General features: G+C 46.4%; 2 protein-coding genes across 5 annotated transcripts; one reads left to right on the forward strand and one right to left on the reverse strand.

Annotated features, from left to right (window-relative positions):
* Nucleotides 1-2,245: 2,245 nt before the first annotated feature.
* On the reverse strand, nt 2,246-51,092 carry LOC109754914 (UPF0613 protein PB24D3.06c). Of its 2 annotated transcripts, XM_020313808.4 has the most exons (10): nt 50,670-51,057; nt 50,480-50,575; nt 48,442-48,518; nt 39,487-39,592; nt 19,836-19,928; nt 19,693-19,758; nt 19,313-19,458; nt 4,337-4,445; nt 2,749-2,813; nt 2,246-2,673 (listed from the first exon to the last, which is right to left on the reverse strand). In XM_020313808.4, the coding sequence occupies exons 1-10, from the start codon at nt 50,913-50,915 to the stop codon at nt 2,526-2,528; spliced, it is 1,152 nt and encodes a 383-aa protein (XP_020169397.1). In that variant the 5' UTR covers nt 50,916-51,057; the 3' UTR covers nt 2,246-2,525. The 2 variants fall into 2 exon arrangements, with proteins under 2 accessions (XP_020169397.1, XP_020169398.1); XM_020313809.4 differs by lacking the exon at nt 50,480-50,575 and having other exon boundaries at nt 50,670-51,092.
* Nucleotides 51,093-51,678: 586 nt separating this feature from the next.
* On the forward strand, nt 51,679-57,807 carry LOC109754916 (uncharacterized). Of its 3 annotated transcripts, none has more exons than XM_073508393.1 (5): nt 51,679-52,225; nt 52,359-52,419; nt 52,630-52,749; nt 52,995-53,093; nt 57,022-57,807. In XM_073508393.1, the coding sequence occupies exons 1-3, from the start codon at nt 51,974-51,976 to the stop codon at nt 52,650-52,652; spliced, it is 336 nt and encodes a 111-aa protein (XP_073364494.1). In that variant the 5' UTR covers nt 51,679-51,973; the 3' UTR covers nt 52,653-52,749; nt 52,995-53,093; nt 57,022-57,807. The 3 variants fall into 3 exon arrangements, 2 of the variants coding, with proteins under 2 accessions (XP_073364494.1, XP_073364493.1); XM_073508392.1 differs by lacking the exon at nt 57,022-57,807 and adding an exon at nt 55,891-56,295; XR_005767779.3 differs by lacking the exons at nt 52,359-52,419; nt 57,022-57,807 and adding an exon at nt 55,891-56,295 and having other exon boundaries at nt 51,681-52,225.
* Nucleotides 57,808-71,720: the final 13,913 nt, after the last annotated feature.

Consider the following 71,720-nt stretch of genomic DNA (forward strand, 5'->3'; position numbering starts at 1 on the left):
TATTGCACAAACAGAGTCAGCATAAGCAGCATCGCCTTCTTTACATTCCAAGGCTATCTTTCTGTTGTCGTGTACAGTGATAGTACCCTTATGACCCGTCATATTAAGCTGTAGATAAACATAACAAGGCCTTGCCATGAACTTAGCATAAGCTGACCGCCCAAACAAGGCATGATAAGGGCTCTTGATTTTAACCACCTCAAAGGTCAATGTTTCAGCTCTGAAATCATGATCATCACCGAAAGCCACTTCCAAAGCTATCTTGCCCACTAGATACGCCGACTTACCAGGCACCACGCCATGAAAGACAGTATTAGACGGCTTAAGATCCTTATCAGTCAAACTCATACGACGGGAAGTATCATAGTAAAGGATATTGATGTTGCTGCCTCCATCCATGAGTACTTTAGTGAACTTGTACCCTCCAACATGAGGTGCAACCACCAAAGCCAACTGACCCGGATTGTCAACCCGGGGCGGGTGATCCTCGCGGCTCCAAACAATTGGATGTTCATACCACCGCAAGTAGCGAGGGACCGCCGGCTCAATTGCGTTCACTGCCCTTTTACAAACCTTCTGGCCCCGTTTGCATAAACTCGTGGTGAACACATGATACTGACCACTATTGAGCTGCTTTGGATTACTCTGATAACCAGACTGCTGCTGCTGATTCCCTTGACCAGGTTGCTGATTAAAACCACCTTGATTACCTTGGCCCTGAAAACCGGAATTTGAGCCGCCACCACCAAAGCCCGGTCCGCGAGAACCGGGTCCTGAGCCGCCATGCGGGCCATGATGGTCCTGATAAAAACTAGAATTCCGGTACTCGTTCATGATGAAGCAATCTTTCCACATATGGGTAGCCGGCTTATCCGGGGTGTTATGCTTCGGGCAAGGCTGATTCATCACCGCCTCAATATTAAACTTTGGCCCGCCAAGCCGGGGTGCGAACGTCTTCCCTTTACGACGCTATTTACTGCTCTAAGCATTGGTATTAGCCACAAAGTCTGAACTGCCGTCAGCCTTGCGCTTGCCATTATTACCCTAACCCGCCGTATGGATTTACAAGTGTACCAAAACATCTATTGATGCGAACTACAAGAAAAGGTATAGGCAAATAATACTAGATCTAGGGATGAAAATGGAGCGAAAACGGTCGGAACTAGGTGCCGCGACTTTTGTTTTCATATTTTTTACAGAAGCGGGAACTAATACAGAAACCCCGAAAACAAATACGGAAACGAATACTAGCGGAAACGAAAATAGAGTGAATACAGCACGAAGATGATGACAAAAGCAGAGTGTTCATCGGAACTAAAGATTCCTTAAACCAAAGACAAAAAAAACAAGAAACCAACAAAGTTGCTCCATTAATAAGGTGATTACTAAATATTACTCCCTCCGTCCCATAATATAAGAACGTGTCAAAAACGTTCTTATATTATGGGACGGAGGGAGTATGATATATCATTGACTATATAATAGGATATGTCAGCAAATAAGGTGATTACTAAATATTATGATATATCAATGACTATATAATAGGATATGTCAGTAACAGAGGCGTGCTTGCTTACGGTTTAGGGATTCTGCTCGCGTGTTGTCATGCTTGATGTAGTAGTAGTAGTAATGTAGTTGGGCCATCTGGGCTATTTTCTCATGTGTAGGGCCTAATTGTGTGTTTGTTGGGCTACAAAATAGCCATGAGCTCATATTCAAAAAGCAATTTCCTATTAACAGAAACGAAAAATTCCATTTCCACGTCTGTTCCACAGGAAACATCATTCCATTTCCATTTACATCTTCGCATAAAAATGCCATTTTCACTTCCGTTTTGCAAACTTTCATTTTCCCTCTCCATTTCCAATTTTTCACTGGAAAAGTGGAAAATTTCCACTCCATTTTCATCCCTAGCTAGATCCTGTATTGCTAATTGTGTTCTCTAAAAAAAGGAAAATAGTTCAATACAGTTATTCAACAGAGGTATTGCAGTATTTTGTCACGGCAGTTTATGAATAAGCCGTATAGAGAAGAACAGAGATGCAATGAAAAAGGATTTGTTTTTGTCATGAAGAAAGTACAATGGTTAAACGTCAACTGAAAAATGTATAAGACACTACTCCCTCCTTCCCATAATATAATATGTTATTACATCCAATATCATGCCTTGTGAAACATATAAAAATTATATAAACTCCAGGGTGACATAATGAATCACAGAGAGGAACATTCTGCACGATTATGATTGCATAACTAACCATTCTGAATAGCCTTAAAAAACATTCTAAATAGACAAAGAGGAACATTCCAGAGATAGTAGCATTACAACTTACAATTTTCAAACAGTGAATCTGAATGTCCACAGATGAGCACGAGATCAAAAATCAAGTTCTAGACAAGGGTTTACGCAATGAAATAAATAGATCAGAACATTAGTACACAGAAAATTGGACCAATAAAACTGCAAAAATGAAATATTCTAATAGGTAAAGGGGGGTAAAGGTTGCATCATATGACTGCTGTATCTAGCTCCATGGATCGTCCCATCCTTTGGGTCCCTCCCTCTTAACAAAATCTACAATAACCTCGACAGCCTCTTGCACCCTGTTGGAAAGAGCATGGTTTCCCCATTTTATTTCAACTTTCTCTGAATCTCCAAGTGCACGACAGAGTCTGCAGTGAAACATGTAACTTGATTATGTTACCATATTGGATCTGTATTTGCTCCATTTAGGTTTAGATTTTCACCTGTCTACAAGTGCCTTCTTATCGACATATTCAGGGACATACTCATCCGCCATTGAAAAAATAACCTGCAGATAAAACACTTACAAGATGTAAAATTCAGCAGCCATAAAAAGTCGGAAACTCGAAACTGAATTCATAATGCAACCATGCACAACACCAACGAAAGTAAGTCATTTTGTGCACTTTGCAGCATACACTTAAATTCACAACATGCATTGAGGCAAAGAATTGAATTTTCAGAACACCGGTTCATAACCGTTTTAATCCAAATGCAGCTTAATTTCAAGTATCTTTGCATTGTGCCTTCATCTTATCGTAGAAATCAACTGTCATCTTTACATGTACACTGGTACCAATCCCTACAGATTCTAAGCTCCAAAGGAAGGGAGGCTTCTGGTGCATTGGGGCTGTGGTTAGCGCTTGTGGACCCACCTGTAAGTGGCTGGCTCATTCTGCTTTGTCAGGTCGGTATGTTGAGCAGTGAAAAATCGAGTACAAATGCCAAACTCCATACAAAGGGAGCTTTGTGGTGCATCAGGGCTGGAGGTATCGCATGGCCCTGGCTGTCGATCCGTGGAGAGCTTGTGTACATCTGATGGGCCCACCTGTGGGTATGAGTGGCGTGCATGTAAGGCTTTGTGTATTATGTGTTGTCGCTCGTGGGGTTTCGGTTCCGTGGGGCATGGGGAATAACCCATGTGGTTGGCTCATGGGCATAGGGCTGCTCTTTGTGGCATTGTGATTGTGCGGGAGGGCTGTAGAGGTGCTTTGTTGCTGAAGGGAGCGGTTTCCACTACGCTGTTGACCTTCCGTGTGTCAGCACTACCTCTCATGTCCTGCTTGCTGAGGAGAGGGATCCGTTCATCAGCTGGGTAGGCCTAGGGCTGCATCGTCTTCTGACCTGAGGTTTGACGGGTAGAAGCGCAAAAAAAGAAGTGGACCCTATTATCGAAAAGTGGCTCGGCAAAGCACACGTCCGCTTCTAGTATAAATGCAAGCATCCAACTTTCCATGTCATAAAAGATAAAGCAGGGACAAACATGATGTTCAATACCTGATGAAATATTTTCTTAGCAAATGACTACTTAGTACTCCCTCTGTAAACTAATATAAGAGCGTTTAGATTACTAAACTAGTTATCTAAACGCTCTTATATTAGTTTACGGAGGGAGTACTAATTTTCAAGATATTCCTTTCTTATCTCCACAGAAGTCATGAAGTGCTTAAGAACCATGGTATATTTGTGTTGTTTATCTACCAATAAGTCCAGCTATTTGAAGTCCCAGATACTGTCATCGCACATAAAAAGTCAATGACATGCAAAGATTGTGTAACTTCATAGGAATACTGATAGGTTCTTTAATGAAAAAAAATCCCCAAAAAATCTTTGGCGATAGGATGGTGAAAACCGTTGATCAGCATAAAATTAAGGTCAAAAAATCGTGAAAGAATCACAAAGCTCCCTGCCATCAGAAGAGAATGGACAACTTGAATATTATGTTTACTATCATTCTTGGAAATGAAATCACTCAAGAACTTCCTGTTTTTAAGTGATTTAACAAGATCAAATAGTAAAGAGGAACAATACCAGGCACTGTGTGGTTGACATATGACCAAGTCTCTGCTTCAGCTGATCTTCACTAAGATCAGAACTGAACATATCGTCATCACCCATGTATGCACAAAGGGAGTGGAACCTACAGAATTTGTATGTATAATTAGAATAAAAGTCAATGTAAAAATCCCTATAGAGATCATATTAACTACTCCCAGATAGATCCAAAAAGATAAAAGATATGCAACCAAAATATTTCGAGTTTGTGTCTCTCTTCCCTCTTCCGCATTGGCTTTTAGGGTCTGTCGCAGGTGATGTTTCTTAAGCTAATTGGCATGTTTCTTGGTCGATGGTTGTGGATTTCTCAAGACATTACCATCGATGAGTCTTGTTGACGTTCAAAAATGAACTTTCAACTAGGGATATCCTTCGCAACGTGGTTAGGGATGAGTCGGAGATGGTGCGTATGGCGGCCTTATAGCGAAGATCACCGTACACTCAACAAAGTGACACGACGATGTTTTTTAAACTAGGTTCAGTTACCTTGTGGGAGCCCGACCTACGTCCTATGGGAGGGTCGTCGAGAGTGGTGCCCGGCGCATGGAACACTTGTCTCCGCTTCCGAGTCCCACGACTCCTGACTAATGGGACTTTCAAGGTCCCTCGAACTCCGCATTTTGGCCTTCCTAACTCTCCTGAGAGAGCTAGACAGGGAGAGTGATCCTCCTCTTGAGTTTACTCAAGCGAGGAGTGACTTTTACATGCTCATGGGAGGCCATATAGAGCCTAGGAATCCTTGACAAATGACCAAGGCTACCCTTGAAGTAAGGAGGGTAGAACTACACAATTTTGCATCCTTTGGCCCATATGCCTCTAGTTGGGCTAGGAGGTGGATTGTAGCACACTAAGGAGAGAATCCCTACACTATTTGGAGCTTCCTTGATGTAACGCCCCGTCCAACCCACCGGTCACCCACCGTTGCCAACCACTACGCGTGGCTACACCTAGGATCTAGAGTGGCCCCACAGACCAACACTAGTCTTTCCTGCGCACTTTGTCCTCACTCGTGCGCACCCCGGATCAACTTCCCAGTCGATCACCCATATCCTCAAATTGCCCCAAGCCAAGCACGCTTAACTTTGAGGTTCCTTTCGAATGGGTTCCCAGAAAAGAAGGTCCAACTTATTGATATTAGTTTATCATTCCTATTAAGCCGAGATGTCACAGACACCCCCACTCAAAGGAATCGACATCCCTGTCGACCCAGTAGGAACGTTCGCTCTTGGCACACATCTGTGCGTCCAGTCCGGCACATGCGTCATGCCATGTGCCACGACGGGCCACACACGCCATGCACCACTGGCCCGCGTAGCTGACCCGCACACGCCCGTGTAACCGAGAGGGTCATCTATGATACCAGTTGAAACACCCCAGTTCCTGGTCGTTGCGCTTGGCTACCACCTAGGATCTAGACTGGCCCCACAAACTAACACTACGTCTTTCCTGCGCACTTTGTCCTTACTCATGTGCACCCGAGATCAACTTCCCAGTTGGTCAACCATCCTCACATTGCTCCAAGCCAAGCACGTTTAACTTTAAGGTGTTGAAGTCTATATGTGGATTGCCTAGCCCTTTCCATCAGTTCGGACTTTTGGTTGCGTTGGTTAGTGCATTAAGCTTAACATGGTATCAAAGCCTAAGATCTTGAGTTCAAGTCCTTGCTTTCACAATTTATCAAAAAATTGTTGTTGCCCCTCTCTCTGTCCACGTATAGGCCTCTTGAGCCATACCTGTGAGTCTATTCACGTGTTGACTTCCCCGCGTCACACGTGAGAGGGGGTGTTGAAGTCTGTATGTGGATTGCCTAGCCCTTTCCATTAGTTCAGACTTTCGGTTGCGTTGGCTAGTGCACGAAGCTTAACATAAGGTTCCTTTCAGATGGGCTCCGGAAGAGAAGGTGCACCTTATTGATATTAGTAGTCAATCATTCCTATTAAGCCGGGATTTTCGTGGAGATATATTCGTCCTCAGAAATATTTGTGGGAATTCGGGCCCCTTCCGCAAGTTTTATAGCCATATTTGACTAGAAAATACCTTGCAGGAATTTGTGTGCCTCTGCAAATTACATAGTCGGATTGGATTCCCAAAACATCTTGCGGGAATTCGGGGCATCTCGGAAATTTTTATGGAGTCAGAACGACTCCTAACATACTTTGCAAGAATTATTGACCCATCTACCACATATTCTCATCTTTGAACAATATGCTATGGGAACGTGGAGCTCGACCATGGTGAGCCCGCGCTTGGCATAGTCCTGTACTATCAGGTACAGCTTGGTGATTTCCTTGCTGCCGGCCGGGGTGTACTTCAAGCTCCAGGAATTGCGCTATCTTGGTGGAACCAGGGTGAAGGCCTCGATGAGTCAGGATATTGGCAGATTGCCGAGCTTGATGTCCGTGATGTAAAACCATTCTTCCTGCCACTTCTTGTTGGATTCGACCAACTCTCCATCGAGGTAACTGGATCCGGCCTACCTTGGTGATGGCGGCACCCCCGCACTCGCAGGTCTCTGTCACAATGGTCTGGAGCTTGACCGAGGAGTAGCAGCATCAAAGGCCGAAGGGTGGCTCGAAGCCGAGAAACAACTCGCACAGGGCCATGAAACATGTTATATGGAGGATGCCATTCGGGGTCAAATGGTGGAGTTGGAGGCCGTAGTAAGTGGAGAAGTTCCCTAAAGAAGGATGAAGAGGGAACACCGAACCGCGAAGAGAAGGGATAAAGCATACCCGCTCGCCGCCACGCGGGCGCGGAACTACCTCGGTGACGCCTATCCCATTCGTGTTGGTCGTCACAGCGAGCGACACTCAACGACTTCAGACGGCGGCAGGTGCCCAGCTCGATGAGGTGTGCAAGATGCCCTTCGGTGGTAGTGGACGTCATTCGCTTGCGCTTGGTGTCGGATGCAACCTTCAACTTCCCCTTGTTGTCTCGACACTCTTTGCCGGCGGTTACCTTGCCCACGGAGGTGCCCCTCGGCCTCTGGGTCTTCCCTGGCTTGGGAGGCATGGGGGCAAGATTGCGTGCGTGGGCCGTGCGAGATGGAATGAGTGGAAAGCTTGGAGATTGAGCAGCAGCAACAACGACAACAATGGAGGCGGAGCACTTAAAAGAGAGACGGAGAAGAACAAAAAGGGCCAAGTGCAGAGACCCCTTGGTGGTTTTCCCTTATAAACACCAGACGAAAAGGAAGCAGTGCGACCTTGTCGTGACACGCAGCAGGTTTAGCCTCCCAATTCCCAATTATCCCACGCTTAATGCGCGCAGGGATTGAGGCATTTAATAACGCCGACGTCCGAGACGTGTCATCCAGTCATGTCATAATGACTGACGGGACGTGGCTTAGATGGGCACCACAATCCCACACACACGTCACGTTGACTGACGGCCAACCTGACAATGGTGATTCGGTTCGCCCTGTTGGACCAGCGCCTGGTCCGGTCCCTCCATAGGACCCGACCTCTGGCTTCCAAAAGATTTCACAAGTACTATACAGGAAATCGGCCTATGGAAGCCAGCTTCGCGAGAAGACTTCACCGTGGACGGCTACATACACTAACAATTCAAGAATAGGGGAGCTTCATGAACCAACTTCCACTCTGACAAGCTAATAAGGTCGGCGCCAGCAGATCGACCCCAACCAAGAAGCAGTCGGATTTGAAGACTAGTTTCGGGGCTACTTACGGTTTACGGCCTAGGGGTGCCTCACCTTACCAGAAGCTGGCCTGAGTAGGCCAGCCTGGGCCCCCATAGGTCGGTTATGTCATGGGCGATCAGCCCGACCCATGGCTCTACAATCATAATGGGCCCAGAAGGCTTGGAGTACAAGACAAGGCAACCGGCATCCAGTGGACTCCTTACCGACTTAGATCATGTAACCCTAGACCATGGTACGCATATAAGCTAGGGCTAGGCTAGTCAAATAGACACAACAGAACCCTAGAGCTTTCTTCAATCCCTCGATCTTTGTAACCCCTATACACAGATAATATACGCAAGCAGGAGTACGGTATTACCTCTTCTACGAGGGCCTGGACCTAGGTAAAACTCTGCCCTTGTTAACATCCGATCTACTCCTTTGGCCGAATACCCTATCAAGGAATCTACCGGAAAATACTCCGACAATGCTGCAGTTGCTACTTATGAGCACAGGTCTTGGACTATCAACAGGCTCTTCTCACTTATCATGATGAGTTGTTTGTCTAGACTCGGTGCTTTGATAATGATACTCACGCTGCAATTGTTCTCAGGGCCAGTGTTCTACCTTAGTTTTCCTCTGAGTTTATGGCCTCACTAACGTCTTCAAGATGTGGACCCATCTTCGATAGTGCTATCAGCCCTCTGGTGATGCCCAATACTAGTAGGTGGATCGCCACGAGCATGCTCTTAAGCAGGGTGACTCCACTATTGATGATTTCTTCCCGCATTACTGGTTGTGCTTCATGCAAATGCCGCCATGTCGTCAGGTTAGACTTGGAGTTTCAGCCCATCTACTAGTTCTTGTCTCGGCTTCGTAAGGAGTTTGAACCGAGGCACGCTCAACTATTTGCTCATGGTCGTGTTTCTCTTATGGAGGTGCTTTCTGAGATTCGTGCTAAGGAGACTCACCTAGATGGTGTTGGTTTACTTGAGCTCCTGCTACGCCGCCTGCTGCACCAGCTCTTTCTCGCTCTAGTGCTCCGCCGCTCCTACCCACTCCTCCTGGTGGTGAGGGTCGCTCTTGTACTGATTGCGGCTACTGTAACAGAGATGGTCTCCCTGGGTCAGATTGCTTTAAGAAGCAGTTGCACCTGCGCAACAGGGAGCGCAACTCTTCTTCTGGGATTCGTATTTTTACTTTGACACACTCGGTTGTCTCTCTGACTGAGCAAGATATCTTTAATTAGCATCTGCTTGCCGCTTCAGGTTCTTCTTCGATGGGTGCTGCAGGTTCTATGGCAAATGCTTCACACTAAGCGATCACCATCTACACGGTCAGGTTTATCCCCATGGGTTCTAGATTCTAGAGCTTCCTTTCATGTCTTTTGATTCTTCCACCTTGTCCTCTCTCAGATCTCTCGATTCTCTTGTTCATGTTCTCACAGCTGATGGTACACTTCTTTCTGTTGCTACTCGAGGCACTCTTACCACTTTTTTTTGTTCCTGATGGCATGTCCTGCCGTATTCTTCATTCTCTGTATGGCCTTAAACAAACCCCTCATGCCTATTTTGAGCATTTCACCTCTGTGGTGATTATTGTTGGTTTTCCGGCAAGTGTTCATGATCTTGCACTATTTGTTCACATTTCTGCTAGTGGCTGGACTCTTTTTCTTCTTCTATATGTTAATGACATGATCATCACCGGTGAGGACTTGAATACATTGCCTTTTTGAAGACATGTCCTAGTGAGCAGTTTCTTATGTCTGATCTTGGCCCTCTTTGCTACTTTCTTGGGATTCAGGTTTCTTCTACCTTTGATGACTTCTTTATTTCCCAAGAGAAGTATAGAGACTCGGATGGAGCTCAATGTTCACCTCCGTGCTTCCGATGGTGACCCCTTGTCTAATTCGACGCGTTATCGGCATCTTGTTGGAAGTCTTGTCTATCTAGTTGTCACTCGTTCGAATATCTCTATCATGTTCATATTTTGAGTCAGTTTGTTTTTGTTCCTACTTCGATTCACTATACTCACCTTCTTCGCATTCTACGATGTGTTCATGGCACGATCTCTCACTGTATTTTCTTTTCCCATTCTAGTTCGTTACAGTTTCAGGCCTATTTATATGCTACGTGGGCTAGTGATCCTTCAGATCGCGTTCACTTTCTTCTTACTGTGTTTTTCTCAGTGGTTCTCTCATTGCCTAGAGAACGAAGAAACAGAGTGCAGTTTCCTGGTCGAGTGCAGAGGCTCAGTTGCGAGCTATGGCTCTTTTGACAGCAGAGGTGTTTCTGTTACTACACCTACTCCCCTCTTGCCAGACAGTACAAGTGATATCAATATTGCATACGACCATGTGAAGCATGAGCTCACCAAGCATATTAGTGTCTTGATGCTTCTTCTGTGTGCGCTCGTGTGCATGATGAGGTTATTGCTCTTCAATATGTGCCTTCCGAGTTAAAGTTGGCGGATTTTTCTTTATGAAGGCCCAGACTACAGCATCATGGATTTTCCCTCTCTGAACATAGTGTTGTGGATCCACCCTGAGTTTGGGGGGGGGGTGTTAAGAGTTATAGTATGTTTCCATGTGTTGAATCAAAGAGAAGCTCATTCAGAGTTGTGCTTAGTGGCTAGGTGGTTTGATGTGTGTGGCGCCTTGACTCCAGGCAACGCCGAGTTCATCTTCTAGGTCTACCACATGGGTTGGACCCTATGGGCCTCGTTACTGGAGATGGGTAGGGCCCCTAACGGTTCAACACTCCCCTCAAGATGGGTGGTAGATATCTATCAACCCCATCTCATCACATGCCAAGTTACAGTCCTTTGTTCCTAGTCCCTTTATCAAGCAATCTACATTTCTGCTGGCCAAAGCTAATATAAGCAAGGCTGATGATCCGAGCATCAAGTTTCTACTTAATGAAGAAGCGATCAATTTCCACATGTTTTGTTCTATCATGTTATGGGATATTGGCACAAAGACATTCACTTCTCTGTCTAGGCCACCTCTATGCCAAGTAGGTTTTAGATCGCCCAAATCCTTTACCTCCAATTTCTTGCCCGGACACACCTTCATTCTCTTCATTTCCTCATCATCTCCAGTGATGATAATATCATCAACATACACTGCAAGAATGGTGATCTTACCAGTGTGTCTATAGAACACCGTGTGATCACCATTACGTTGACCATATCCCATATCACAAATTGCTCGTCTGGACCTATCAAACCATGCCCTCAACGATTGCTTCAGTCCATACAAGGATTCCTTTAGCCTGCATACCTTCCCCGTAGTTTGTTCCATACCAACACCTGGTGGTATCTCAATGTATACATCTTCATGCAAGTCACCATGTAAGAAGGCATTCTTGACATCCAATTGGTGCAATTTCAACCCAAAGTTTGCAGCACAGGAAACCAATATCCTTACTGTGTTCATCTTTGCCACCAGAGCAAATGCCTCGTCATAGTCAACTCCAATAGTTTGACTATATCCTCCGGTGACCAATCTAGCCTTATACTGTTCCGCCTTCCCCTCAGGATATGCTTCACAGTATAAATCCACTTACAACTCACTCCTTTCCTTTCTGCCGAGAATGTGGTTAGCACCCACGTCTTGTTTTTCTTCGGTGCTCCCAACTCCTCTATCATCGCTTCACGCCACCTCGGCGCTTGCTTTGCAGTCATCCAATCCTTTGGGATTGACACAGTTTATAGAGAGGCAACACATGCTCTATAGGAAGGAGACAAAGCCTCATAAGACACAAAATTACCAATGGCATGGTCATCAAAAACATCCTGCGGTAGAGCCTTCCTTGTCACTTTACCCTTCCTTACTACTTCACGTGTCCCCTTTCACAACACAATAGACAGTTCCACTGCATCCTACTCCCCTGCACTTGTGGCTCATCACTGCCTTGTTGCTCCCCATGCACTTGTAGTTGTCGTTGTGAGTACACCAGGGGATTCTTCTGCCACCGGTACCAAACAGGCACCTGGAGAGTACCAATCAAAATTGTACCCACTATTGGCTAGACCTGAACATGCACATCATCATTAGTTAGTGCCCACAGAATCACCCTAGGTATGAGATGTAGCCTTCTCCGCCTCTTGACCATATTTCAAGAGTGTAGGTAGTCAAGCTCTCCAAACAACAAACCTATCGGCTCACAATAGAATGGCTCAGACTCCCTGAGGGTGACATCAATGCTGACAAATATGCATTTCTCAGAGGTACAACAACATTTATACCCATGCTAACTAGAAGAATAGCCTAGAAAAACACACTTCACTGCTCGCGGATCTAGCTTCCCAGTATTAGGTCGGCGATCTCAAACAAAACATATACTGCCAAACAACTTTGGGGGAACAACAAACATTGTTTCTCCAAACATCAAGTCACACAAACATTTCATGCCTAGTATCCTTGATTGTGTTTGGTTGATCACGTATGTGACTGTCATAACGGCTTCACTCCACAAGAATTTGGGCACATTCATCGTATACAGCAACGAGTAAGCAGCCTCAAGAATATGTCGACTCTTCCTTTCTGCCACTCCATTCAGAAGGGGAGGTGTCTGGACATGAAGTTTGATGAAGAATAACAAGGAGACCCAAAAGGTGTTATTCACATACTTTGTGCCATTGTCAATCCTAAATCACCTACACCTAAAATTGATTCTTCATAATGACATGGAAATTTTGAAAACAACTAAACACCTCATTCTTAGGACACATCAAATAAATCCAGGTCATACGAGAATAATAGTCGATAAAGGTTATACAATATTTCATACCATTCACTAACACCACTGGGCAAGTCCGTGCATCCGAATGAATAAGCATAAAAGGAGATATGCTCCAAAGCCCCTTACTCACATATGAGGCTTTTGTGTGTTTAGCATATTCGCAAGCATCACATGTCAACTTGCCCTTGCCTATTCCACACATAACATCCGAAAATATTCTAGTCATCTTGTCGAAAGATACATGCCAGATCCTACAATGATGGATAATGATCTGCTTCTTCTTGTCATCCATGGTCGCAGCAGACACCCTAGTCCACATACCAGAGCCCCCTACTCCTGGTGCTAGTCCAGATCGTCTGCCTCATCTATCACTCTTGAATCATGCAACCGAACTTGTTAAGAATCACACGACAATCTATCTGATCAATCAGAGCACTCATCGAGAACGAATTGACAGGAAAAGATGGCACATGTAACGCCGAGCATAGGGAGATGGTCTTACACTTTAGTGTGCCAAACCCTACGACGGGTTGTTTTGTACCATCGGCAGTTTGTATAGTGCCTATGTGAGTAGGCGGATGCTTGTTGTAAGACTCGAACACCGAATTTACCCTTGACATGCCTAGATGCTCCAGAGCCTAGAACCCACTCCGAATCAGTTCTATGAAGCAGCAATTGTGGCCTTTTCAGTGTCGCCTTCATTTGTATAGATAAAATGAGCCGAACTTGGTGCTGCTTGGCATTCAGTGGTAGCAACAGTCGTTGTTGTCCCTCTACCAATTTGCTCTACTTCCTTGCTAGCCACAACGTTCCCATCCTCCTCAATGACCTCTACCTCTTTGACATCCCTGCTGAATGTTGCCGTGTTCATCATGCGAGCCACCCATGCCCGCGCAACGTCAAAGGACACTTCAGCGGAGGCCAACGTGTACGCAGCATAGCTTCCTCCTTGATGGCAGCAAGCAGGGCATCCTCCGAGTCTCTGCTTGCCGAGGCACACAGCCCCCAACACCTGCACCGAACTACACCTCCGCCTCCTCTTAGCACTTCATCTCCTATGTGCCTTCCTCCTTCCTCTGCGTTACACGAACATCCATCGTTCGGCCGCACCGAATCCATGACGCTGGTCTTCTCCACCAAGTCGTTGAACGTTGAACACATACACGACCTCACCAACTGCCATCTTCCGTGATGCGGAGCATCCTAAGGTCATCCCCACGGACATGTCATCATCACCCAAGACACCAAGTGGACCGATGACAAGAGCTCGTGCAATAGCTATCGCAACCGAGGTTAACTCTCTCCTTGTCGAACTTCCCTTCGAATCACATGAGACATGGCTACTATCTCAAATGGAGACACTTTGTGTGCTCAGGTACCAAGGAACCAACCATGCAGAAGCCAAGGAACAAGGCCAAGCAATGGCGGAGGAAGATCGCGAAGGAGAAGAAGGAAACGGGACAAGTCTGCACTTGCCCGGATGATCAGGACCCTGGTTCGGACGATCCGGCCAATGCTCGAACGATCCAGACCTCTGTCCAGACGATCCGATTACGCGTCCCGAAGACACAGGAAGGCCGAGCCCGAAGCCGGATCATCCGAAAGAAGCCTGGACGTCCGGACAAGGTCCCGGACATCCAGCCTGACGACTGTTGATTCGACCCTGCCGGGTGACTACCCAGATCATCCGGGTACCCACCCTGACGTCCGGCCTTGCCTGCGCGCAAACCGGCCATGTGGCCATGCATCTCCCCAACTACCTCTCTATTCCGCCCTAGACTATATATAGACCTTCCCCTCCTCTTTCTAGGGTTAGCAAAGCATATGAGATGAACTAGAGAGTTTTGCTCCTTACCATACCTCTCGCATGAAGACCAAGGCCTCCTAGGCGAAGATCCTCCAAGTGGATATCAAGGCCTCCCTTTGTGGAGAAGACTACCCCCTTCAAGACCTCAACACTCCCAAGCTGGGAAGAACTATCTCCCCTTTTACTTTCCTCTTGTTGGATTTGCATCTTGAACCTTGTATGTGTGTGCATTTAGTGGATGTGTGACCTTGGATCTTGTCTTGAGTGTTCCTCTCTTTTTGTTTTCCTCATGATTTTCAGCATTTTCCCACATCTTGGATCAGAGCATAGGTTGATTCACATCTTGGGAGTCAAATCACCCCCCCCCCCCACTTTGTAGCCTATTTTTGTTGCTTTTTGTCCCAACTCGAAAATCCCACCAAAAATAGCCCTCCCAATTTTTTTGTATTTTGTTAGTTCTTATGAGATTTTGTTGTTTTTGATCCATGAATTTGTTGTTTGGCAAGTGGATCTAACCTTCGCTCACCATCCCTCGCCATCCCCACCACGAAATCCACCCCAAAATCTGTCCAAAAATTTCGTGTTCATCCCGAGCCCAAATCTACCACGGTTGACCCCGGACGATCCAGACACTCTCCCGGACGATCCGGTCATTTACTCAGATGATCCGGAACTCCACCCGGATCATCGGCTTCGGCTGACGAAACTGCATTAAAAAAAACACAGATCGGCCACCACCAATTCTTCCACATCCTCAGCCACCTTTCCACCACCATTAGCCTTCCGTAAAAGCCCCACTTCAACCACACCAACCACATCTTCCGCTACCAGCCCAATTTGACCCATTTTCTTTGAGATTTTGAGTTGTGTTTCCGTTTCCTAAGATGTTTCGGCTAATTAGGGATGTTTCGACATCAACAACACCGCCACTCATCATCGCCACAGATACGACATTGACAACGACCCCTTCACCACTTGACACAACGATCGTAAGCAATGGCGGTAACTTCGACGACTTCATTGTACATTTTCTTGCCATTGCATTGATAACCCTGAGCCGTTTGCGAAGCTTGCCCACCGGGACTAGCCATTTGAGAATTGTCGGGCCACATTACTTGGGCACTTTAGTGATACATACGCCGCATAGCTTCCTAGCGTGCTCATATCTTGTTATCATCTCTTGTGTCACAAGTTACTCCCGTGCATATATCATTGCTATCTTGGATCGTGCATTTCGCATAAGTGGCAAAAACATCATACATAAAAAAAACAAGCTTTTAAGCAAAAGAAAAACAAAGCAAAGAGCTTCTAAGCAATAGCATCGAGCCACATTGCATGCCATTGATCATCACAGACCATACATACATAGCATACTTGGGATAGAAAGACGACACATTTTGTTTCTCATAGGTTGTGCACAAGTACGTATCTCACCCATTCGAGCAATCGTGCTAGCGTCTCTTCTAGTATTCGTGCAACACAAGCTTTTTCCATGGTAACACATTTTGTGCTCATTCCTTGGTTGTGCAAATCCCATTTACCTTCCGTGTGTTAGTTCTAAGTGATATCATAGGTTTTGATCTATTTGCTTTGCATGCAATTTGTGAATCTTTTTCAACATTATCAATATCTTGACTAACACTTGCTTGAATTTTGTGCCATTCATCCTAATCAAGCTCCTTGATAAGCATTACTTGTGTAGGTGTGAGATTGATAAGATCTGGTACCAATTTTACTATTTCTATAATACCATCTTGAGTGATCATTGATCCATCTTCAACATCGGAAAAGGTAAATTTGGTATTGTTCTTCTCAAATTTTCACTCACATTTGCTCGGGCCTTGTGATGGATAGCCCAAGCACGTCAAACCCGCCCTTCGACGACAACGAAGACGCCGACAACTTCGTCACCAAAACTCACCACTTTGCTCTACTACAACAAGCCATGCATCAAGCAAATGAAGCCTTGAGTGATAGATTGATTAATTCGCAACCGACTTGCGCCAATCCGAAGCAAGAAATCGGGACTATCTTGACGCGAAGTTGTCCACTCAAATGGAAGAGATTCGTGCAATCTTGGTCACACACACCTCTTCAACATCTTCATCATCAAGAAGGCAACATTCAAGCCACCACTCTTCGGACACCTCTTCCGATGCAAGTCTACCACGACCTCGTTCTCATCTTCGAGATGACCATCAAGATCATCAGGCTTCACAAAACCCATTCCATGGCAATGGATTACAAGACCACCTTCGTGAGCGCGAACGACGTCGTCGACAAGAACAAGACGCCCTTGAACAAGAGCAAGAGTGACAACGTAAACGCCATAAAGAGCAAGACGACGACGTCCTACGGCAAGAACAACAACGCCGTAAGGACCAAGCGCTTGAAGCACAATGAGCTCTAAGCGAATCCACTTGCGCCATGGATGAGCGCAATAAAAGAGTGCGTTAACAAGAACAAGCCCTATGACAAGAGCGACAAGATGAAGATGCTCGCAATGAGGAACGCCATGAAATGAGGCAAAGAGCAAGAATCCCTCGGCCCCGACATCAAGCTAGTCATGAGAAGCAAGAAGTTCAAGAGCCTCCTCCACGCCAAGAGCGACATCACCAGCGCAACCATCATAATGAGGAGCAACGCTATGGCAAGCTCAAGTTCACCATGCCTAAGTTCTCCGGAACCACGGACCCCAAAGACTATCTCTAATGGGCCTTAAAAGTGGACAAGATATTTCGTCTTCACAACTATGAAGAGGAAAAGATCACGATGGCCTCCCTTGAGTTCCAAGACTATGTTCTCATTTGGTGTGAACAAGTTGTTGAGACGAGAAGGGAACAAGGCGAGCCACCGATTTCTACTTGGAATCAAATGAAGGAAATCATGAGAGCTCGCTTCGTGCCTACACACTACAACCGTGATCTCTTCAAGAAGCTCCAACTTCTCAAACAAGGCACAAAGTCAGTTGAGGACTACTACCAAGAGATGGAGATTGCCATGATACGAGCCAACGTAAAGGAAGACGGGGAGCAAACAATGGCGAGACTCTTGAATGGCCTCAACCACCAAGTCAAGAAAATTGCGGGTTTCCAACAGCATTCCAACCTCCTCGGGCTCGTGCACCAAGCAACCAAAGCGGAGCGACAAGTGCAAGATGACTACAAGTACTCCAAGTACTCATCAAGACCTTATGGCTCCAACATTCAAGTTTCTACAACTCCGGCGCCTACAACGACTCGAGCTACACCCACTAGCAGTGGAACCTCAAGCTCCAAGCAACCTACGACATCTTTGAGTCGTCCCTCTACAGGCAACTACAAGCCAAGAGCTTCATCATCTACAACTCCTCCAACGGATGCTACCGCCAAGACAAGTTTCATCTAATGTTTCACTTGCAAAGGCCGTGGCCACAAGACATTCGAGTGCCCCACAAGACGCACCATGATCGCCAACGATGACGGCACCTATGACTCTATGAGCGATGATGAAATGGAAGCCTTTAGCAATGTCCACATTTCTCCCAGGTAGCTACATGCAGCAGTTAGCTTTTCTCCTCGAACAGCCGCCCGCAGCAGCAATGTCCCCTTCTTCTCCCCCTGGCGAGCAGCTGCACACAACAGTAGCTCCCAGCAACAGCAGCAGCTCAAACCGCTGCCTCTCTTCCCTTCCCAATCAGCAGCAGCCAGCAGACACAGGAGCAGCACCCCTCAGTGGCAGCAGCAGCAGCAGCAGCAGCAGTGCATTCTAGCGAATTCAGCAGCAGCAGAGCCGCATCTCCTCTTCCTCCTCTGTCGCGCAGCCACAGAGGTACCAGCAGGCAGCAACTGCACTTGACACCCGCGCCAGCCGGCACTTTTCCTAGCTCCGGCACCGCCGTCCATGCAGCTCCCGTGCATACAGCCGGGCCCACGACTTCCCCGCTTGCAACAAATAATCACCGACAGCCAAGTCAAAAGTACAAGAAAAAACATCTCCCCATACACTACCACAACATCCAAATTCTTCCTTACCCAACGCATCACCCTCCATGCCCCCACTGCCGGTGTGGTTTTCATGATCTGCACCAAGTTCCTGACAGATGTCAAGTGGGATGTGCTGATGCTCAGGTGGGCGCCTGCTGCTGCTGCTCCTTCGTCTTCCCCGGCACTGGCCCAAGCTCACAGCAGTCGTCTGATCCAAGATGTGCTGCTCTTCTGGCCACCATCAGGACCAAAGCCTGAAGTGGTGAAGGGAGGAGGTTGTAGGCTGTAGCATTTTCAGGCCACACGCTGCGCCCACGAGGCATTTGCTTTAGTCAGTCCTGCTGGACAAGGCCATCTGTCATGGATCAAGTGATCACAGAAGTGCCCATCCGGCTCCTGACAGAGACAATGACAGCGGCACCCCTCTCTCTAGCTGTCCCTTTCGCTCTCGTCCAACTGTGGTAGTTGGCGAGTTAAGGGTTCGGAAAGAGAAATCGTTTTCTACTGCATGTGACCGGCCACAAGGCTGAGGTTGCCCTTTGCTGAGGCCACAATGAAGATAGCTGGCATAAAGCCCTCATGGTCGGGCTTATTTTTGCCTTGGAGATACCCAAAGTATGATATGACCATGGTCATTAACTCATGCTCATCTAACTCTTTATGCATTCTTGAGCATATATAGCCGTCATATGTATCATTAACAATAGTGGTACCTCTCGTAAACTTTCATAATTACCTACGGGTACACAGTATTGTAACTATGGACTTGTGTAAATAGAGCATGAAAATTAGTACCTGTAGGCAGTAATTGGAGCATCTGAATTTGCTTCTCTGGGCATCAAATCCATTCCACGGCCCGCACTAATCATTTTCGCTGCCAGATCTATCATTTCTCCTGTTTCTGGAAGAGTTGCCCTATACTCCCTGTCACTTACTGGGGCCTGAATAAAAGATCATTGTAGAATTTCTATCAAGATACTATTAAGGTGTTATATTAATTACAGCAAAAGCAATTATTATCAACACTTTACAAGCTGATCAGTTGCTTCTGTCCTTAGGTGTGAGAATATCATGTGCAATACTCGGGAAACAAGAATATGGACAGGAATACTCGGAGACCAAAAATCCTTCTGTGCAATACTCGGAGAACAAGAATATGGACAGGAAAATTATACCTGCAAAATTACCCCAGAAACTGCTTTGGAACATGCAAAGTTTGTCTGCATGTAATGTATAATATCCTGGCATTCATAAAAGTGTCCATGTTATCTCATACTGTAGACCATAAAATAGTGCAGTATCTACTGTAACAGCATACCTGGCAACCAGTGCTGTGACCGAGCAGTATTACTCCTTCAGAATTATCTTTATTTATCAAGTAGCCGATGAGCTGATCAAGTTCCAATGCATCCTTGCAAAAGAAAAAATACGATCAACACATAGACTAAATCAAGCAAAGAGAAGCAAAAAGGAAAAATCAATCAAACGTTAATCTAAGCAAAACTGGTTGTATCACTACTGCCACTGATTGTCCTCATGTATTCTTATCATGCTGCATTGCACTAAAAAAGTCAAAGGTAAAATCAGAAGGTTTGATGAATAATGCAGTATGTCATCAACGCAACTGTCATATAATGCTTAGTTCATACGCCAAAATAAAAGGCATCTTCTATTGCAAACATGACCAGGGAGCGTTCTCCCCACGATACCCGATTCCTATTTTTACAAACGTCCCACCCATGGTTCTGAACTGAAATTCATATTCAGCCAAGATTCAGGAAATGGCAGGTAAGTTCTAGAGCATGCACTACATTATACTCCCTCCGTTCCAAAATAGATGACTCAACTTTGTACTAACTTTAGTACAAAGTTGGTTCATCTATTTTGGAACGGAGGGAGTACTTGCATATACATAATATAAACATTTTTCGGTTTAAGAGAACAGCTCATAGGTAGGCTCTGACCACCTAGCCTTCCAAAACTATTTACAACTTTATACAGTGAATCCTGGTTGAAAGAACATGTGGTGCCCCCATGTTTGGTTTTGGTAGTTAACGACAATCTCTATGGACTAATGGTTGCCTTGAGTTATATTTGAAGGATTTGTCCATAGGCTTTTCTTAAGTCCATGTGTTGGTTTCAAGGAGTTTATGTGATGACCAAAGTGCTATTCAAGGAATTGTCCAGAGATTGGTCATGTAGAAGACATGATACAAGGTTGATCAAGACCAAGTCAAAGAGTGAATCAAGTTGATGTACCGAGAGGGATCAAGTGATTCCATGGTATGGCAAGCATTGTCCATTACGCTGTGTGTACTAACCCATGGTCTACGTGAGAATTTTTATGTGGGGTTAGGCATGTTTCCATGGGCTTGCGTCAAGAGGAGTTCCCATACAACCCATGGAGGATGACATCAAGTGGTGATCGTCATCGAGATTGTAGTGTGCAAGTTCAAGTGGAGCATCACGAAGAGATCATGCTTGAAGCTTGTCGTCCATTTTGGTGACAATGGACTTGTGAAGATGTTCCGATGTGTGGCTCACCCATAGTGGAGTATGGGGGAGCAATCTACTAGTCTTCATCGAGCCAACGCAATCAAGAAAGGTGGCCCAACTTGAGAGAGTCAAGATCGTCATCATCTAGCTCAAGTGGACTATGTGCAAGGCAAAGGTTTGCCCGTGATAGGATTTCTATTTTACCAGTCTAATGGTGGTAGTTGGGAGACCGGGTTATAGGATCGATTGCTGTACTATCAAGGAGGGCTCTCAAGTTAGTAGCTTGATCGTATCGTTCGTAGAGAGCTCAAACCATTGCATCCTTGCATCATCTTTCTTGGTTCTTGTTTGGTGTTTCTCTTTGTGAGTTTCAGAGCTTATGGTCATCTTCATGACAAGCTCGAGTTCATCAAAAACGGAGTTCATATATGCATCTTCTATGATGTTTTCGATGTTAAGAGTTTTTGCCTGTTCTTCATTCATAGAGGTTTCACATCTCTATCTCTTAGGCATACTCCCTCTGCCACTTCTTACTATAACCGATCGCTGTTGGATAGTATTTTTCGTCATCTATCCAACAAGCTTGAGTTTGCTCAATTCGGAGCTCATTTACAGAAGTTATGACAGTTCAAGCTTTCCTGCATCCTGTTAAGCTTCATGCACTAGCCAACGCAACCAAAAGTCCGAACTGATGGTAAGGGCTAGTGCAATCCACATATACTGTAACACCCCTTCTCAAGTGTGACGGGGAAGACAAGTCAACACGTGCAACCGGAAGAGAGCGATGGCGCGCGAAACTCACGTATGACTCAAGAGGCCTATACGTGGACACAAAGGGGGGCTACGAGCAATTTTTGAATAAATTGCGAAAGCCAGGACTTGAACTCAAGAACTTGGCTCTGATACCATGTTAAGCTTCATGCACTAGCCAACGCAACCAAAAGTCCGAACTGATGGAAAGGGCTAGTACAATCCACATATACTGTAACACATCCATCTATTTTGCTTAGGTCTTTTGTTGCTCTCTAGCGGTAGTACCGCCCTGGGCAGCGGCAGTACCGCTTGCGCGGTACTTCCGCGGTTCCAGTGCCGCGGGCACTACCCCTTTTTTCGGCTTCTTGACTGTTTATCGCTTCAGCGGTAGTAGGGCGGTAGTGGCGAGCGGTAGTACTGCTCTAAGCGGTACTACCGGCCAGCCACTACCGCTGCTACGTCCGCCTACTTTATCGCCTCTGGACTCGTTTTACTCTCTGCGGTTGTAGGGCGGTTGTAAGGGGCGGTAGTACCGCTTCTCCCCTGTATACTGCAACCTCAACGGTAGTACCGCTCCAGCGGCACTGTCGCCTCCGGATGCTTCTTCTGTGCACTATACTCCGGGTACTTCCGCCCGAGCGGTAGTACTGCTCCCTGGAGCGGTAGTACTGCTTGTGTGTGTCCAATGCACATAGGGCACATAACGATTGGATTTGGCGAGGCCTATAAAAGGGGGTCTTCTTCCCCAATGATTCTTATCCTTTGAGCTCGTGTTCTTCCCCCATTGTTGAGCTTCTTCGAGCTTGCTATCCCTCAATCCCTCCTAGTTTTGGGGGGAAAGAGAGAGGAGATCTAGATCCACATTTCCACCAATCACGTTCTCCTCTATGTGAGGGGAACCCCTTGGATCTAGATCTTGGAGTTCTTAGTGTTCTCCTTGTTCTTCCTCTCATTTTCCTCCATAGCTTTCCTTGCTTTGGTGGGATTTGAGAGTGAGGGACTTGGGCACTCCGTGTGCCCTTGCCATTGCATTAGTTGCATCAGTTTGAGTTCTCCACGGCGATACGTGAAAGTGAATAGTTGAGAAGCTTATTACTCTTGGGTGCTTGGTACCCTAGAGCTTGTTCCTCTTGGGTGCTTGGGCACCCTAGACGGTTGGTGGTGTCTCGGAGCTCGATCATTGTGGTGTAAAGCTCCGGGCTTGCGTCGGGGTCTCCAATTAGGTTGTGGAGATTGCCCCGAGCAATTTGTACGGGTTCCGGTGACCGCCTCCAAGGGTTGCCAAAGTGTACGGGTTCGGTGACCGCCCCCAAGGGTTGCCATTTGTACGGGTTCGGTGACCGCCCTCAAGGGTCCCTTAGTGGAATCACGGCATCTTGCATTGTGCGAGGGCGTGAGAAGATTACGGTGGCCCTAGTGGCTTCTTGGGGAGCATTGTGCTCCACACTGCTTCAAACGAGGATTAGCATCCGCAAGGGTGTCAACTTCCGGATACGTCGTCGTCTCCGCGTGCCTCAATTATCTCTTACCCAAGCCCTTTACTTATGCACTTTACTTTGTGATAGCATAGTGTTTCATGTTATATATCTTGCGATCACTTAGTTGTTTATCTTGCTTAGCATAGGTTGTTGGTGCACATAGGTGAGACTAGTTGTTTTAGGTTTTGTGCTTGACAAATTAAACGCTAGTTTTATTCCGCATTTGTTCAAGCCTAAACCATAAATATTTTGAAGTGCCTATTCACCCCTCCCACCCCCCTCTAGGCGACATCCACGATCTTACACTGGTAAGTTTCACAGTACCAATGGTACTTTGTGTTTCTGCCAGTTATTTTTATGTGTGTGAATTTTGAAGGTAACAATGTGTCAGGCTGTAGAAGTGTGCCATGGTGACTATGTAGTAACCTTCCCCTGTTTCTTCGTGCCGGATCTAGTTTAAACCGTCGATTGCCTATCCAATGGCTCTCCCTTGATGATAACAGTTCGCCACTGGTGTCGCTGCTCACCTTTTGATGCTTCATCCTAGGACTCCAATCCTTCGACCCATCGTTGTTTACTTTCCGACAAGCGCATGTGCGCAGTGTTGCTTTTCTTCAGTCTTTGTGTTGTAATGGCTATAAAGCCTCCCCTCTTTCTCCATTTTGGACACGCTGAATGTAATCGAGTATAAGCCCTAGCCGCCTGTGGCGTGCTTCTCCTACTTTCCCCTTTTTCAAGGAATACAAACCCTAGGTTGATTTCAAATTCTCTCTGAAATTGCTTGGTTGATTGCTAAAATTTAGTTAAGTCTAGTCCAGGTCTTGACAATTGGTATCTAGAGCCAGTCGATTCTTGGCGGTGGCGTGATCTCTGGTGCGTAAAGGTTGGGGGTGCGGCAGTAAAATCCCTCTGCGAACTATAGATCGGGCAATGGTGTTCGACGGAGGCGGCCGGAGTGGCACTGTTCAGAGGCAGTCAGAATTCAGGCCTGGTTGCCGGTGAACATTTCCCCTGCGGGAAAATCCCAGCTATTGAGTTCGGATGGTGCTTCAAGGAGGCAGGCGCTGGAGTCGATGTTGGCGGCGGTAGATCCTTGGTGGTTTCATCTGCAAATTCCCCCCTTCCACCCTTCTTGCTGAATCTTTCCGGATCAAAAGGAAAAACCATGTCTAAGCCTACGGAGTTTGGCGAAACAGCTGATCGCAGCTCGAATCACGGGAGCTTGATATTAAGACGTTGCAACGGTATCGTGAGGAGGATAAGAAGGAATTCCAGGACTTTCAAGCATTGGTAAACAGAAATTTTGTCACTATGCAAAAGAACTTTGACAAAATTCAGGAAAATTTTAGGCCCTTGTTTTTGGATCCTGAGCAGAACCAAGTCTGCAACAAATGCAGAGAGTCATGGGTACCAGGTCACAGACAGGTGTGCAAAATGAGCCAAAGGGCACAAATACAAGCATTACAAGCTCAAGACAATGATACTTCAGAAATAATTTATGTTACAGATTTTGAAGATCCTGAGCAAACTGAACCCCCTCCTGATAATACTGTATTACAACTGTCAATGCATGCTGCTACGGGCATTGGAGTGGCCGAAAAAACTTTTATCTTGTCAGTCAAAATTGGCAGTACTATAGCTATAGCTCTTGTAGACAGTGGAAGCACCAACCTTTGTATCACCTGAAATGGCTGCTAAATTACCGGTGGCTCCTGTTACTGCACCAAGGGTCAAAGTGATGGTGGCCAATGGAGGCATTCTATGTAGCGAATTTTCTTCCCATAATTGTCCATATGAAATTCAGGGCCACAAGTTCAGTCACACTTTCAGGGAGTTAAAATTAAAAGGTTATGATATAATATTGGGAGTGGACTGGTTAAAGAAGTGCCCTTTACAGTTGGACTTTATAAAGATGGAAATGAAAATTTCCCCTGTCCAAGGAAAAATGATAACTTTTGTGGATGAAGCATTGCCTCAGCGGCATCCTACTAAAGCCAAAGACAATGCTGAAACTCTACTGGACCAGGTTGTGTGTGGTTTTTTCCTTCTGACTGTGCTGCAGATCAACAGTGTCCTAAGGAACTACAACAAGTTTTACAACAATATGACAAGGTGTTTGCTACACCCACTGCTCTGCCTCCTGCCAGGCCCTGTGATCACAAAATTCCCTTGACAGATGAGGCCCAGGTGGTCAACCAGAGACCTTACAGATTGCCTCATCACCAGAAAGAGGCCTTGGAAAAGATAATCCTAGAAATGCTCAAATCTGGAGTAATCAGGCCTAGCACTAGCCCATTTTCCTCTCCTGCTCTGCTAGTGAAAAAGAAAGATGGCACCTGGAGGTTGTGCACTGATTATAGGAAACTCAACAAAATTACTATTAAGAACAAATATCCTATACCAGTAATTGAAGACCTGCTAGATCAGCTCAAAGCGGCTAAAATTTTCTGAAAGATTGATTTAAGGAATGGCTATCATCAAACTAGAATGGCTAAAGAAGATATTCATATAACTGCCTTTTCCACACACATGGGGCATTATGAATATCTGGTTAACTCATGAATTTGCTGGCCTCTTAAAGTTTGTAGTGGTTTTCTTTGATGATATCCTGGTGTTCAGTAATTCCATGGAAGAGCACAAAGAACATCTAGCTCAAGTGCTGGGACAACCAGTTATTTGCTAAAATGGACAAGTGCTCATTTGGTCAGTCAGAAGTTGAATATTTGGGCCATGTGATTAATCAGGATGGAGTGGCTACTGACCAAACAAAGATTGCTGCTATCAAGGAATGGCCAGCACTAAGCACTGTCACCGACTTAAGAAGCTTTTTGACACTCTCAAGGAAAAACTCACCAATGCCCCAGTATTGGCATTGCCAGACTTTACAAAACCTTTTGTGTTGGAAGTTGATGCTAGTGGCTATGGTCTTGGAGTTGTGCTAATGCAAGAAGGAAGGACATTATCTTATTTAAGCAAAGCTATTGGACCAAAAGCAACAGCCCTGTCCACTTATGACAAAGAAGAATTAGCAATTATTGAGGCTATGAAGAAGTGGAAGCATTACTTCTCTGTCACATCATTGGTGATCAGAACTGACCAGGAAAGTTTGAAGTATATACAAGAGCAAAATTGACTAAAGGTGCACAGCACAAACTGTTACTGAAATTGCTGGGGTATAATTTCACAGTGGAGTACAAAAAGGGCAAAGAAAATAGAGCTGTTGATGCTCTCTCAAGAGGCAAATACATGGTCTCATCACGCACTGTCAGTATGACTACTCCTATGTGGGTCACTAAAGTTGTGAGAAGCTATAAATCAGATCAGAAGATTAAGGAACTCATCGCTGAATGCACATTCAGCAAGGATGGTAACTCTTCATACACTTTCAAGAATGGCGTACTCAGGTTTCACAATAAGATTGTGGTGGGCAAGGCAACTTCTTTGAGGCAAGATATCCTTAGAACTTATCACACTTCTAAGCTAGGGGGCACTTTGGGGAAAGAGCAACTTACCAAAGAGTTAAATTGGTATTTCACTGGCGTGGACTCAACCAAGAAGTCATTGAGGCCTCCTTTGGTTCATAGGGTAGGAAAATCATGGGAATAGGAAAGTCATAGGAAATGAGATGGCATGTGTCTCAAATCCTATGAGTAGGAATGGGAAAGGAGATGTCCTTTGATTCACATCATAGGATTTTTTTCATTGAGTCTAAGCTGATTCCATTCCTACATCCAAAGGGCTCTAAAGGAAATTTTCCTATAGAAATCCTATCCTATGGAATTCCTACAAAATTCCTTCAAACCAAAGGAGGCCTGAGTTTGTCAAGCAATGCCCTATGTGCCAGTTAAAGCAGAACATACCCTATATCCTGGTTTGTTGGAACCCCTGCCAATTCCTGATTTTGCTTGGGCTCGTATACGTATGGATTTTGTGGAAGGCTTGCTCACATCTGAAAACAAAGACATGATATTGGTGGTTGTGGACAGATTCACTAAGTGTGCCCACTTCATAGCAATGAAACACCCCATCACTGTGCAAACTGTGGCAAGAGCCTTCTCTGATAGTCTTCAAGTTACTTGGCATGCCTCTAGTCATTGTCACCGACAGGGATAGAATTTTTACTAACAACCTGTGGCAGCAGCTCTTCAAATCACTTAAAATCAAATTGCACATGAGCACTAGTTACCATCCCCAATCTGATGGACAAACTGAGAGAGTGAACCAGTGTTTGGAAAACTATTTGAGATGTATGTGCTTCCAGCAACCCAAGAAATGGCATGGATGGTTAGCTTTGGCTGAGTGGTGGTATAACATCATTTTTCATACTGCTCTGCAAATGACCCCATTCCAAGCCTTATATGACTTTCCTCCTCATATGGTGGCAGAGCCTGTCCTGCCAGATTCAATTTCTGATGACAATGCAGATTTGTTACAAATTAGGGAATTGGCAATGGAAGTAATCAAGCAAAACCTCTTGAAGGTGTTGGTGCAATATTTGCCCTCCTGTGTTTTGGAGATTGTTGACAGAAACAGGCATGGACAGATTTGTTTGCTAGTGCATCCAGAGAGAAATAGTCCATGCAGAACCGAAGAGAATGCTGTCTTCGATTTCAAGTTCGAGGAAACTTCACCGAAGAATATCTGCGTTGCAGAGAAGAATGAGCTATATTTGTTGAAATCATGTAGGCGAGAAGATTGATGTGAAGGAGTTAGCCCCTCGAAAATTATTGCTAACGTGAAGCAATTGGTTCGGAGTTTCTATCTGAAGAAATTGACTGCAGCGAATGGAAGTCGAAGACAAAGTGAAGACGTAGCATTCATTTCGTTGTTCTTCTTCCGTTCATTTGAGTCATAGCACCTCCGTACTATTAAGAGGGGTATAGGTTCTCGAAGCTTAGATCTGCTATGATGCTTAGCCCAAATCTGTGCGAGACAGAGAGAAATCTCTTTATGTTTCGAATGATTACCTACCAGCAGTAGACGTTGTTCTTTGTGCTGCAGGAGATATCTTTCGAACTGGGGAGTTAGCATTACTTGTTCCACAAGTAATGTTATCGTTGTGCTCAATTTCCGACCGTTGGACTCGTGTAGTTCGGCCATTGGCTGCTCCACATGTCCAATTTTGTCTTTTCCCTTCAGGGAAGGCTGCGGCTATAAATAGCCACCCCGCTCCAACGTTGTCCGTTGGCTGCTCCGCTTAAGATTTCAAGAAGATTGATTGAGCAACCCCTCTCCGAGTGATTTGAGTTTAAGATCCACCGGAGAAAAATCAAGAGCCCAAACTTAGATAGTGGTTGAGCATCACAGTAGTTTTGAGTTAGAGTTCTTGTACCTATTACTCTTGAGAGCTGCGCACTCTCTAGACGGACAGGTGTCGGCTCGAGTGTTGAAGAGTTGTTGTCTTTAACGAGCAAGATCTTCAGCAACCAAGAGTCATTGTGATTCGCGAAGAGGGTCTGTCGAAGGTTTGAAGATCGCCGACAAGTATCTACCACGAGTGAAATCAACTGGAGTCTGATCAACTCCGAGTTGAAGGAGAATAGGACGAAGAGAGTTTATCTTCTGTGTTAAATCACAACCCCTCCAACCAAACATAGTCCTTTGGCAGAAGGGCGAACTGGTCTACCAAATCCATCTGTCGCCATCGAGCACCACTGGTTCATTCTACTTTATTGCATTACCTTCGGCAGTTTACTTTCGTGCTCTGTGACGATAGTTTATCTGATCTACTCTGTCTGTTGCATATCATTCACTTCTGTCGAGTCTGTCATTTTCATCAGTTATTGTCTGTTGCTCATCCTGTTGCATTCTCATCATTCTTTTTAGTCTTTGTTATCATATAGTTTTTCTCCTCATGTTCATCCTGTTTAGACTGGTGTGCTCTCCCTGTGTCATTTTCATTCACTTCATCAGTGTTAAGTCTCGTGCTTTTCTTTCGCAGTTCATGTCATGTTGTACCTCTTGCTACTACATGTGTTTGCTTGTTGCATTACTATCATTGTAGTCAAACCTGTGATATCTCAAGCCCGTACCATAATTGTTTCCTATGTCTATAGATATGCACCTCAGCATCGTGCTTGATTGAGTTCTTTTCTTTCGTCCCTTAAATCCAATGTTTTGGTTGGGTTCAAGTCAAAACATTCGCAAGAATTTTTTGAATCTCTCATTCACCACCACCCCCCCCCCCCCCCCCCCCGTCGATATACTCTCGGTCCTAACAATTGGTATCAGAGCGGGTACTCCTTGTCTGCGTGTATTAAAGTTCTAACGACCTTGAAGTTTTGAGTATATCGTATGCAGGTAGATCCTCGCACTCTGAGAGATTTCCTATCTTCGATGGAAAGACTATCTCTACTGGAAAGAAAGAATGAGAATGAGAATTCAAGCCATCAACATAGATCTGTGGCAGATTGTGGAAAACGGATACACTATTCAGCAACCTGATGCTCCCAATTCCGATGACAAAGCTATGCTGCGGTTGAATGCACAAGCAAAAGATATCATCTGTAGCAGTCTTTCGAAAGACATTTTCATTCGGTACCAAAAACTCGATACTGCAAAGCAACTCTGGGATGCCATCAAAAATGCTCATGAAGAATTCATCACCAGAACGGATCCTCACACTCAAATGCTTCGTGCCATGTTTGCTGGTTTCAGAAGCCTTCGTAAAGAAAGTTCTATGTAACTCACTGATCGAATGACGAATATTGTCGAAAGACTTCATCAGTGGGGAGTAACAGATATCTTCGATAGAGATGTGGTCAACAAGCTGCTGAGTGCTCTTGATGCAACCTTCGATCCAATAATAGTTGAAATCAAGCAAAGACCAGACTATGAAGAACTCCACTACGTCAAGATCATGATGTTGCTATCCATTCACGAAGAAAAGATGGAACTTGAAAATGGAGATCAAGAATCTTCTTCAGAAGGTGAAGGAGAAATTCTTTCACACTATGGCAGCTCAAAGAAGAAGAAGTCGAGAATCAACACACCATCACAAAGGAACTTGAAATGCTCACAGAAAGACTAAGTGATCTCAGAAGACAAAATCTATGCTTCACAAATGATGATGAATCTGACTTGCCTGAATCTTCAAGAAAGTTACCTTCGAAAGAAATGAAGTGCTTCAAGTGCAAACAATTCAGTCACCTCATAGCAGATTGTCCATGCTGGGAAGGAAAACCTAGCAACCGATGGAAATATCTTCACAATGGATTCACTCGAATGAATCGTCATACTAAGCTCTCAAAGAAAAATGAATCTTCCTCATCCTCTTCGACGAGACCAGTCACTGACGTGCAAGCCAAAGCAACCATCGAATCAAATATGAAGATATCACAGCTGAACAAAGTATGTGCTAAAATGAAAATAGAATCTGAAGATGAGACATCTGAATCAGAATCAGATGATGAAGAACTTCACAGAAGGATAGGAAGAAGCAATGCCTTTGTTGCCTATGAATCATCTGAGAAATCACTCGAATCAGACACTGATGATGATGCTTCAAGTGATGATGAACCAATCGCTTTCTGCCTCATGGCAAAGACCTCTAAGGATCAGGTATCAGCAAAACACCAAAAATCCATGAATGGATACTCTCTTGAATACATTGCCTATGCTAAACTTGTTAAGATTGCAAAATCTCAACAAGATGAGCTTGAAATGCTTGAGAAAAATCTTAGAAAAACCTAAGGATTACTAGTCGAAGAGATGGACAAGAATCAAAAGTTGATCGAAGAGCATGATGCTTTTTCTTCAACTATTGATGATCTTTCCAACCGATATGACACTTGCAGTCGACTACGAGAGTTTATCAGATGAACTCCTTAACAGGAATCAAGAACTCGAGTCATTGAAAGAGTCTCATAACATGCTTGCGAAAGAAAAAGCTTTTCTCTTCGCCAAACAATCTATTCGACTTCCTGATGATTTTGTGCCTCCTTGCTTAAAATGCCTAGAACGTAGCAATGCTAATTCAAATTCTGAAATATCTAATGTTGTCATCGAGAATATTGCAACTACTACGAATGAAAATTCTAACCCCTCTTCTGAGGAATATGTTGCTATTACTGATGAAAATTGCAGGTTAAAGAACTTGCTTGAGACAGGAATGCTAAGGAACCTAAAAGGGCATCAAACTCTCTGTGATGTGCTTAAGAAGTCTATACTGCACAAAAACCCTCGAAAGGAAGGATTGGGTTTTGAAAGGAAACTTAACGTCGATGGAACCTACTGGACTCCCGAGCAATATCCTCGAACGAGTTGGATTCTTTCTAAAAGTAAAACTCTCGAACCTGCAATTCTGTCTGGATATGACACTCCCATTACTGTTGTTTTTGACGAGTCAGATGACTCAAACTACAAATTCTTCAAGCAACAGAATGGCAATGTTTTCGCTCGATGTGATGGGACTAACTGCAGGTCTGGTTCACCCAAGAAGCAAATCTGGGTGAAGAAGTGCATCATTGAAAATTTATCTGTCACTGCTAACTTGAACATGCAGAGTAATTATCTTCGAGGAAATGATTATCATTCGCAGGTTGACGCAGGAAGTTCCTCGAATGGGCATCGGTCAAACCTTCGACATTAGGAGTACATGTGTGCCTCATCGAATCATTATGCTCATGTCTCTAGAAATAATTTCAATGTGTATTCTTATGATTACTCTCGTAGTACACAGGTGAACTACAGAAATCATCGAAGGAATGTCCCTGCTCAGACAAGACAAGTGAAATTCTCGTCGCCCACGCAAGTGTGGATTGCGCAAAAGAACTAACCCCTCTTGCAGGATTTCTCTCAGGGATTCCAATCGCCTAGTCTTAAGCCCTGAGAACTATTGTTGGTGCTTGTGTTTATTTGCTTTCTTTCATATGTATGTCTTCGTTTCGTCGTGTTGTGTTTCGTCCGTTGAACAACTCACTCATAGCTCCATGTGTTTGTGTTTCCTCGTTTGGCTAGTGTTTTGTTTCGGACCCTTTTATCCCTCTATTCTTTTTCATCTAAATCTTTGATGTCCGTCATAAGCATGCAATTTGATCTAAAGAAAATTTCTTTTCGACGTCCTTGGTCGCGAAAGAAATCAACTTCGAACCTTATCCGCTTTTGGCGTTTGCCCTTCTTCAAACCTTTCGGTCTCCCGCTCAGTTTCCGAGTTTCTCGCAGAAAACGGTTGCCACGTGCCCACGATCTCCACGATCGTGATCGTGCCCGTCGAATACGGAACGTCCCGCATCTGTGGGCCGTGGATTTCGAAGAGGTGGTTCTGCTCGCTAGCTATAAATACCCCTCCCGGTGTCTTCTTCCTCATTTGTTCCTCAAACCAACCCTCGTCCGCTCTCCTCCCGAGCCCGTGCTCGAAGCGACTCCGGCGAGGTGCCTTGCCGTGCAACTCCGGTGAAGTCTCGTCGCAGTTGATCACGCTGGTGCGGTATACTTCCCTCCCGCACTGCCGTAGCTGTTCCAAGTAGCCAAGTTAGGGCACGTGGATCTTGAACTGTTCCTCTCCTCATCTCTGTTCTTAGGGCAGTTCATCCAGTGGTTATTTTCTTTCATTTATTTCACTGCGGTAGATCTTTAGGATTCACTAAGTTTCAACTGGTATGGTTTGTAGATCTTCCTCGTACTAGTTCTTGATCTAGGGTTCATGCATGCCTATCCAAAAGATTAGATAGACTTTACTCTGCCTTGTACTTGCTATGGCTAGTTTAAAATCTATCGAGGATATCTTTCTCTAAGTCAATCATGGATTCCCTTGTTTCTTCCAAAAACATCAATTTTCGTTCAAAACACCTTCTGTGCATGTTTATGACCCTACCCCATTTTCCCTCGTATTATCCTTTTCACAGGTTGGTCATGGCACAGAGTTTGGAAGAGCATTCTGGTTCTGAAGGAGAATTGCCTCAGCATCCACCTTAGTCTGAACGAATGAGATTGACAGGAGGAGGAAAATCTTCAAAGCCTCCCAAAGCTCCGAAGAAGAAACCCGAGTCTGAACCCGAAGAAGAAAGTGATGAAATTCCCTCGGCTCACAGTCAGCCCGAGGATGAATTGGTCACTGGCGCCCTAATCCTTTTCTTCGATGGAAATCCTAAAAAGGGTGGTCGTGGCAGAGAGAAGAAAAACAACAGCTGAAATGTCTGATCCAGAAGGTTACAAAACTCCACCTAGGTTGAAACAACAACTGAACGCAACAATAGGCTGCAAAGATTCGCCGCCACTGGGCAAAGAAATGGTTCAATCATAAAAGTATCAGATCCTGTTTGCCTTCACACCACCGTGGAATGACTGCATTGCTGAAAATTGCCTTGGCCCAGATGATGAAAAAGTCAGACCGCCTCCGGCTTCAAATGCTCATCCTGACTCCCTCAAAACCATCGCTGATTTTCCCAATGAAGTGGCTAAAGGGCAAAGGCCAAAGCCAAGCGTGAAGCTAGGCAAGCGAAGAAAAATCAAGTCGAGGCTCAAAACGTTGCGCTAACTCAGCAAGACGTCCAGAAGAAGAAGGATCGTGCCTCTGCTCGAAAGGAAAGCAAGACCGGGAAATTTGTTTCCCCTCGTGCTCCCCAAAAGAAAACCACCGTCAAGAAATCCAAGAAGGTTGTTTCTGACTCGTCTGATGGGTCATCCAGTGAAAATGATGCTGATGAAATTCCTATGTATGATCAACGTGCCATTCTCAACAAGCCATACAAGACTCCATCACCAGTGAAAGTTTTGCCCTCTCCAAGGAGATCACCAAGGACTGCACCCATTCCTCTCACTGAGAAACCTTCGGATTCCGTTGCTCCCTCTGCGAAGAGAAAGCTGCAGACTGAAGGAAAAGCTGATGCATCTGCCAAGAAAGCCAACCCCAGTGTTCTTGCTTCCACAGAGAAACAGAAGTATGATTTCAATCTCATGATTGATGTGATTGAGTGCTGCTTACGATGCAAAATCTGATGATTTAAGCAGTCTGGGACTTCCTGATGATGTCACCAAAATGGTAACGAAACATTTCATCAAGCTGAGGAAAATTATCAAGAGGGTGAACCAGGCTGTCAAGGACAAGCAAGTTCTCGAGCAAATGAGGAAAGAGGCCAACACTGAAGCCGAAAGAAAGAATCTGAACAAAGAGATTGTTGAACTCACCAAGGCTCTCGATTGGCACTCGAGGTTGAAAATGGATGTATCTCAGTGTGTGATAAGAGAAACGAGATTGACCGCAAGGCAGATCTCGCTCGAAGAAGAATCAAAGAAGAAAAACGTCCGAAGGCTAAAGCAAGGGCCAGCAAACCGAAAGGAATCAATGACCGTCACCTTCAAACTGTTGTTGTTGATGCTCCACTTGACTCCATTGCTCCCTTGTAGCAAGTTCCTCCATCTCCATCTCACGAGAATGAACCAGCGCAGCAAGCTGATCACATGGAGGTTATCATTCCCCAGCTGAAGAACAACCTGATGTGGTTGATATTTTCCTAGAAAAGACTAATGAAGGAAATGCCTCGCCCGAGCAGCAAGCACCTGTTGATGAAGTTGGATGAGGAAATTGAAGTTGAGAAGGCAGATCCATCGCCTTCGAGAAATTTGCAAGCTGAGCCCTCCGAGTCAAATAAGGAGACTGAAAAGAATGAGGGGGAGCTAAATGTTTCCCGATACGAAACCACCCTGGTCACATCATCTGGTGCCCCTACCCAGATGGATGTTGATCCTACTCCTCGTTCCACTGTTCCACGGTTGGAAGAGGAAGAAAGGAAATCTGAAGAGCCGATGGCTCACGATGAAGTTGCCCCACCAGTTGTTCCCCAAGCAATACTGTTTGGCAAGAATCGAATATTCAAGCACAAGATTCTGGATTTCGCTGAGCTCGAAAGTTTACCATGTTTTCATCACACCATCGAGCAAATTGAACTCGTCTTCCTGAAGAGTTTCCTGCGCTTCAATCATGGCTAGAATCGTGAAGTAATTCTTCAATTCTATGCCACTCTTTACATCTCAAGAGACCTTGCAAACTGCAATACTTGGATCCTCGAATGGATGACTGGAGAGGAAAAGATCAAATGCTCGGCTGATCAGTTTTTAGCATTGTTGAATCTTCCTCGGTGTGAATTTGATATGACTCGTGAACATAGGCTGCACTATTGGGATGTATCCGAAGCCCAACTTCATCTGCTGATGGACCCCAAACTTGTTGGTGATGAATGCATTGAAGCAAATCCAAAGAATCTGGCTTATGAGAACAAAGTGTTGTTTTATATTCTTTGCAACTCCCTCACGCCAACCAACATGCCAGAAACCATCAATGGCATCGTGGGAAATGCTCTTCTAGCCACTGCTCAGGGAATTCATTTTGACATTTCAAATCTTTTCATTCGCAACCTGGCCTATGCTGCTGATAGTCCCCAAGCTTTAAAGCCATATGCACCTTGGGTCATGTTTGCCATTGAGCAGCTCATCGAAAAAAACTTTCTTTGCCCTCATACTCCGAAAGTTTTCATGCCACCGGTTCATGACACACTCCAGATTGCGAAAGATATCAGCAAAGGAATGATATCGATGGATGCAACTGGTTTTGCTTCTGCGCCTGCTTCTGCTCCGAAGTCAAGAAAGCAAAGGTTGAAATCCCTCGTGAAGAAAATCCGTCACTATATGAGATTTGTCTTCGCACTCAGCAAGCCCTGAAAAGCCATATCAAGCTCGATCAGAAAGTAAAGCTGGAAATGATGACCGAGTTGAATCTGCTTCACAGTTATGCTCGCCAAACTCTCCTGCATGAGAAGGAACAAAAGAAGCGCTCCTGGACCCTTCTGCGCAAGCATTATTCTCGCAAGCAACTTTCTGCAAAGGGTATCAAGAAAGAATATGATTATCTGGAGTTGTTTTAAGTTCCTCGCATCCGAAGGCAAACCCCAGTGCTTCCTCAGCGTTCTGCATCCACTGACCTGTTGTTTGTCGAACCAGATGATGATCACGAAGACACAGCTGGAACATTTATCTACAAGCCAGATGCACCTCACAAGGCTACTTCCGAAGCTGATCCCGAAGCCCATGCTGAAACTCCTGCTTCGGCCTCGACTATCGCTCGCTCTGCTTTGCCAAGCAATGCGAATTCTGATTCTGAGGATTCTTCGGACAAGTAGTTCCTCGTATGCATTCTCTTTCCTTTTTGACACTTGTTGACCAAAAGGGGGAGAAGAACGTCACCGAAGAATATCTGCGTTGCAAAGAAGAATGAGCTATATTTGTTGAAGTCATGTAGGCGAGAAGATTGATGTGAAGGAGTTAGCCCCTCAAAAATTATTGCTAACGTGAAGCAATTGGTTCGGAGTTTCTGTCTGAAGAAATTGACTGCAGCGAATGGAAGTCGAAGACAAAGTGAAGACGTAGCATTCATTTCGTTGTTCTTCTTTCGTTCATTTGAGTCATAGAACCTCCGTACTATTAAGAGGGGTATAGGTTCTCGAAGCTTAGATCCGATGTGATGCTTAGCCCAAACCTATGCGAGACAGAGAGAAATCTCTTTATGTTTCGAATGATTACCTGCTAGCTGTAGGCGTTGTTCTTCATGCTGCAGGAGATATCTTTCGAACTAGGGAGTTAGCATTACTTGTTCCGCAAGTAATGTTATCGCTGTGCTCAATTTCCGACCGTTGGACTCGTGTCGTTCGGCCATTGGCTGCTCCACATGTCCAATTTGGTATTTTCCCTTCAGGGAAGGCTGCGGCTATAAGTAGCCACCCCGCTCCAACGTTGTCCGTTGGCTGCTCCGCTTAAGATTTCGAGAAGATTGATTGAGCAACCCAGAGAGAAAAATCAAGAGCCCGAACTTAGATAGTGGTTGAGCATCACAATAGTTCGGAGTTAGAGTTCTTGTACCTATTACTCTTGAGAGCTGCGCACTCTCTAGACGGATAGGTGTCGGCTCGAGTGTTGAAGAGTTGTCTTCACCGAGCAAGATCTTCAGCAACCAAGAGTCATTGTGGTTCGCGAAGAGGGTCTGTCGAAGGTTTGGAGATCGCCGACAAGTATCTACCACGAGTGAAATCAACTGGAGTCTAATCAACTCCGAGTTGAAGGAGAATAGGACGAAGAGAGTTTATCTTCTGTGTTAAATCACAACCCCTCCAACCAGACGTAGTCCTTTGGCAGAAGGGCGAACTGGTCTACCAAATTCATCTGTCGCCATCGAGCACCACTGGTTCATTCTACTTTACTGCATTACCTTCGGCAGTTTACTTTCGTGCTCTGTGATGATAGTTTATCTGATCTACTCTGTCTGTTGCATATCATTCACTTCTGTCGACTCTGTCATTTTAATCAGTTATTGTTCGTTGCTCATCCTGTTGCATTCTCATCATTCTTTTGACTTTGTTATCATATAGTTTTTCTCCTCTGTGTTCATCCTGTTTAGACTGGTGTGCTCTCCCTGTGTCATTTTTATTCACTTTGTTACAGTATATGGCTGTCGCTCTCTTCCGGTTGCACGTGTTGACTTGTCTTCCCCATCACACGTGAGAGGGGGTGTTACAGTATATGTGGCACTAGCCCTTTCCATCAGTTCGGACTTTTGGTTGCGCTGGCTAGTGCATGAAGCTTAACACACTTCATCGGTGTTAAGTCTCATGCTTTTCTTTTGCAGTTCATGTCATGTTGTACCTCTGGCTACTACATGTGTTTGCTTGTTGCATTACTATCATTGTAGTCAAACCTGTGATATCTCAAGCCCGTACCATAATTGCTTCCTACGTCTATAGATATGCACCTCAGCATCGTGCTTGATTGAGTTCTTTTCTATCGTACCTTATTTCTGCTGCTGTGATTGGGTTCAAGTCAAAACATTCGCAAGAATTTTTTTTGAATCTCCCATTCACCCACTCCCCCCCCCCCCCTCCCTCTGGTCGATATACTCTCGGTCCTAACAGAAGGCACAAGCAAGAATGAAGCACTATGCTGATAAAAAGAGAAAGGAAAGAGCTTTTGTGGTGGGAGATATGGTTTACTTGAAATTACAGCCTTGCAGGCACGCATCTCTCAGTTTACACAGACACTTGAAACTGCATTCAAAGTTTTATGGCCCCTTTAAAATCCTGCAGAAAGTGGGTAATGCTGCTTACAAACTTCTACTGCCTGAAGGGTGCCAGCTGCACAACACTTTCCATGTAAGCCAGCTGAAACAACATCTGGGCAAGTTGTTCCTTCTAAACACTTGCCTCTGGTGGGACCTGATGGCTCCATCAAGATGGAACCAGAGGCTGTCTTGGAAAGGAAGCTCATCCCAAGGCCTCAAGGTAGTATAAGCATTCCAGTTGTGAGATGGCTAGTCAAGTGGGTCAACTTGCCCCCAGGAGCAGCTACTTGGGAGGACTCAGCTTTTATCCAAGTGTTTCCCTCCTTTCAAGCTTGAGGACAAGCTGAAACTCAATTGGGGGGTATTGTCAGGCTGTAGAAGTGTGCCATGGTGACTATGTAGTAACCTTCCCCTGTTTCTTCATGCCAGATCTAGTTTGGATCGTCGATTGCCCATCCAGTGGCTCTCCCTTGATGATAACGGTTCCCCACTGGTGCCACTGCTTGCCCGTTGATGCTTCATCCTACGGCTCCTACCCTTCGACCCATTGTTGTTTGCTTTCCGACAAGCGCATGTGTGCAGTGTTGCTTTTCTTCAGTCTTTGTGTTGTAATGGCTATAAAGCCTCTCCTCTTTCTCCATTTTGCACACGCTGAATGTAATCAGGTATAAACCGTAGCCGCCGGTGGCGTGCTTCTCCTACTTTCCCCTTTTGCAAGGAATACAAACCCTAGCTTGATTTCCCCCCAAATTCTCTCTGAAATGCTCGGTTGATTGCTAAATTCAGTTAAGTCTAGTCCAGGTCTTGACACAATGAAATATTGATTCTCCTATGCATAAAATTTGTAGCTGACATTTTTTCCATGTGATAGAGTTCATACAAAAAAACCAAGGGGGCTTCAGAAGGCTCTCAAAGGGTCAAGTTTCAAGAAGCAAAAACAGGTTACACTTATAGAGTTGTATAACTTAAGAGCAACTCCATCGCATAATTCAAAATCCGACTATCAAGAATATCTGCTGTACTGAAGGAGTAAAAAGGCTTTTAAAACACAGAACCTCAGATCCTCTTTTATCATGTAATAATGAGAACACCTCAAGGATATTGGTCTATTGCATGCTTTGCTACAATTCAGAAAGTGTTATTCTATTTGATACAAGGACGAACAAGCTGATGTAATTATTGACTAGTAAAGAACATACTTGCTCCAAGCTGGAAATTCCGTATCCAGTATATGATGAAGAAAGTAATGGTTGAACCAGTGACCATTTCTCAACCTCCAACGCAAGTGACAATGGTTCCAAGTAACTGTTAGGTTTTCGAAATGGATTAGTGCTATAGAATCAAACTTAATTGTTATATAAATAATCAAATAAAACAGATAAGTTTTGCATTATGATAATATATTTCTGAAAGCGTGTTATGATCAATTTGTTTCATCGGTCCACCACCACCTCCTTGAACATGCATAAATTTGCTGACACCTTGCCGTGGTTTTGAGGCTGTCTCACTTTGAAAGATTTCTGTTCTCTGGGACCAAAACAAATTCTAATAATTATCTTTGGTTAGACTGACAGGGCATTAGGCATAAACCCCATACCACTTGTGATGCTTGGAATTTCTAGCACCTTGAGCAACACATATTTTGCCTTAAAAGTTGGGACGAGGTCAGCATTGTAAAGAGTGTTTTTAGTTGACAGAAGGCAGCATTTAGATAACGCAAGGCCAGATATAAGAAAAAACAAGAGATAAGTAAAGGATGCTAAACTTATTGAAGCATAAAAATGACCAAATGAAGACATACTTTAACAGAAGCTTGCCCATTACATGCAGTAGTTAAGTTGAGGGCACAGTTATCAGAGATGATGATTAATATGCTAAAATAAACTACTTGCAAATAAAAAATTTGTTTTAAGTCAGCAGTACAACAAATAATGGGGCAAATACAATTTAGCATAACATGGCTATGCTTGGTGTCAGCCTTTGATGGACAGCATGTGCCAGTAACAATTAAGAAAACAGAATCATAAATTTATCACTGCCAAGACTAACAGAGGTGAACATAGTAGAACACAAGGAAGAAAGAAAGTTACAAGAATAATGTTTTCAATTATAAGCATGTATCATCGATTAACAATTGGCATGGAGCCAATCATAAAATGCATAACTGCAACATGACCCTGGATGGTACCCTATACCCAATGATTGTGTTAGAAATATCTCTGCTTGTAATGACCTACCCCCTTGGGCCAACAAAATGGAAGAATCTACTACTGACCTAACCCTACTACTGAAAAGTAGATAAAAGTAAACGACAATATTCTTCTATGCTTTATTGAGGGGTCGGCCCCTTGTATCGTAGACAAGACATGACCAACAAGCCGGTAAATCTATTGATCTATTCAAACTCTAATACAATCTTTAAACTGACTGGACTCTTTCCTAATAAAGATGCTTAATCAACTAGGACTCTAATTAAGGGATAAGACTCCATGTTTGATGGACTGGTCCACATAGCATCTCTCCCTTCCTTGAAAAACAGCTTGTCCGCAAGCTGTAGGTTGTCAATTGCCTCCCAGGGGATCTTGGCCTCTGATGTAGGGGTGGGCATAAAAACCGATGAACCGAACACCAAACCGAAGCCGAAACTGACAAAACCGAATTTTCAGTTTTTATAATTAGTGTAAATAATTTCGGTTTTTACTTCCAAAAGCCGAAGTAAGTTCGGTTGATTCAATATTTATCTCGGTTAGCCGAAATCATGCCGAACTATACCTAAGACAGAACACAGACTAACGTGGAACACTCACCCAGATCGAAGGAACGTCGCTCTCCACTTCTCCCGTACCCAAACCACTTCGCTACCATCAAAGCCATGGCCCACTAACACATGTGCGACCAGCAGAAACTAGGACGCCACTTTTTTGGATCGTGGGCTGGGCACTTATATGAAACTGCCCCCTTGCTTGAAACTGCCCACGTACGAGAATGCAAATAGCCAATCGGAAACTTTAGTCCAACCTCGCGTCGCTGAGGAGATAAGGCGGGGACTTCCTGCTATACATAAGAGGTTGCTCTCAGCAGATTTGGTAAAGGCAAGGTCTGTCCGGTAGAAACCGAAATCACACCAAATAAGTTGGTTAACCAAACTTTCGGTTAGTTATTTTCAATTCCCATTTTCCGTTTCTAGCTTAGCTAACCGAATTTGAAATAAACAGAATGATAGAAACCGAATTTGAAAATACCAAATGCCCACCCCTACTCTGATGACTATGACCAGATGTGCAACTATCTTGGTCGTAGTCACCAGCCGCGATTAAGAATAGTCGCGCACACCGGTGACCCCAAACATAAATCTCATCGCTGTTGAAGCAAAGGTCCTGACGACGACATTCTACTACCTCAGCTGGAGTGAGGCGCCGAACCAGCCGTGGCAGGGTTGGCTCTGCAGTGGTCGACGGAAAAACAGGTGCTAGTGGCGGTGGCGGGGAAGGTATTGTAGTTGCATTGACCACAGGAAGATCGGAGGGGCACAAGGGCCCTGTAGAACCAGAAGCCTGGTTGGTGATGTTGTTGGAGGGAAATGCCACTGCTCATAGGCCTTCGCAAAGGAGATAGCGGTGTGGAGGTCAGGTGGACGCTGAAGCTCGACATCAATGCAAAGACCCTTGGGCGGCCCTGTTGTGTATGGAAACCGTTGTTGGGACGGTGTTAATGGCACATTGTTGCAGCACATGAGCGCTGTTAAGCTTCATGCACTAGGCAACGCAAACAAAAGCCCGAACTGATGGAAAGGGCTAGGCAATCCACATATGCACTTCAATACCCCCTCTCATGTGCGAAGCGGGAAATCACCGAGGATAAAGGTGCAAAATCTTGTGACAAGCAAGGTGAGGAAACCATGGGAGATGGCGGCGGCAGATCTGCAACAAGCGCTAGAAACCTGCTGGTGTAGTCTGCACCCGAGGAAGTGAATAGCAGACGTGCCAACTCGCCCAAGGGATTGGCGTGGAGTGACGGACCAAACTAAGCGTGGCAAGCTTCCTTGAACCACTTCCATGCCGGCATGCCGAATTCGTGCTTGAGCTGTAAGTACAAGAACTGAGTGTCGTCGGTGAGGTGGTAGGCTGCAGTCCAGACCTTGTTAGCCTAGTCTATGCGTTGTCCATGAAAAAACTGCTCGCACCTATTGAGCCAACCAAGTGGATTGACTAAACCGTCATATGTCAGGAAGTCAAGCTTGCGGAAATGAGGCACGCCTGAACCAAAATCTGGTCTGAGGTGATTGTTAGGTAGGGGCGGAAGGGAGCTTATGGGCGGGGTTGATCCATAGATGGGTATCCATGATCTAAAATCCTCTGGATGTGCATGGAGAATGTGATGGTTATGGCTAGCCAAGACGCCACCGGATAAGCCATAGAGTGCTTTCTCTATACAAGTTCATGACTCAGTTCGGGCCTACTTCTCCACTGCCATGATGACAATTGTGGGTGACGGTAACTCTACTTCATTCTGAACCGATAATTGGCTAGTAGGGAGATGGAGGCCCATTGCTGGCTTGGCCCCTAATCTTTTTGCTCTACTCCCTAAGCGAACCATACTGTGAAAGAGGTTGCTGGTGACCTCACGATTGCAGCCCTGGGTGAGTTCATAGACATTTGGGAGTTGATGCAAGTTGTGCAGCAACAACCGGATGTGCAAGATGAACGCCGCTGAAACCGGATGTGCAAGATGAACACCGCTGAAAATTCAGAGTCTGGCCAGTTCTCAACCAGTTCGGCATAAGGCCTTATTCCATGGGGTTGTTTATTTTGAGCCATGGAAGCTTATTTGGAAGTCTTGGGCGCCAAAGCAGTGTTGGTTTTTCCTCTGGTTTGCGCTTTACAATAGATGTTGGACTACCAACAGATTAGTGTGAAGGGGTTTAACCCACCCGAGCCAATGCCCTATTTGTGATCAAGAGCCAACAGCTTTTAACAAACTGTGTCTTCTCTAGACAAGTTTGGTGCATGGTACTTCCCTTCCTGTTGCTAGACAAGGCACACTTAGCACTTCTTTTTCCTCGCCTTATAATGAACTTGTTTTCTGCCGGTCAGCTTACCAACTCTGGTTGTCACGTCATTCTTGACGTTGACTCTTGTACTCATCAGGATCGGCGCACGTGTACCATGGTTGGGGCTGGCCCTCGCCGCTGCGATTCTCAGTGGCTTTGGGAGTTAGACTGGCTTCACATTTCTTCCTCTTGCCACCACTATCGCCAGTCCCTCTGCTACCGGCGCTTCAGCTACCGGCTCCTTCCATCAGTGGCATCATCTACTCGGTCATCTTTGTGGTTCTCGGCAGGGTCTGCCTCAGGAGATGTCTCTTTAAAGTGTCAGGGTTGTAGGCTTGGCAAACAGATTCAGCTACCTTATCATACTAGTGAGTTAGTGTCTCGGCGTCCTTTTGATTTAGTTCATTCCGATGTAGGGGTCCGGCTCCCTTTGCTTCGAAAGGGGCCCATCGATAGCATATCATTTTCTATAGATGATTTCTCTCGCTACACTTGGCTGTATATTATGTCTTCTCGCAGTGAGGTTCTTTCTATACATAAGTGTTTTGTTGCCCAGTTCTCTATGCCTATTCATGTGTTTCATGCTGACTCTGCTGGAGAGTATATCTCCAAGATGTTGTGTGTTGTACTGTTGTCCTTGCTGAGCAAGGTACTCTTGCTCGGCTTTCTTGTCCTGGTGCTCATGCCCAGAATGGTGTGACCGAGTGTAAACATCATCATCTTCTTGAGACAGCTCGTGCGTTCATGATCATTGCCTCTCTTCCGCCTCACTTTTGGGCCGAGGTTATTTCCATTTCTACCTATCCCGACATCACTATTCAGCTTTCCACTGCTTTGCAGGGTGGGTTTCTTTCGGGCGCCCTTTTGATCGTTCTCCTGATTATTCAGCGCTTTGTTTGTTTGGTTGTGTCTAGGTTCTTCTTCTGAACGGACCAAACTGTCCACTCAGTCTGTCAAGTGTGTCTTCTTAGGATACAATGGTGAGCATCTGCTGTTGGGATCCTATCGGTCGTCACATGCGTATTTCTCCAGATGTGACTTCTGATGAGTCTCGTCCCTTCTACCTGCATCCATCTTCCTTAACCTTTTCAGTGAAGGATATCTCTTTCCTCACTTTTTCCGACACACCTATCACTCCTGTTGAGCCCTTGTTTACCCATCTCACTACTGCTTCTCAGACCGTTGAAGATCTGCCACACCCATCTCCTATGGTTTCCTCACCTTGCTTATCACAGGATTTTGCACCTTCATCCCCAATGGCTTCCTCGGCTCCATCACCCGAGTATCCCAGTGGTTCCTCCTTGTATTCTTCCATCTTTTACTCACTGTTATACTCGTCGCCGCCTATTGTGGATGAGTCTACTGGTGCGCCATCTACTTTTGATGTGTCATCTTCCTCGTCAAAGCCTACTTATGACTCACGTGCTCGTCTACTCCCTCATGTTTGACCGCCTTGGTTTTTCTAGCATCGACGCTGCTGTTCTTGAGCCAGCTTCTTATTGTGATGTTGTTCATCCTAAATGGCAGCTTGCGATGGCAAAGGAGATTGCTACTCTTGAGCGCACCGGCACGTGGGATCTTGTTTCTCTTCCTCCTGGAGTTTGCCCATCACTTGTAAGTGGGTCTACAAGGTTAAGACTCACTCTGACGGTTCTCTTGAGCGCTACAAAGCTCGTCTTGTGGCTCGTGGCTTTCAGGAGCTCGTGATTATGATGGGACTTCCGCTCATGTGGCCCATATGACCACTGTTCGCAGACTTCTTGATGTGGCCTCTATTCGCCATTGGTCTGTATCTCAGCTTGAAGTTAAGAATGCCATTTTCTTAACGGTGAGTTGCGTGAGGAGGTTTACATGCAGCCACTACCTATTCTGTTCCTAATGGCATGGTTTGTCATCTTCGTTGCTCCCTCTATGGCCTTAAGCAAGCCCCTCGTGCATAGTTTGAGCGTTTCGCCTTTGTGGTGATTGTCGCTGGTGTTTTGGCGAGCGCTCATGATCCTGCGTTGTTTGTCCAGCTTTCTCCTCGTGATCAAACTCTTCTTCTATATGTTGATGACATGATCATCACTGGCAATGACCTTGAGTACATTGCCTTTGTAAAGGCGCGTCTTAGTGAGCAGTCTCTTATGGCTGTCTTGACCCTCTTTGCTACTTCCTTGGGATTAAGGTTTCCTCTACCTCTGATGGCTTCTTTATTTCCCAAGAGAAGTATGTGTAGGATCTTCTTGCTCGTGCCGCTCTTACCGATGAGTGCACTGTTGACTCCCATGGAGCTCAAAGTTCACCTCGGTGCTTTTGATGGTGATCCCTTGTCTAATCTGACACATCAGCTTGTGGGGAGCCTTTGTCTATTTAGCTACCACTCGTTCGGATATCTCCTATCTTCTCCATATTTTGAGTCAGTCTATTGCAGCTCCCGGTATGGTTAACTATAATCCCTTCTTCGTGTTCTACAATGTCTTCGTGGCACGATCTCTCACAGTCTTTTCTTTCCCCGCTCCAGTTCGGTACAGCTTCGGGCCTATTCTGATGCTACATGGGCTAGTGATCCCTCAGATCGCCGTTCACTTTCTGCTTATTGTGTTTTTGTTGGTGGTTCTCTCACCTGGAAGACGAAGAAACAGATCACAGTTTCCCATTCGAGTGCGGAGTTTGAGTTGTGAGCTGTGGCCCTTTTGACGGCGGTGACTTGGTTACGGTGGTTACTTCAGGAGTTTGGTGTGTGTTACTACACCTACTGCACTCTTGTCTGACAGTACAGGTGTTGTCAGTATTATGTGCGACCATGTGAGGCATGAGCTCACCAAGCATATTGGTGTTGATGCTTCTCTTCAGTATGTGCCTTCCAAGTTATGTCCTTCCAAGTTACAATTGGCAGATTTTTTACGAAGGCCCAAACTAGAGCATGCATGGATTTTATCGCTCCGAACTCAGTGTTGTGGATCCGCCCTGTGTTTGAGGGGCGGTGTTAGAGTTATATTATGTTCCATGTATAGCATGTGTATTTTCCCCATTGTATGAGGGGTTTCCTGCGTATTTACCACCTTTCTTTGGCACAACAACACCCACCCTGCATTATATTAAAAACAATGGGGCACATCCTGCCCCGCAAAACATTACATTGTCAGAGACTTGAAAGTCCCAGAAAACTAAAGCAAGCTTATACATGATCCTGAAAATACACGTGTACACACTCCTAATAGGATAAATGTTGAGGATATCACTTATCATTAGCATTTCATTCCGCTGGGGATTAGAGATTAATTGAGATCAGTCGATTAATCGATTTTATCTGCTGACTACTAATCGGCCTGTTTTTGCTTGGGATTCCTAAGTTCCAAGCACTAATAAGGTAAAAATGAAAACAACCATCACTGTGCTCTATGCTTTTAAATAGGACAACACTACATCAATGCATAACTACATATTACATGTCAAACAATGAGTCAATGACAAATAGAATAGGACAACACTACATCAATGCATAACTACATATTACATGTCAAACAATGACAAATAGAATAGGACAACACTACAACACATGTCCTATCGAACGGGGGATGAAGTGTGATGTGCGGGAGGCTACCGAAGAGGAGCCCTATTTTGGGATTTCTAACCACATGGCCCAGCCTGATTAATCGCTAGATTCCCGATTAGTCGCTTGTCAGAGCGATAAATCGGCCCAAATGATAAATAGCAAAGATAAGGTATAATCTTAGCGACCACCCACCGATAAGCAATAAATAGGTGAGTTGGACGATATTTTGAATACTAACACGTGTCTTGGATAACTTCACCGCTTGCCACAACTCCACAGCTTGCCACGATACATGCACACGCGTCTGCTGACGAGCTCCTCGGACCAACTCCAAGAGCGGGCTCGAACGATGGCCACCACCAGCTGGAGAAAGCATCTTGCAGACAGAAGGGCCTCCACTAGATCCGATTGGATATTGGAGGTTGCAGAAGTTGTTGATGCCTGAGAAGATGGGGATGCTCATGCACCAGCTGACGACAGTGTTGGACATGTAGAATACTGATGAAAGAGTTGAATGAGAAGGAAAAAAACACTTGCTAGCGATCTGGGAGACACCCCTGAAATGGGCAGTGGATGTCGAATGCAACGCCGTTCAATACTAAGAGCCACGCCAGCCAAATGCTCGATCCGAAACCCAGAAAGGGGCCTCCACTTATGGAGGTTGAAGAGATCTCGAGCAGGAGACTAGCAAGAGACACGGCAGGGATAGTCTTATGGAGATGCATAGATAGCACAACGAAAGCATCACCCCCGCAAAGAAGATCAGATGGCAAAGATTGCAAGAAAACACGAGCACCTGACCTGATCTGGCCTGAACAGATTACTGGACACCCATCTGTGAAGCACCACAAGCAGAATCTGGACATCGGAAGAAAAGGATGGGGCTAAGCTAACCCAGTGAACTAAACAAATGGAACCAGCGGGGGCATGGGAAATTGTTGAAAGGGAGAGACCACGACTTGCCGACGGCAAACCCAACTCTCCAAAAATCAACCGCAAGGCAGGGATTGAAGGAGGGTTAGATCCGGCAAAGACAGTATAAGGGAGGTTATTTGAGAGGGCTACAACCAAACGTACCATGGAAAGGCCGAAACTGAGGATAACCACGGTGGCTGCAATGCCATGGACGTCAGAGAAACGAGCTCGAAGGTGCCTCCAAACCACCGAGAGGAAGCCCAAACTAATCATAAAGGATGCAAACCAAGTGGATCTACAAAGGGGAGGGTGGCACCGAGCTCCTCTCCCCTCCTTCTCCAGCGAGACAAACCGGCGAAGGAGAAAGGGAGAAGAGGCGATGGGGGAGCGGAGGTGGAAGACCGGAACAGAGGACTTGAGGAGAGAGAAAGAAAAGAAGAGAATGAAAGCGTCATGGAGTTGTTTACATATTTACCACCTGTACATGTACTATATATATTAGCCCTTGGCCCCAATGGAATACAAGTTGCTATTTCCCTAACAATGGTATCCTTTGGAGGAAAACAATGCTATGATCAAATATTTAATGAAACTATATAGCTAATAAGAGTGGCTGACTCTGCGTGAGACTTAAAAAGTAAAGCAACTTACTCAGTTGCTAAGAGCCCATCTGCCAAACCACCAATGAAAATCACCTGACGGGTAAAATCACCAGTCCTGAACGCAACCTGAAAAAGGGATGTAAAATTATCACACAAACGCTGCAACAATAACAATAAACATAAAACAATTCATGAAGAGAATTTGTAGATGGAATCATGCAAACCACAATATGATGAGGGGTATCGAGAAATCAAAATAATATTAACAATTCATGAAGAGAATTTTTCGATGGAATAATGCAAACCATAAGATGACGAGGGGTATCGAGAAATCAAAATAATATTCTTTTTTTTAAATCCCAGATAATATAATAGAAAATAAATAATGGACATGTGTATATGCTAAAAAGGTAAAGGCTTCTAAGAGATTTCAAGTAGACACTGCCAGATGTAAAAAGTTCCTGTGCTTGAAAAAATCTACTATGTCATATGTTTACGACCAATCCTTTGTACACTATCATACCTCTTTTGTATAGGATAACTATCAGTTATGTTCTCAGAGAAAATACAGAGCATTGTACTGAAATGATAATCTGACCATTACATATTTTTAACAACAACAAAGCCTTTAGTCCCAAATAAATTGGGGTAGGCTAAAGCTGAAACCCATAAGACATAAGCCGGAGAAAACAAGAAAAGGACATGCATAAAGGGTCTACATTGTATATTGAGTAGGCTTTCTTCCACAAGAAATGGCAGACACTAATGGACAAATCAACAAAAGGCATGACCATGCAATATCAACAAAGGAATTAGGGCATCTCCAACGTGGACCCCTACTCCGGCCTCAAATGTCCGGACCGGATTGTCCAGACACTTTGAAGCCTCCGACACGGACCGTCAAGACGTCTTAAATCCCCCAGCCCGGCCCAAATCGAAGGGCGGAGTAGGGGAGTCCGGACATATGCCACGTCGGATCTAACAGTCCGAACCCACCGATTATGGCCGCGTATCGCCGCCCCGCTTCCCAACGGGATTTCCCGCCGTCGCGTCGCCTTCCCAAAGCGATTTCCCTCCCGCACCCTCCACTTCCAGACATGGTTTCACTCCCCTTAAAACTGGATGTCGCTCCACTCCCCTCGCCCCCCAGTCTCTTTGAAAGCCGCCATGGCGCCCCGCAACCATCACAATGTCAATCTCTTCATGTGTCCATCATGCCGAAGCCAAGGGAGTGTGAGCCTACACAAAGGCATGTGCCGCCCATCACGGCACCCGTGGCGCTCGCCGCCCATCATCTAGCCTACGCCGAGTATGAGAAGTGCAAAGTTCGTGATGCTCTCGATCGGGCGGAGCGGCACGAGACGGTCACTTAGGGAGAACTGCCACAACACCCACTTATATGCCGCAGAGGAGCCTGTTGCCGCTCCCACGCCAGTCACCGCTCCAGCCACCTCCAATGATGCCCTCTCCGATGTGTCCGAGGAGGTAGCTTCCATGGCTTTGGACGTGATGATAATTGATTAGTCATAGTTTATTTTACTATCTATTTGTATCGCAAATATGATGTTGAACATCTAATTTATATTAAAGATGTTGCATTTTGAGGAAAATTTGGGTGCTAGCGTTAGATGGTTGGCACCCGCCGGACTTGATTTTCACCAATTACACCAGCGCGTTTCCAAGGGTGAATCCACTTTGTAGCCATCGAAGGTTTATAACTCTAGTTCTAGTGTTTGTTGTTGGTTGTTCAGAGGATAAAACAGGTTCTAAGATGTTGTTCCTGAGTCCCGGGGTGACACCATCCGTTCGATGTTTTTGCCCTTGGAGATGCCCTTAGTAAGGAATAAAAAAGAACATAATGGCAAGTCGGGACCGCCAAAAGCAACCGAAAGCAAAATCACTCACTCATGTGGGTCGTGAAAGATTTATACAAGCTTCCTTTTTCCTACAGGAATCAAAGAACCACACGCATCAACGTAGAATCCCACGAGCTAAAAAGCAGGACGCTGCAAATCCAAACAGGAGATCCCGCATCTCGAACACTAGGGGGAATCTCGAGTTCCAAATGCCACGCAGGTAAGAGGTACCATTCTAGAAGCATCCAGAACATCCGATCCAAAGAATTCCCACGCCAAAGGAATTGCGAAGCATGCAGCCGATGAGCGGAACTGAATCCAACACCCCTGGGAAAAAGAAAAGAAAAACTCGAAACCGTCCACAGATCATCACTGCGAGCTACGACGAGAGGCTTGACGCACGAGAGAAATAGGCCCGTACCTGAGCGGACTTGGGCCCGTACTTGAACAGCGTGCCCTGGAGCTGCTTCCTGCGAGCGCCTACGCCTGTGGTGGCTACAGGGGCAACGACGCCACCCTTGCCGCTCACGGCAGCAGGGGTGTCGGGAAGGGAGACGGGGGCGGAGGTGACGCCGCCGGCGGGAGGCATGGCTGAAGAAGGGGGATTACCGGATGCTGTGCGCACGATTCCGGAGAACCAGGAAGAGGTAGAAGCCGGCGAGGTCATAGCGGCCGCCGGTGAGGTCACGGCGAGGGCATCACGGGGACGGGAGGTGCAGCGAACTTGGCGACTTGGGATCGGGGAGCAAGGGCATCTCCGAGGCGGGAACCATTCCGAACCTATCTGTCCGGGATATCTCCGGATACTTTAGGTGGCGTTTGGTTTGGTGGCTATATCCAACGCGGCATTTGGCAAAACCAATGCGAATATAACCACAATAAACTCATCAAATGTCATATGGAAAATCCATCCTACTACCAAGTAGTTACCGCACATGTCTTATATACTACTCCCTCCGTTCGGAATTACTTGTCATAGAAATGGATGTATCTAGACGTATTTTAGTTATAGATACATCCATTTTTATCCACTTTCGAGACAAGTAATTTGGAATGGAGGGAGTACCATATGGTACTATATATACTACTTCCTCCGTCTCAAAATTCTTGTCTTAGATTTATCTAAATACGGATGTATCAAGTCACGTTTTAGTATTAGATACATCCGTATCTAGACGAATCTAAGACAAGAATTTTGGGACGGAGGGAGTATTTTATTATTTTAAATATGTTCATATACTATATCTAAGATATTTCAAAGCAAGTTACATGAAAAAATTACATATGAGCCTATAGTTTTTGTTATATTTGTGAAATACGTACATATTTGTACGTAAAAAAGAGCATACAAAAAAAATACATATTACCTAAAAATTAGTATATATACTACATAATCATTGTTATATACTACTCCCTCCGTCCCGAAAAACATGTCGCGAGGTCATTTTTTCAATTTAGTCCTTGCCGTTCTCCCGACCAAACCCGCGGTGCTCGTCCTTCCTCAGTCTTCTCCGACGCCGGCTGATTTGGTCGCCGCGCCCCCGCCGCCTCCGCCTTGCTTCCCTCCCGCCTCCCCACACCGGCGCCTTGTTCCCCTCCCCTCCGACCGCCGCCTCGTTCCCCTACGCCCGCCGCCCGCGAAGGTTCAATTTTGGAGACCACCGTCTGCAGTCCTCGCTCTCCTTCCGCCTGCGCTCGTCGTGAATCACCTCCTCTCCGTCGACCATGAAGATCGCCCCTCCATGGACGCCGTCGACCCGAGCACTGGGAAGCACGGGTGCCCCTTCTCCAATCCGCAAACGGTGCCTTCCACCAGCGGCGCTCCGTCCGACGGAGCCGTCCTTCCCCGAGGGTGGCGAGCCGGAGCTGGCACTGCCCTTCGTCGACCCCCTCCTCGCCGTATGGCTGCCTCGCCGCCCAGCAGCCACCACCACTGTCCACCTGGCCGTCAACCTCATCCACTACTACAGAGCGAAGGTGAGGATGCTTGCCTGAATCCCCAAAATGTCAAAACTGAAAATTTTAGTACTGTACTCACATGTGAATCACTCCATTTTGGGCATTTTTTGTGGAATTTTGAAACATTTACTCCATTTTGGGACGCACGCAGGTGAGATTCAGTGTACTCTACGAACTGCTTCAAAATGTAGGGCATTTTGGGACACACACAGGTGTGCATTTTTGTGGAATTTTCAGTTTGTAAAATTGGAGTATTGAAGAAGTGTATTTTCCATTTTGAAACTGAAAATAAACCGTATGTTCTGCATTCTGTATGTTGATTATCAATTCTGTTTCCACTAAATTTTGATTAGTGACTATAGCATAATATCCAGTTTCCACTTTGTAAATTCAGTTAACACATTTGCTCTTTGTAAATTCAGGTAACACATTTAACACTTGGTAAATTCAGTTAACTCAAGGCTAAAGACAATCTACCAAGGCTAAAGCATATACTGACATGAAACGACAATAATGGAGCCATGGAGCAGCGGCAACTCAAGGTGATGGATCATCTCTCTTGCCTTGTGCAGCTTGCTCTGTTTCAAAGCATCTAAATTTTCCATTAGTTGATAGCAGCACGAGTCATGAGTCTCATACGATTTTCATCATCCTAATAAGAGCATCTATCAACTGCTTGTTTGTGCCCAAGTGTTGCCATTTTCTTCAGATTCTTCTTCAATTGCTTGCTTGTGCGCAACTGTCAGCAATTCTATTTTTTACGGTTATCTTGTCGCCACCCATGCAGGTCCTTTGAAAATCAGATCGTCCTATTTGCAATATCATGGGCTTTCACAAAGACAAGTATAACAAGGATTCCAATGAGAAATAGCGCCTAAAGAACAAGGTATGTGTGATAAAATCATCGTGCTTGGTGCATTTGTCGTCCCATCACTACGAAGCTGAATTGAAATTTTTAGAACAAAGCCCACGTTTGTAAATGTGGCAGCTCATAGCTGTCAATGGTGGAGCTTTAATTATTTTTGTTACCTTGCAGCCCAGGATTATACTGTTGTCCTCTGCTATTTATCAAACTTCATTGCCATGCTGTAGTATATAGTCATGCTCACTCACTCTTCTCTCTCTACCATGTAATGGCACTGGCACTGAAATTATTCAATCTCTGTATAAAAGGACTCACCGGTATATACTGATAGCTAATTAGCCAGGACCTTGAGATGGACTAATCCAGTGCTACTCCTCTCATTATCTAATCTATCCATGCTATGACTGCATATTTATTTACTGTACCAAACATGTCCACTGCATATCTGTTTTTGTTATGCCAATAATTTCAGTAAATTAGAATATACAGTAGTACTCCTTGTGACTATTCTTGAGATGGTCTTTCTTATTTTAGCTGATCCATCCCATGTGATATGACTAGATTCTTGTCATCCACTGTCCTTTTATTTGTTCCATGCTAAATGGACCTCTCATTAGTTGTTGTAGTTGTCAAGCAAAAATTTCAGTCCACTAACCCAAATTAATTCAAATAACTAAAATTAATCCAAATCAATTCAAATAATTCAAATAATTCCAGATAACCCAAATTAATTCAAATAACCCAGATAATTCCAATAAATTTCAACAAGGAGTTGATATACAAGGATTAGACAAGGCATACACAAGGGCATGACATAAGGGCATCTTTGTCCCCTCTTGACACAAGATTACACAAGACATACACAAGGAGCACCTGACTACATGACATAAGGGCCTCTTTGTCCCCTCTTGACTACATTCTTTCTCTGGCCACTTCTTCCCTTCCCTTCCCTTTACTTTTCTTTCTTTTCCCTTCTCTAGCTAATTCTGTCCTTTCATTTTATTTTCCTATTGCAATTTCCATTTCTTCTATAATGGCCCTAGTATCAACAACCACCCGACTGTCGCAATATACATTGGTTATTTCCAGTCCAGCATTCTGAAAGCGATCCTTGTGCAAGTGGGGCAACTTATATTGATTTCCTCCTTTGTCTTTCATAACTTCAAACATAACTGCTTCTAATGTGATAAAGCTTTTGTGCAACTTGTCGGGATCGTAGTTCTTGAATTCCTCTTCCACACCCTGTACCAGTTCCTGGATGTTTGTAGGTGACCTGCAGTCGGTTAGAGACTGGAGATAGTTATGGAAGCAGAGGTCCAAACAATTTAACTCAGGGCTATTTGGGGGCTGTTATAGCAATCGGATGTCAAGATCAGTTTGTTCCACAGCTTCTCGAAAAGCTACATCATTGGGAAGGACATGAGGCTTTGCGTTATCCTGTTGGATGAATATTGTTGCTCCCTCATCATCGTCAGGCCACTTATCCTGAATTGCCGGGATAACCTTATTGATTAGATAATCTCTGCACACAGGCCTGGTTACTTTCACTGATGTCAACACTTTTGTTCCCTTTGTTCTGTTCTGACTTGTCCGCTTCGCCTCAGTCTCTTCGACGAATGCCCAAATGCCGATCTTCCCATCGAATGTTAGCTCCCCTCATTGTTATATCGAGGCCTGGCAACAGCTGTTAGGAACATTACTTTCCCAATGCTGTGAGTGTTTGACACGGTGCGCTTCGGTTCAGGTTCTCCTGGAAGTACATAGTAACTATTCTTCACTCTCGTCATGTCAAACCACTTTTCATCGATGTGAACCATATTCGTCATTGGTTTGAACATAGCCCGAGAAGTTGAGATCGAATTGTCATCGACCATGGACATACAAAATTTCAATCTCGCAAGCTTGTTCTCTAGATTGAGGTGAGGCTTCACGGTGCTTGTGATGCGGTTGAGCTCATTCAACTGGAACCTCTTATGTAGGGTCGATCGGGCCACACCTAGAGACCGTGCCAGAGATCAAATCGTCCTTCTTTTATTCAGTGGGATTGTTGAGGTCCTCTCTAGATCCAGCTCCTTTCTCTTTCGGCCAGATCTTCCTGGCTTCTTGCTTGAGACATCTACTTATTTGCCATCGGCAATTTGCTTTTTGGCGTCTTCCCAGATTCTTTCAACAGATCGTACACTTATGTCCAACAGGTTTGAGACTAGCAGCTTGTCGTCTGGTTGAACAGACCCATCTCTGAGCTCGATTACTAGCAAGGCGAAGTAAACACCATGCCTCTCCTTATCTGACAATTCTCTTCTCTTCTCTTGAAGTATCCAATTCATAACTTCATCCTCTTCCTCTTGAGCTTCATCCTCTTTCCCTTCATCTTCTTGAGGCATCCAATTCATAGCTTCATCGTCTTCCTCTTGAGGCATCAAGTTCAAATCAATAGTTTCATGTTCTTCCTTTTGAGGCATCAAGTTCAAATCCATAGTTATGTTTCCTGCCATCAATGACAAAAGATGAGTACACCATGGTACCATAACAAGAATATACACACACAAATGAGTATGGAAGTCAAACAAGAAATGCCGCCATGGTACCATTTCTACAAATAGCTGCCATGGCACCATTTATAGAAAGGCTCATTAGCTTACAAGAGCCTCTAGGTTACTAGTAGAAGGAGGAGTACTACTGTCAACACTTTTGCCACTGAATTTTCAGATTATGATCATGGCACTATCAAGTTCAAATGCATTTTAACTGAATTTTCTGTGCATTTTAACACTGCATTTTATCCACATTAACAAAAAGTACTACTCCTTTTCTCCAGTGCAATGTTCCGTGCAAAGATCGCATCATGAGAACAAACATGGCACTTGTTGCTGAGCCTGGACCAGCAGGACAAGCATGCTACATGGCCATTTTGGCACTGGAAAATACACAAAACAAGCTGTGATCATGCAATGGTTATCTAAAACTTTGCCTCTTATAACAAAAGGTAGTCTTCTCAAAAGAAGCTACTCTGCCTTTGTAGCTTAATTCGTTCCTTAAATATAAGCCAAAAAATTATATGGATCGCATGGTTTTCAGATTTCTGGAGTTGACTGTATATGTTAAAAAAAAGTAAACTGTATCTATGTCAGTATGTGTTTAGAACCAGCCATGGAATGGTTTTTGCTCAGGATTTCTATCATATGCCCTTGGGTGCAGTATAGTCTGCCAAGCTTAAGAAGAAGTGAAAAGTAAGCGTGCTTATAAGCTGTGGTGTTCCACCTAAGCTGATACAGCTTACGAGGTTTGTCTCTTTGTTAGTAACTTATCAACTGAAACATGTAATGACCTTCAGAACAAACCCAGGTACCTATACTGGAGGAAAAGACACAGCTCGGCGAGGAGAGAATTCAGAGAGAAACAATAGACCGTGAGACATAAAACTATATACTCCAGAAATGAAACAGTGTGATCTTTGTTCCTTACTCGCTCGATAGTTCTAGAACCTGACAGATAGAAACTGTTGTTTCAGAAGGAAATGAAACAGAAACAACTAACCAAAGGGAAATCAGAGTGCCTTGAATCCCAAAATTAGTTTTCCTTCCATATGCAGAGATTTGTGTCTGGGTGTGGCCAAGACAAATTAGGATCACGACGCTGTGTGGGTGTCAGATCAGTTCAACTGATTCGGTTGACAGGAATAATGGGGACATTGACTCAAGAATGCATTTTAAAAACTGCTTTGTTGCCTATCATCTTCTCTGATCCCCTCCTGCCATGGCTATGGATTTTCTCAATTAGCTCCAATGGTGGTGTCTTTAAGACATGGAAGTGTGCAATTTTTCTGTATGTGGTCTCATATTTTTGCTCATGCGTGCTTTTTTCAGTTATTTTTTCCCATATTTTGGAAAGAACCATGCACAAAGGAAACAAACACTTCATCTGATGGAGTACCTTCTTCAACTAGCAGTACTCTGATGGAGTAACTTCTTCAGAGGGCAAATAGCACCAGCAGCATCAGTCATGGCGGCAGTCAACAGCAACAACAACAGCACAGGCAGAGGAGCAGTAGCATCAACACGGATCAACAACAGCAGCACAGGCAGAGGAGCAGTAGCATCAACACGGGAAGAGGAGCAGCAGCAGTACCACGGGCTAGCTCCAATGGCGGCAGGGGAGAAACAGAGGAGAAACAAGATGCAGCAACACGGGCTAGCACCACTGGCGGGCACGCAGGCAGAGAAGGAGCACGACGGCTGCGCGTGGGAGCTCGACGAGGACTCGCGGGAGACCACGGAGGGCGCGCGCGAGCTGCTGTCCACCAGATCATGGAGGCCGGCTCCGGCGATGCCCGTAGTTGGATCGCGGTGGCGCACGGGAGGCAGCTCAAGGTCGACTCGCGGGAGCTCGAGGACGATGAGAAGGAGCTCCTGCTCCACCGGATCGTGGTGGCAAACTCCGGCGACGCCCGCAGGTAATTGCCGCGGGAGGGGATCGCGGCGGCGCAGGTCTGGGCGGCGGTGGCGGAGCAAGTACTTGGCGACGGCGGCGGCGTTGAAGGTACGTGGCGGCGGAGGCGGAACACTTCCTGGTGGGCGGCAATCACGCAGCTTGGCGGCGCCGGCCCCTGGAGACGCACGGGCGGCGGCGGAGGAAGAAGACAGGGGTGGAGGGACTTGTTTGCGATTGTTTTAAAACTATGAGGGCTTTTTTATAAAATTGGCAATAAACTACGCCTGCGGCATGTTTTTCGGGACGGAGGGAGTACATACTACACATACATACTCTCGGTTTCGACAGATACTACATACAACATACAAAACGCAAGTGGTGGTAACTACCACTGCTTGTAAGAAACATTTGTCCTATATATATATAATCAAAATAACCGCCCCCCATTTAAAATTGATCGTTTAAAAAAGACGCAGTTCATGCTAATTGGACAATATTTGTTAATTTTTGATATATCACACATAATAAGGACAAAACTTAACAATTTTTCAACAAACAACGAAATTTAAACTAAAAAAACTAGGTGAGGCACCGGACTTGACCTTGTAGGCACAGACTTCGAGGCCGCCGGCACCTCTGTCGCCATCCGCACACCCATATCGTCGTTGTTGTTGTCCTAGGCATTATCGCCATCCTTCAAGTGGTGGAAGGCCTCCAGGTGTCACGGCAATCCTGATCGACCTCCGTTGCAAGCTCGGGTCGCAGCCACTCGGCTGCCTCCGCCTGACCCAAACACTCGGCCACCTCTGCCTTGGGGCGACGGTCGAAGGCGGGGTTCTTGCGCCGCCTGCCGTCACCTTTGAGTCGGGCCAACCGCTCGGACTCCTCCCGCTTTGAGGAGTTGGTCGGCGGCGTCGAGTGGTCATGCCTTGTGATGCCCCCGATTTGACCGTACACTAATCATGCACGCAAATGTGTACGATCAAGATCAGGGACTCACGGGAAGATATCACAACACAACTCTAAAACGTAAATAAGTCATACAAGCATCATAATACAAGCTAGGGGCCTCGAGGGCTCGAATACAAGTGCTCGATCACACACGAGTCAGCGGAAGCAACAATATCTGAGTACAGACATAAGTTAAACAAGTTTGCCTTAAGAAGGCTAGCACAAACTGGGATACAGATCGAACGAGGCGCAGGCCTCCTGCCTGGGATCCTCCTAACTACTCCTGGTCGTCGTCAGCGGGCTGCACGTACTAGTAGGCACCTCCAGTGTCGTAGGAGTCGTCGTCGACGGTGGCGTCTGGCTCTTGGACTCCAACATCTGGTAGCGACAATCAGGTAGAAGGAAAGGGGGAAAAGAGGGAGAGAAGCAACCGTGAGTACTCATCCAAAGTACTCGCAACCAAGGAGCTACACTACATATGCATGGGTATATGTGTAAAGGGCCATATCAGTGGACTGAACTGCAGGATGCCAGAATAAGAGGGGGATAGCTAGTCCTGTCGAAGACTACGCTTCTGGCAGCCTCCATCTTGCAGCATGTAGAAGAGAGTAGATTGAAGTCCTCCAAGTAGCATCGCATAGCATAACCCTACCCGGCGATCCCCTCCTCGTCGCCCTGTTAGAGAGCGATCACCGGGTTGTATCTGGCACTTGGAAGGGTGTATTTTATTAAGTATCCGGTTCTAGTTGTCATAAGGTCAAGGTACAACTCCGGGTCGTCCTTTTACCGAGGGACACGGCTATTCGAATAGATAAACTTCCCTGCAGGGGTGCACCACATAACCCAACACACTCGATCCCATTTGGCCGGACACACTTTTCTGGGTCATGCCCGGCCTCGGAAGATCAACACGTCGCAGCCCCACCTAAGCACAACAGAGAGGTCAGCACGCCGGTCTAAATCCTATGCGCGCAGGGGTCTGGGCCCATCGCCCATTGCACACCTGCACGTTGCGTACGCGGCCGGAAGCAGACCTAGCCTAGTGGCGTTCCAGTCCAATCCGGCGCGCGCCACTCAGTCGCTGACGTCACGAAGGCTTCGGCTGATACCACGACGCCGGGATACCCATAACTACTCCCGCGTAGATGGTTAGTGCGTATAGACCAAATGGCCAGACTCAGATCAAATACCAAAAACTCGTTAAGCGTGTTATGTCGAAGTAACCGCGGACGCCGTCCAGGGCCAGGCCCACCTCTCACCTAGGCGGTCTCAACCTGCCCTGTCGCTCCGCCACAAAGATCCACTTGCAGGTACTCCTACAAGCCGACCCGACTTTAGTCACCACCTGTGTCATGTATAGAGTATATAAGTATATACCCGTGATCACCGCCCAGGTGATCACGGCCCGATAGTATAGCACAGCAGACGGACAAGAATGTAGGGCCACTGATGGAAAACTAGCACCCTATACTAAGCATGTAGGATTGCAGGTAAAGGTAACAACGGTAGAAGCAAGGGCAGGCTATGCATCAGTATAGGATTAACGGAAAGCAGTAACATGCTACACTACTCTAATGCAAGCAGTATAGAGAAGAATAGGCGATATCTGGTGATCAAGGGGGGGGGGGCTTGCCTGGTTGCTCTGGCAAGTAGGAGGGGTCGTCAACTCCGTAGTCGAACTGGGCAGCAACAACGTCGGTCTCGTAGTCTACCGGAGAGAAGAGGGGGGAAGAAACAGTAAATACAATGCAAACGTAAGCATGACGATGCGTGACATGACAATGAGCGGTGCTAGGTGTGCCCTAACGCGGCAGTAGGTGGTACCGACGAAGGGGGGAACATCCGGGAAAGTATTCCCGATGTTTCGCGTTTTCGGACAAATGGACCGGAGGGGAAAAGTTCCATGTTCGATAGGTTAGGGATGTGTGGTGGACGAACGGGCTGCGTATCCGGATTCGTCTCGTCGTTCTGAGCAACTTTCATGTACAAAGTATTTTCATCTGAGCAACGGTTTATTTTATAATGATTTTAAAAGAATTTATTAATTTCTGGAATTTATTTAATTATTTAATATATATACATTATCCAAAACAGTGTTGCGATGACATCAGCATGACATCATGCTGACATCAGCAGTCATCTAACACGTGGGTCCCACATGTCATAGACTGATTAGGGTAATTAGGGTTAACTAATTAATTAACTATTAATTAAACTAATTAACTAATTTAGATTAATCTAAACAGGGTTAATTAACTTAATTAACTTAATTAATTTTTTATTTTTTATTTTTTTATTCATTTTTTTGTCGTTCAGGGGGCTGGGCCCCTCAGGTCAGTGGCACAGGGGCCTAACGGGGCGGATCGGTTAGCGGACGCGGGCGTGGGCGTCGGCGCCCGACTGGGCGAGCGCCCAGATCGACAGGCAGAGGGGGGGCGCCAGCCACGGGAGTGGCGAGGCCGCCGGCGTGCGGCGGGGTAAGGCCACCGCAACAGGGCGGGACAAGGGGCAGGAGCAAGGCACGGCGGCCGCAGCGCCGGAGTTGGCCGTGGGTATGGCGGCGTCGCCGGCGCAAGGGGTGGGGCGCAGGAACGGGGCGGATGTGGGCGCCGTCCGGCGGGCGCGGCCGTAGGCGCGAGCGCCTCGGGCGTGGTCGGCACGGGTGCGCGGCAGTGAGGCCAAGGGCGTCGACGAGCGTGGCGGTCGTGGGGCGGCAGCGGCAGCCGCAGAGGGCGCCGGCGGGGGCGAAGCAGCGCGGGGCCGGTGGCCATCGGGGACGGCACTAGGGCCACGGCGCGCACGACGGCACGGCCGGATTCGGTGACGGGAGCAGAGGGGAGAGGAGGAGCGGGAGGTGCTCGCGCGAAGACGAGCGCGGCGGCGGGGCTCACATTGCCGGTAGGGGAGTGGCAGCGGGGCGCGAGGTGGAAGATGGGGACGACGGGCGACGTGGGAGAAGGCCGGTGGGGAGGAGGAAGCAGGCCGGCGGAGGAGCTCCGGCGTGGCGACGTCCAATGGCGAGGCGGCGTGGTCTCCTGGCGGCGACGGGCGACGGCGTCGGTGGCCTCCTCCTCTCGATCCCGATCCAATCGGGGGAGAGGGGGGAGGAGATATTTTCATGGGGGGGGAGTGGGGGTGTTGGTGGAGTACTGGGGGGAGTGGGGGAAGGTTATGGCGGCGGGGTGGGCCGGCCCAGGTGGTGGCCTGGTGGGCCGAGGCCGTTCGGCCAAGTTGGGCCACGGCCCAGCGGGGGGGGGGGGCTGCTTTTTTTTCTTTTCTTCTGTTTTCTGTTTTGCATTTCTTTTATTTATTTCTCTTTTCTGTTTTAAATCATTTTAAATTATCTAGGCATTTTATAAAAATGTGTTTATTACACCGTATTTACTTATGCAAAATATGGCACCTCCCGAACATTTTTGTTTTAAATTTTGAAAAAAAATTATCGTTGACATTAATTTGAATTTGAATTTTTAACCGGTTTGACCTAACGGTAGATTAGCAAAGTAACCGTGGTGACGTGGCACTATTTGCGTGGGATTACTGTAGCTTGATTATCCGGGCGTTACAAAACTCCTCCACTACAAGAAATCTCGTCCCGAGATTTAGGAGGTAGAAGGAAACAGTGCGGGGTATTCTTCACGCAGGCGATCCTCGCGTTCCCAAGTGGCTTCATCTTCAGAATGGTGCGACCACTGGACTTTGAGGAACTTGATCGCCTTCTGACGTGTGCGGCGTTCAGCTTGGTCGAGAATGCGGACCGATGTTCTTTATAGGAGAGGTCCTGTTGCAATTCGAGCACTTCATGATCCACTGCTCGGATTGGGTCCTTGAAGCAACGGCGGAGCTGTGACACATGGAACACATCGTGAACCTCAGAAAGGTTCGGCGGAAGCTCCAGTTGGTATGCCACTTTTCCACGCCTTTCGAGAATAGTGAATGGACCAATATATCGAGGAGCTAGTTTGCCCTTGATTCCGAAGCAGTGAGCACCCTTCATTGGTGTGACTCGAAGATAAGCCTTTTCGCCAGGTTGATAGACCATGTCTTTATGATGACGGTCATACTGACTCTTCTGACGTGACTGAGCAGTCTTGAGATTCTCACGAATAATGCGGACTTGTTCTTCGGCATGTTGGATAATATCCGGACCGAAGAGTGGACGTTCCCCAGTTTCTGACCAGTTCAGAGGGGTTCGGCACTTTCGTCCATATAACACTTCGAAGGGGGCCATCTTCAGACTAACTTGATAGCTATTATTATAAGAGAACTCAGCATACGGGAGAGATTCCTCCCATTTCTTGCCGAAGGAAATAACACAAGCTCGAAGCATATCTTCGAGAACTTGGTTGACGCGTTCAACTTGCCCTTGCGACTGAGGATGAAACGCGGTACTGAATGAGAGATGAGTTCCCATAGCTTCTTGGAAACTTGCCCAGAATCTTGAAGTGAACAAGCTGCCACGGTCTGAACTGATAACCAATGGAATACCGTGGAGTGAAACAATCCTGGACATATAGAGCGTTGCCAACTGACTACAGTGATCGTTTCTTTGACCGCCAAGAAATGTGCAACTTTGGAAAGCCGGTCAATGATGACAAGAATAGCATCATTACCTTTCTGTGATTTGGGAAATCCAGTGACGAAGTCCATCTCAACATGGTCCCATTTCCATTCAGGAATAGAGATAGGTTGTAGAGTTCCAGCAGGCCTTTGATGTTCTGCTTTGATACGACGGCAAACGTCACACTCAGCAACATAACGAGCAATGTCTTGCTTCATATTAGACCACCAGAATCTCTGACGGATGTCTTGGTACATCTTTGTACTACCAGGATGGATACATAGAGGCGTATCATGAGCTTCTTTCATAACTTCCTGAGTCATATCCAGGTTTTTCTCTGCACATGGCACCACTAGGCGGCCCTTGAAGTACAAAGTGCCATCTTCAGCAACAGTGAAGGATGAGGGCTTTCCTTCTGCGAGGTAGCGCTTAATCTTGTGGGCTTCAGAGTCATATCCCTGTATTCTCTTGATGGAGTCCAAGAGATCTGGTTCGACGGCCAGGGTATTGAGGGAACCCTGGGAAACAACACGGAGGTTCATCTTGCAAAACTCCTTAGGAGGGGGAGCGAGTGCACCCGGAGGAACAATATGGAGGTTCAGCTTCCTGAATTCTTCAACAAGCGAGGGCTGAACTTTGTGAACCTGGAGGTGGTTGCAGTAAGACTTGCGGCTCAAGGCATCAGCCATTACATTAGCCTTGCCTGGCGTATAGGAAATACCCAAGTCAAAGTCTGCAACAAGCTCCATCCATCTCTGCTGACGGAGGTTCAGGTCTGGCTGAGTAAACAGATACTTCAGACTTTGGTGGTCAGTGAAGATCTCGCAACGATTACCAAGAAGGTAATGTCGCCACTGCTTTAGCGCATGAATGACAGCAGCAAGTTCGAGGTCGTGAACTGGGTAGTTCTCTTCGTGAGGGCGCAATTGCCGAGAGGCATAAGCAATCACTTAGCGGTCTTGCATTAGGACACAGCCTAATCCTTGATGGGAAGCGTCGCAGTAAATGATGAAGTCCTTCTTAGTATCAGGTGGAGCTAGAACTAGGGCAGAAGTCAACTTGTCTTTGAGTGCCTGGAAACTTTCCTGACATTTGTCTGTCCATTGGAACTTGACGCCCTTATGCAACAGGTTAGTTAGAGGCCTGACAATCTTGGAGAAGTTCTCGACGAATCGACGGCAATAGCTGGCAAGACCGAGAAAACTTCTTACTTGCTTAACGTTCTTGGGAGGAGTCCAATCAAGGATAGCCTGGACTCGTTCAGGGTTGACGGCAATACCATCCTTAGAGATGACATGCCCAAGATAGGTTAGTTCCGGTAGCCAGAATTCACATTTGGAGAACTTGGCATATAGTTGATGCTCTCGTAGCTTTTCCAGCACAAGTCGAAGATGTTCAACATGTTCTTTTTCGTTCTTGGAAAATACCAGGATATCATCCAGATAAACCACGACGAACTTGTCGAGGTAATCCATGAATATATAGTTCATCAGATGAGAGAAGGTGGCTGGAGCATTGGTTAAACCGAAAGACATGACGGTGTACTCGTATGAACCATAGCGAGTCACGAAGGCGGTCTTTGGGATATCCTCTTCGCGAACACGGATCTGGTGGTAACCCAACCTCAAGTCGAGCTTAGAGAACACTGATGAACCCGCCAGTTGATCATACAGATCATTGAACCGAGGAAGAGGGTATTTATTCTGAATGGTAGCTTGGTTTATAGGACGGTAGTCTTGAACTAATCGGTTTGTCCCATCCTTCTTCTTGACAAAGAGAGAAGGTGCTCCCCAAGGAGAGCAACTTGGGCGAATGAATCCTTTGCGAAGAGATTTGTCGATTTCCTCCTTAAGCTCAAGGAGTTCGTGCGACGGCATTTTGTAGGGTCGCTTGGCTATAGGAGTGGTGCCTGGTTTCAAGTCGATGATGAATTCGACAGCTCTAGCAGGGGGAATCCCTGGAAGTTCTTCAGGGAAGACGTCGAGGAATTCACGCACGACGAGAATGTTTTCAATGCCCTCGAGTGGTGCGGCGTTCAAGGCATTCAATGCATAGAGCCTGGCCTCGGCATTTTGCACCAGATGAGCTTGGTAAGCAACTATTTCATCTGAAGGGTGAAGTAGATGAACGGTCTTAGTGGTGCAAACTATAGAAGCAGTATGCGCTTTCAGCCAATCCATCCCCCAAATGAGGTCGATGTTAGACGACTTCAGGATAATGGGAGAGGCAAAGAATTCCAGCCCTTCGATTTCCACGGGGACATCGATGCCAACCAGGGAGGTTTGACACTGTCCCACGGGGGTTTTGACCAATACCGAGGTGTTCATCTCCTCACATTTAACGTCGTGCTTGTATGCAAAATCTTCTGACATGAATGAATGCGATGCACCTGTATCAAATAAAACAGATGCTGGTACTGAATTTACGAGGAGTGTACCCATCACAGTAGCAGGTTGGTCTTGAGCTTCATTGAGATCAACGTGGTTGGCATGAACACGACCATAAGACTTGGCCTTGTTGCTGCGGGGCTGGTTGCTTCCATGGCCAGTTGCTGGAAGGGCCAGTTGATTCTGGTTCTGGTTGCATTCTCTAGCACGGTGTCCTAGTTGACCACACCTGAAGCACAAGCCATTATTGGGAGTGGGAACAGGAGCTTGGGACAGTGGAGCTGGAAGTCTTGACTGCCTAGATGGTGGTGGAGGCAGACGAGGTGCAGCATAGGTCTGGCTTGGGGCAGATGCATTTGGACGGTACATGCTGTTCGGGATCCATATCTTACGCTTCTGTGAGGGCGGGCCCGAAGATGAGCCCGTGTCACGGTTGCGCCTGTGAGAGCTCTGGTATTCCTGTAGACCAGTTTCGACATTGATGGCCTTGTTCACCAAGGTGGCGAAATCAGCAAAGTCATGCACTAGAAGTGCGAGCTTGATGTCAGCTTGAAGGCCATCACGGAACTTCTCCTGTCTGCGTGCATCAGTTGTAATGTCCTCTTCAGCATAGCGAGACAAGTTCAGAAACTCCCGCTGATAAGCTTCAACAGTTTTGTTGGCTTGGGTGAGGTTGCGGAATTCACGCTTCTTCCGGTCCATGACTCCCTGAGGAATGAAGCGGGCACGGAAAGCAGCTTGGAAGTCTGGCTAGGTGATGATTGTTCCAGCTGGCAGAGTACGCCTGTGGCTGTCCCACCATTGAGCTGCGGGTCCCTTCAGGAAGAAGGAAGCAAAGGTGACATAGCTGGCAGGGGCTACATCGGTAGACTCCATCTCATAGGTGATGTCACGGAGCCAGTCATCAGCATCCAGAGGCTGAGTTGAGCTGCGGTACACAGTTGGGTTCAGGCACATGAAATCCTACAGAGTTACTGGGGTTGGTTGCTGGTCCATATTGGGGCGAGGAAACTGAGCCATCATATTTTCCATGAATTGGCGGTTCAGCTTGAACTGTTGGATCATACCAGCCATGTACTCAGGTGGTGGTGGGGCATTACCACCACTACCACGACCACCTGGTCTAACCATCCTGCTAATATATAACAGGGGTAGTTCAGCATTGAGAAATTTGCAAAGACAAGAATCATTCATGATGAAACATGCATAATGAAAGGAGCACGATAGCTACTACATAGTAGTCGGCATAACTTACAAAAGGGGTCATGCATAGAGTTCAGTACACAGAGTTCAGTACATAGACTAAAACATCATAGGCGGCACACAGGCTCGCGGCGAATGCATCTAACACTAACAAGCAAGCCTACATCAGTCCCAAGAGGTACTGTGGAGGTAGGTGTAGCCTGAAAGCTGGTAGTGTCGCATCGGGAACTCCACGTCAGCAACCTGGGGTCCGCGAATACTCTGGTGCAGAACCTGACGCTCAGGTGGCAGAAGAGGTCCAAGTGCGGGAGAGTGGCCTCCCACATCTGGCCAGCCGACACCCTGGGGCATCACAGTCCTGGCTGGGTAGATCGCAGAACGGGGCAGCTCCCTAGATCGGACAAAGGGGTGCCGCAGCGTCAGAGCACGGTAAAGGTGCTGACGGGTGGTGTACAACTCGTGGCGAAGAGCTCGGTTAGCTCGATCCAGCCCATCAGCATGCAGAACCAGGTTCTGATGGTAGAAGGGCTCTCGGGTGACAGTGGAGTAGGCAGCAGTATAGTATCCCTCCGCACCAACATCAGATGCGATAGCAATGTGCCTGAAAGGGGAGGTGTCCAACTCCCGATACTCTCCACGAAGACGTGTCAGAGCAGCATAAGCAGCATCGTGGACAGCCATATCGATGGTCACTCCAACACCATGAGCGGTGTGCAGCACAGTACTGGAGTCATACTCCCGCGAGTAGAGGTGGACGATGGCACGGTACTGCTCCTGGTTAAAGTCCTAGTACTCCTCGTAGACGGTGTACTCAGGGTGCCAGCGATAACCCAGATAGGTCATCATCTCAGCTAGCACAGTAGGTGATCCCGAGGCACCAATGGCCGTCGTGTGGCGCACGACCTGCCTCGTGGGTTCCATCTGAAAGCAAAGACGTTTCAAAGGAGTCAAATGACAGTGTGTGAATTGTTCAAAATACTATTCTAAGAAATAACTATGGTTTATCCAACTTTGGGGTGAATGCGGTCACGGGATCCTAGTGTTAGAGTTAGTAAATTCGTTTAACCCGAGTAGAAGAGAGTTCAGAGTCCCAGAGTAAAGGTCGAGGAGTAAAAGATCCTAGTATTACCCAATGGCGACGTGGGCCCGTAAGACACACAGCCATGTTAGTAAAAGTTTTGTAATGTCTAGACTCGACTTCGGCCAAGGAGTGTGGAAAGGGGGATTCCTACAGGCAGTCGGCTCTGATACCAACTTGTGACGCCCCCGATTTGACCGTACACTAATCATGCACGCAAATGTGTACGATCAAGATCAGGGACTCACGGGAAGATATCACAACACAACTCTAAAACATAAATAAGTCATACAAGCATCATAATACAAGCTAGGGGCCTCGAGGGCTCGAATACAAGTGCTCGATCACAGACGAGTCAGCGGAAGCAACAATCTGAGTACAGACATAAGTTAAACAAGTTTGCCTTAAGAAGGCTAGCACAAACTGGGATACAGATCGAACGAGGCGCAGGCCTCCTGCCTGGGATCCTCCTAACTACTCCTGGTCGTCGTCAGCGGGTTGCACGTAGTAGTAGGCACCTCCAGTGTCGTAGGAGTCGTCATCGACGGTGGCGTCTGGCTCCTGGACTCCAACATCTGGTAGCGACAACCAGGTAGAAGGAAAGGGGGAAAAGAGGGAGAGAAGCAACCGTGAGTACTCATCCAAAGTACTCACAAGCAAGGAGCTACACTACATATGCATGGGTATATGTGTAAAGGGCCATATCAGTGGACTGAACTGTAGGATGCCAGAATAAGAGGGGATAGCTAGTCCTGTCGAAGACTATGCTTCTGGCAGCCTCCATCTTGCAGCATGTAGAAGAGAGTAGATTGAAGTCCTCCAAGTAGCATCGCATAGCATAACCCTACCCGGCGATCCCCTCCTCGTCGCCCTGTTAGAGAGCGATCACCGGGTTGTATCTGGCACTTGGAAGGGTGTATTTTATTAAGTATCCGGTTCTAGTTGTCATAAGGTTAAGGTACAACTCCGGGTCGTCCTTTTACCGAGGGACACGGCTATTCAAATAGATAAACTTCCCTGCAGGGGTGCACCACATAACCCAAGACACTCGATCCCATTTGGCCGGACACACTTTTCTGGGTCATGCCCGGCCTCGGAAGATCAACACGTCGCAGCCCCACCTAAGCACAACAGAGAGGTCAGCACGCCGGTCTAAATCCTATGCGCGCAGGGGTCTGGGCCCATCGCCCATTGCACACCTGCACGTTGCGTACGCGGCCGGAAGCAGACCTAGCCTAGTGGCGTTCCAGTCCAATCCGGCGCGCGCCACTCAGTCGCTGACGTCACGAAGGCTTCGGCTGATACCACGACGCCGGGATACCCATAACTACTCCCACGTAGATGGTTAGTGCGTATAGACCAAATGGCCAGACTCAGATCAAATACCAAGAACTCGTTAAGCGTGTTATGTCGAAGTAACCGCGGACGCCGTCCAGGGCCAGGCCCACCTCTCACCTAGGCGGTCTCAACCTGCCCTGTCGCTCCGCCACAAAGATCCACTTGCGGGTACTCCTACGAGCCGACCCGACTTTAGTCACCACCTGTGTCATGTATAGAGTATATAAGTATATACCCGTGATCACCGCCCAGGTGATCACGGCCCAATAGTATAGCACAGCAGACGGACAAGAATGTAGGGCCACTGATGGAAAACTTGCACCCTATACTAAGCATGTAGGATTGCAGGTAAAGGTAACAACAGTAGAAGCAAGGGCAGGCTATGCATCAGTATAGGATTAACGGAAAGTAGTAACATGCTACACTACTCTAATGCAAGCAGTATAGAGAAGAATAGGCGATATCTGGTGATCAAGGGGGGGGCTTGCCTGGTTGCTCTGGCAAGTAGGAGGGGTCGTCAACTCCGTAGTCGAACTGGGCAGCAGCAGCGTCGGTCTCGTAGTCTACCGGAGAGAAGAGGGGGGAAGAAACAGTAAATACAATGCAAACATAAGCATGACGATGCGTGACATGACAATGAGCGGTGCTAGGTGTGCCCTAACGCGGCAGTAGGTGGTACCGGCGAAGGGGGGAACATCCGGGAAAGTATTCCCGATGTTTCGCGTTTTTGGACAGAGGGACCGGAGGGGAAAAGTTCCATGTTCGATAGGTTAGGGATATGTGGTGGACGAACGGGCTGCGTATCCGGATTCGTGTCGTCGTTCTGAGCAACTTTCATGTACAAAGTATTTTCATCTGAGCAACGGTTTATTTTATATTGATTTTAAAAGAATTTATTAATTTCTGGAATTTATTTAATTATTTAATATATACATTATCCGAAACAGTGTTGCGATGACATCAGCATGACATCATGCTGACATCAGCAGTCATCTGACACGTGGGTCCCACATGTCATAGACTGATTAGGGTAATTAGGGTTAACTAATTAATTAACTATTAATTAAACTAATTAACTAATTTAGATTAATCTAAACAGGGTTAATTAACTTAATTAATTTATTTTTATTTTTTTATTCTTTTTTTTATCGTTCAGGGGGCTGGGCCCCTCTGGTCAGTGGCACAGGGGCCTAACGGGGTGGATCGGTTAGCGGACGCGGGCGTCGGCGTCGGCGCCCGACTGGGCGAGCGCCTAGATCGACAGGCAGAGGGGGGCGCCAGCCACGGGCGTGGCGAGGCCGCCGACGTGCGGCGGGGTAAGGCCACTGCAACAGGGCGGGGCAAGGGGCAGGAGCAAGGCACGGCGGCCGCAGCGCCGGAGTTGGCCGTGGGTATGGCGGCGTCGCCGGCGCAAGGGGTGGGGCGCAGGAACGGGGCGGATGTGGGCGCCGTCCGGCGGGCGCGGCCGTAGGCGCGAGCGCCTCGGGCGTGGTCGGCACGGGTGCGCGGCAGTGAGGCCAAGGGCGTCGACGAGCGTGGCGGTCGTGGGGCGGCCGCGGCAGCCGCAGAGGGCGCCGGCGGGGGCGAAGCAGCGCGGGGCCGGTCGCCATCGGGGACGGCACTAGGGCCATGGCGCGGACGACGGCACATTCGGATTCGGTGACGGGAGCAGAGGGGAGAGGAGGAGCGGGAGGTGCTCGCGCGAAGACGAGCGCGGCGGCGGGGCTCACATTGCCGGTAGGGAGTGGCAGCGGGGCGCGAGGTGGAAGATGGGGACGACGGGCGAGGTGGGAGCAGGCCGGTGGGGAGGAGGAAGCAGGCCGGCGAAGGAGCTCCGGCTTGGCGACGTCCAACGGCGAGGCGGCGTGGTCTCCTGGCGGCGACGGGCGACGGCGTCGGTGGCCCCCTCCTCTCAATCCCAATCCAATCAGGGGAGAGGGGGGAGGAGATATTTTCGTGGGGGGGATTGGGGGTGTCGGTGGAGTACTGGGGGAGTGGAGTAAGGTTATGGCAGCGGGGTGGGCCGGCCCAGGTGGTGGCCTGGTGGGCCGAGGCCGTTCGGCCAAGTTGGGCCACGGCCCAGCGCGGGGGGGGGGGGGGGGCTCCTTTTTTTTCTTTTCTTCTGTTTTCTGTTTTGCATTTCTTTTATTTATTTCTCTTTTCTGTTTTAAATCATTTTAAATTATCTAGGCATTTTATAAAAATGTGTTTATTACACCATATTTACTTATGCAAAATATGGCACCTCCCGAACATTTTTGTTTTAAATTTTGAAAAACTTTTATCGTTGACATTAATTTGAATTTGAATTTTTAACCGGTTTGACCTAACGGTAGTTTAGCAAAGTAACCGTGGTGACGTGGCACTATTTGTGTGGGATTACTGTAGCTTGATTATCCGGGCGTTACATGCCTGCAAGCCAAATAGGGTAGTGTAGAACTTTCGCAGAAGTATCCCAATGAGTAATCGTCCCAACGGAGAGCGGAGGAGAGTATTTATAAGTAGGATTTCTATTACACACAAGGCATCACAGTTCTTATGTGAAGTAACTGCGGGTGCTTCTACATATATGGTTACTGTCCCGAATCACGAATAAACCAGTTTGACAAATATAAAGAGAATTGTAGTAACAACTAAGAGAGCTAGTAAATGTAAATGGCATGAATAAAAGCTACGGTTGTATTTCCTGCAATGAAGAG

The sequence above is a fragment of the Aegilops tauschii genome, chromosome 2 (assembly GCF_002575655.3).
Source record: "Aegilops tauschii subsp. strangulata cultivar AL8/78 chromosome 2, Aet v6.0, whole genome shotgun sequence".
Classification (NCBI taxonomy): Eukaryota; Viridiplantae; Streptophyta; class Magnoliopsida; order Poales; family Poaceae; genus Aegilops; species Aegilops tauschii.

What these genes read in the sequence shown, in the direction of transcription:
- LOC109754914 (XM_020313808.4), bottom strand. Translation starts at nt 50,915, where the DNA reads ATGACCTCGCCGGCTTCTACCTCTTCCTGGTTCTCCGGAATCGTGCGC. An exon ending in GCTCCAATTACTGCCTACAG is followed by an intron (nt 4,446 to 19,312) that starts GTACTAATTTTC and finishes CAAATTCTGTAG; the next exon opens with GTTCCACTCCCTTTGTGCAT. An exon ending in TGTCAACCACACAGTGCCTG is followed by an intron (nt 2,814 to 4,336) that starts GTATTGTTCCTC and finishes TTTTATCTGCAG; the next exon opens with GTTATTTTTTCAATGGCGGA.
- LOC109754916 (XM_073508393.1), top strand. Translation starts at nt 51,974, where the DNA reads ATGAAGATCGCCCCTCCATGGACGCCGTCGACCCGAGCACTGGGAAGC. An exon ending in TCCACTACTACAGAGCGAAG is followed by an intron (nt 52,226 to 52,358) that starts GTGAGGATGCTT and finishes GGACGCACGCAG; the next exon opens with GTGAGATTCAGTGTACTCTA. An exon ending in GCATTTTGGGACACACACAG is followed by an intron (nt 52,420 to 52,629) that starts GTGTGCATTTTT and finishes TTGTAAATTCAG; the next exon opens with GTAACACATTTAACACTTGG.